This window comes from Vitis vinifera, chromosome 1, assembly GCF_030704535.1.
Source record: "Vitis vinifera cultivar Pinot Noir 40024 chromosome 1, ASM3070453v1".
NCBI lineage: Eukaryota > Viridiplantae > Streptophyta > Magnoliopsida > Vitales > Vitaceae > Vitis > Vitis vinifera.
In genome coordinates this window covers 23,219,033-23,291,121 of record NC_081805.1, presented here as the reverse complement: position 1 = coordinate 23,291,121, position 72,089 = coordinate 23,219,033, and the positions used below count along the sequence as shown (strand labels likewise).

General features: G+C 35.5%; 2 protein-coding genes and 1 pseudogene across 2 annotated transcripts; all 3 read right to left on the bottom strand.

Moving 5' to 3' along the window:
- Window positions 1-14,054: 14,054 nt before the first annotated feature.
- LOC100261324 (nuclear transcription factor Y subunit B-4) lies at window positions 14,055-16,109 on the bottom strand. Its single transcript, XM_002269460.4, has one exon. It carries the CDS (start codon window positions 15,000-15,002, stop codon window positions 14,544-14,546), a length of 459 nt encoding a protein of 152 aa, XP_002269496.1. The 5' UTR covers window positions 15,003-16,109; the 3' UTR covers window positions 14,055-14,543.
- Window positions 16,110-25,185: 9,076 nt separating this feature from the next.
- LOC100256233 (pentatricopeptide repeat-containing protein At5g13770, chloroplastic) lies at window positions 25,186-27,426 on the bottom strand. Its single transcript, XM_002269495.4, has one exon. The coding sequence runs from the start codon at window positions 27,406-27,408 to the stop codon at window positions 25,597-25,599; it is 1,812 nt and encodes a 603-aa protein (XP_002269531.1). The 5' UTR covers window positions 27,409-27,426; the 3' UTR covers window positions 25,186-25,596.
- Window positions 27,427-28,141: 715 nt separating this feature from the next.
- On the bottom strand, window positions 28,142-60,713 carry LOC100254591 (DEAD-box ATP-dependent RNA helicase 10-like; annotated as a pseudogene).
- Window positions 60,714-72,089: the final 11,376 nt, after the last annotated feature.

The window sequence follows — 72,089 nt, the reverse complement described above, 5'->3', positions numbered from 1 at the left end:
TCATATCAACATCTTCATTCAAGGTGTACATCCCAGCCTTAGCATGAAGAGCATTTGGTTGAGACTTCATCTTTCCCACTTCTCCTCTGTGCAGTTCATCCCATCCCCTTGAGACTTCAGCTACATAACTCAAGAAATCCATAGCTTCCTCAGGATTCTTACTCATGAAATCCCCTCCATACATTGTTTCGAGGAGTTGCTTCATTGAGGAAGACATCCCATCATAGAAATAACTCACCAACAGCCATGTATCAAAGCCATGGTGAGGACAAGCATTAATGGCTTCCATGTATCTTTCCAACACGCATAGAATTTCTCATTCTCTTTAGTTGAGAAGTTAGAAATTTGCCTTTTCAAACTATTTGTTCTGTGAGTAGGAAAAAACTTCTTGAGGAATTCATCTTGTAAATCAGTCCAAGTGCGGATACTCCTTGGCCTTAAAGAATTAAGCCAAATCTTGGCCTTATCCTTTAAAGTGAAAGGAAATAATTTAAGCCTCATCAGATCGATAGAAGCTCCTCCCTCTCGGAATGTATTACAAACATCTTCAAACTCCTTGATATGGGCATAAGGATTCTCACTTTCCATTCCATGGAAAGTTGGCAGAAGTGGCATAATATGGGGTCTGATCACTAGCTGCTCTGTAGGGGGCACTATACATGATGGTGCACTCATACGAGGTGGATGCATACAGTCCCTCATTGATCTGAATTCATTGGGATTGTCCTGATGATCATGGTGACTATGCTGATCCTCAAGTGTAGTTTCCATGATGTTCAAGATTACTTCCAACTCCTTGTTATGAGGTGTTTCAAGTTTAACAAGCCTTCCTCCACAATCTCGTATCCACTTTGGCATACACAACTAGTATCAACTGTAACAAAGAAAGAAAAACAAAAACAGAGGAAAACAAAAAAACAAAACTACCAAAAAGAGTTCGATTAACTAAAACTAAATTAAAAGCTATGCTAGAATATAAACGAGTAAAAAAAACAACTAAAAGAGTTAGTAAAATGAGAGAAAACTCACCAAACTTGTGATGAAAACCACAAGTACCCTGAAATAATATCAATATGAAGTTGGCACCTTCCCCGGCAACGGCGCCATTTGATTCGTTCCCAATTGGTGTCTCAGTTGATTCATGTCCAGCTGGTGCTCTTTGATTGAGAGAGTAATCAACAAAATTTATAACCTATATCACCATGCATTAGGATAGTTTTAGCTAATATAGCATAGTGGCTCTAGGATCGTTCACTGGGAAGGGTTTTCAACTCACAACTGATACCAATTCAAAGTAAATTGGTGCTTTTTCATTTCAAGGTTAGCTTAAGAAATAAAACACAAACTTTGTTTAAATGAGGTTTTGTTTAAAGCTAACTAAAAAGAAAGTAATGGAAATTACTTATGAAGAAAAACATTCCTTGAAGGTTTAGGTTCACAGGGGAGGTTCCTTATGCAAAAACAGAGCTCCGGTCATTTGGTTCATTTCCTCGCATTAAAGAGTTAACATATAGTCAATTCTCTAACCGGTGTTGTACAGATGTATCTTTTAAATGGATTTCAGCTCTAATTCCCTCTCACTGATGCAACTTGCAATGGCTCGTGCCTCTCACCTAGCATTTGCCATTCAAGGTGATCTTTAACTTTGGACTTCCCTTCTCAAGCTCGCAAGAGATAACTAATGGATGTCTCATTGGAGTCCAAAAGCTTACCAAGTGTTGGCAATTCTAGAAAATTCTACCTTCAAGTCACTTCCCAAAAGCTCGCAAGAGATAAACAAGTGCATCTCCATGGACGGAGATCACGTGCCTTACCAAGTGTTGGCTCAAGTGACTTGAAGGTGTTTTAAGTTAACTAAAAACATAGAAATCATTAAAGGATCACACTTTCTCTTCATTAATGACTGAAACCACAAAGCTACTAATTCTTGCACTTGGAACCTTTCCCGGCAACCTTAACTCCAAGGAACTAAAAGTCTAGCCACTCATTCTCTGAGGAAACTTCCTCAGAGCTTGTTTGGCTAGTAAGAAAACTAACGAGAAAACAAATATATGAAGGAAAAACAGAGCAAGTGCTCTGTGAATTATATTTCTTCCTTCCGTCGATTACATAAATCATCCCTTTGTAAAGAAAATTACAAACTATATATATGAGGTTATTCACCCTTTTTACTTACTTAAAGACTAAGGAATCCTATGATAGGTGGATTACAAGGAGAGTTTGGGGATTTAGACAACAAATATCTAAAGCAAAATATCTCAAAATATCTCAAAATGTCGGTCGAAAATATCAGGAAGCTTCAGGAGAACACCGCTGCACTGTATACTGAGAGAAAAACTCTACAGGTAAGCGTTATCAGAAGGTCCGGATATGTATATCAGGAGAAGTTGAAGCGTCCTCCTCTCCCATCTGGCTGTGAGATATCCAGATGTAAAATGTCGGCGCACGGAATTCCGGAGATGAAATGTCGGCGCATGGAATTCCGAATGTGAAATGTCGGCGGACGCTAGGCTATCCGGATCAACTCCATTCGAATTCCCCCAAGAGGACATGTGGCGCACTCCCCTATTCGAACTCCCTCAGGGAGAAGCACATGGTACTCATGAACATCACACCCGGACGATAGCATATCCTATCCGGATATGTTGTCCGAATCATTTACTTCCGCCTCCATCCGATGGTGTGTCCGGACGCCCTGTCCGGACATCTTTTGCTCCTTGCATTCCGGATTTGCTTATGGCAAAGGACTTCAAAGCTTCGGTTCTTCATGTTTCTGAGCTTTCCATTGCTTTGCCATGGATTCCAAAGAACTCTCCTAAATCTCTGATTGCTTTGGTGATCAAAAAGCTATCAAAACACCAAAACTTAACTCAATTTGATTAGAATTGATTGCAAGGGTCCTTAATATGTTAATTGGGTTAAAAGGTGATAACTACTACTCAAAAGTATTTAAAAGAGTTTATTACAAACTATCAAATAACACTTTTTGAGTAGTAATCATCGTGTTAGGTTAACACTACCCAATGTTTAGCAAGCCATTACGAGCCAACATGTTGGGTCGGCACGACCCACTTAAAAATTGTGTCAAGTCAGGTTGTCTCATCCAAACCAAATAGTTGGTATGGCACAGCCTATAAGCCCGCAGGTCAATCATGCGGTGTCGTGCTATGCCAACCATGTTGTGTCGTGTCATGCCAACAACTCGTGCCGGTAGGCTGTGTCGACGACCCATGGACGATGGGCCATTCACTTCGTTAAAATTTTTAATTTAATTTTTTAAGTCATTTTATCTTAAATTTTTTTCATTATTAAATTAAATTTCTTTTTGTTACTTTAAACACCTTTAATAATTATACTTTTTATTTTTTATATTTATATTTATCAGGTTTATAATTGTAAAATTTATAGAATTGTTAATTTTTTTGTTTTTAAAAATGGTAAAAAAATATATATTTGAATTTGTTTTTTTATCAAAATAACAATAAATTTAAAATAATGGAATATAAAAGGAAATAAATATAAAAAAATAATAATGAGTCATTTACTTATTTACTCCTAAAACTAGTCGTTATATAGTTGTTGAAATGGATATTATAGATATTTGACATAAAAAAAATATTAATAGAGAGTGGTTTATTTATTTATTCTTTAAACTAGTGGATATATAGTTGTTAGGAGGGCAATATAAATAATTAATATGAAAAAAGTAAAAATAACTATTTATTTACTTTTTTACCCCTCAAACTAATCGTTTTATAGTTATTGAAAGAGATATTATAAACATTTAACATGTAATAAAAAGAAAAAAATAAAAAATAAAAAAGTGATATTTGAAAGGGTCAGTGAACCGAGACGATGGACTGGCATGATGGCACGATGGGCCATAACCTTAGGCCCAACATGGCCTCTCCTTTGGGCCGTGCCAACTCAACCTTTTAGAGTGTCAGGCCATAGGACAAAATGGGCAGCCCAGCCCGTTGGACAGCTCTTTAGGAAGACGACAAGATCATAGTTCACCGACCTTTCCAGCATTGTGGTCCCAATTGGTGGAATAAGTAAATTTGCAACGCCCATGTTCATTTACTAATTTAAGTACTTAGGGGAATTGTTTGACATTTTTAATTACATGTGACTGTTTTCACTTTGTATATTTATTCGACTACAACTTATATTAAAAGTATGTTCTTGATAGCTACATGTGGCAGCCATGAATGAAAAGGCCATGCACCATGCAGCCTTCAAAATTGAACATTGATAAAGTCATAAATTAATCAGAACGGGGAAATATTGGTATCAACAAAAATGTTGTTATTTGGATTTTACAAAAATATAAATGGTGTTTACCTCCAAGTTTTTACTTATAGAAGGTTACTCACAAGGCAAGAAAAGGTTCAATTTTCAAAGGGGAGTGTAAATGGAAGAGCGGTATTAGCAATACAATCGACCAAAATAGTAATTCTCACATATATGAACAAGTTGTGCATGTGACACATACTAATTGATCAACTTTATCAACTAATAGCAAATTGATGTCAATCAAAATTTTCTTAAAATTTAAACAATTAAAAAAAATAAACAATAAATATGAAATTTTTGGATGAAATATTGATATAACTAACACCATTTGTTGTTTTTGCTACTTTGATGCAAATAATTACATGAATTTTATTCCTAATTTTATGTGAATTTTAGTTACTAATTTTTTTCAATTAAAAATAAATAAATAAATAATCAAAAATAATTTTTTGGAATATTTTACTCATATTAAATTTTAGTATTTTTGCAAGTTTAAGTTTTTTTAAAAGAAAAGTTTACACTTTTTCTTGATTTAAATTCCTATAGATGTTTTTAACCTTTCAAAATGCATTTCTTTTTTTTTTTCTTTTTTTTTGGATTTATATATTTTTCTTTCCCTCCAAATACTAGTGTAGACTTGCAATCACCCATGCTCTATGAACTTAAGGAAGTTTAAGACCTAAATAATTGGGATAGTTTTAAATTTTTATTCACCTAAAGGTTGAAGTTAAAGTCATAATTTAAGGAAAAAAAAAACAATTTACGTAAAAAGAAATTAAACATAACATTGCACCCTTTATAAACCAAGAAAGGTCTTTCTACGACAAGCATAAAATCTATTTTTGATAGAATTAAATATATGGGTTGCTATATGCCAACACTCCAAAATATATGATACCTGTCTTTTATTTAAACTAAGATAAAGGAGTGACACTTACAATTTCCTATTGACTAAGACAACCCTTATAATTTCCTATAAAATAGAAACCAACAAAGAAATTAATTTTGCCATCCTCCGCCAAATCAAAGGAAGATAAAAAGGTCTAACACTCGTTATTGACACTTGGATTTTGACTCCAAATCTTGTGAAGAAATTAATTTATAGCACTGCAGAGTTTTCGTATCTCTCCAGCAGAGCCAGTGAGAGGTTCAATGTTTCCCATCTTAACCATGGCTGATGCAAAATCAGAGTGAATGTTGAAGGGCTCTTGCTATACCCAGTGACGATACTGTCAGCACAACCTCCGCTGAAAAGTACTTGATCTGATTGAAGAAGACCCTTCTTCTGAATCAGATTCTTAAAGTAATTGTTATCAAAAGAATTGGGTGTCACCAAATCCAGGGCTGCAAGATTTTCATCACCATCCCCATTATTAGCAGGACAGCTGCCTCTCCTGGTACTAGCAAAGCCAGCGTCCGTATTAGTAGTTCAAGGATAGAAAATTGACAAGATTAGAGGAACCAATTATTTGTCAATACCAGCACATTCGTCTAACACTTCCCCAACTCCACCAAACAATTTTCATATTACTAAGCACACAACCAAATTCAAATCAAGAGCAACCTAGATTTGGTCTTACAACTGGGACCAAGTGCGCTCGAAATTTGGTCTCGTATGAATCCAAGTTACTCATGCATTTTATCTCTATAAGAAAACAAATATATCAGAATCTCAACCATGAATTACTCCTAACAAGAACATGTGCTATTTCATTTCTAAGTTCAAATATGACCAGTCAAAAGTTGGAAGAAAATTTTACCATTCTACATCGTACGTCTAATGGTAAACAACACATTCCACCCTCCAATGACACGCATAATTATCAATCTGATAATCAGTCCAACTGTTGATTATCATAAACTGTATAACCGCGCCATTAAACAGCAAGGACATGTGCCACATATGGTGAGTTTAGCTGGGGAGACAACCCTGGAGATGGACACTTCAGAAGCTAAATTAGGAAACCCCAGTTTCTGCTACTCATGCACAAGTCTTCTTCACATAGCATTTGCCTTCAACATGATGCTAAGATGTATTGATCATCAATCCTCTTTTTACTGACTTCATTTGAAATCACATGGTTCAGCCATTTATTTTTCCTTGTTTCACACGCTTACCCTTTATATTGCTTCCCCAGGTCTTCATGGTGTGACAAGGATAGAAGACGAGTATGATTGGGACGAATATTCTTTGCTATTTATGGTATTGAACTTAATTAAATTTCATAACTTTAAATCCTAAACTGTGATTTCTTTTAAAAACAAAAGACTAAAACCATAATTAAAAAATTAAAAAAAAAAAATGAATTCTTTCATATGTTGGCACTGACATGGAAGAGGAGAACTAATTATAAAATAAAAAATAAAAAATAAAAATCTAAATTGGATATTTTATTTTATTAGAGAGGTTAATTTTTTTCACCAAACAAATACGTACATACATTGATTTGATTCACCAGTTTTCATGTGAACACAAGGACTGATAAGATTTTGGTTCTAACGGACCAACAAGCCACCCGAATGAATGAACTTAATTATAAGACATACCTCAATTGAAAAATAATTTTTTTTGTCAAGAAACTCTAATATAGATATCTAGTTGGTAATTTTAAGTTCTGGGCTAGTGAAAATTCTTGGATTAAATAATCATCGAATTTAAGGGAGGAAATGTTGAAGTGTTAAACTTTGATAAGGTAGTCATAAGACTAGCCAAACTAATTAGCTTGTAAATTTTTAGGAAATGTTTACGAGAACAGCATCGAAGGAAAATCGGAAGAAAGTGTTAGGTGGTGTTTGTTTTTTTATTTAATTCTAAATAGAACCTTAATGTTTAATAGTGTTAAATATTAAGTTATTTGTTTTTATAGTATTTTATTTCTATATAGTATTAAAAAGTAAAAAAAACCAATATGTTATTTTTTCTATTTAAAAAAAGCTACATATTTTAGCTTTTTCTATTTAGTAAAAAGTTTATAATAAGTCATGAAAAAGTAAAAAAACAAACAACCTCAATTTTAAAACTAAATTGCTTTCAATAAAAAGTCAAAAAAATAAACACCACGTTAGTTATGTAGAAGTGTTAAAACAATAAACCCTCTCCAGCTATGATGAATGTTACATAGTCCTGAACTATGCTCAAACTGGGAGCAATCAAATAAAAGTCGAGGATATGATCGAGTTGAATACCGTCCAATATATAAAACAAAAATTAATTACAATACAGAATAAAACAATTTTTCACCTTCTTCCGATTTTCCTTCCTCCCAACTAAGAAAATTAACAACTTGAACCATTTTAATATGCAAGGTAACTGAAATGAACTAGTATAGGAAAATATGGAGCAAAAAAAGGGCAGAACCTTAAAACATGATCACTAAGCTAAAGCTGCAATAACATGGATTTTCATATTATGTAGATCATGTGACTAGGACTAAATGTGGCCACAATACGATCAGTAAACCAATCAGGATCCAAGTCAACGTTCTACTTAGAAGTGGGGAGAAATTTTTTTGTTAAAAAAAAATAGGCAAACCCTAAAAAGATACAGTACTCAAGTGTATAGTAGATGGCCCCCCTTTACTTAGTCTGCAACCTTAATACTGTCAATATGTCGAGTTTAAAAATCGTAAATGAATGGGCTACATTTGCACACGTATGAATGTTTTGGGATGACTTTCCAGCCAAGTGGTACCCCTAACAAATATTACAAACCCTAGTGTTTGATTAAAATTTTGGTTTCAGCAAGTGTTTATTTGATAGCAAAAGCTTTTGAGTTGATTTGTAATTCAAATTTGTTAGGTCTTGGTCAAGTTCTGGATTATTTAACTTTCAGACAAGATGCTAACAATACTAATGAGGTCAGTTAAGGAATTACTCGATATGTAGGAATAGGTATATGTGCATTTTGAGATTTAAGATTGATAAGCTTTATTATCAATCCATCAGAATTTGGTACAAATGTTAATCTGAAAATTTAAATTATTGAGCTTCAAGAGAATGCAGAGATCATTAACAACAGTACAAGGATCATTGTAATAAAATAACTTTTAAAAAAAGGGTTTTTCTTTCTTTTTTGCTACTTGGTGTACACTAAGAGGCCAAAGCTTCAGTTGAAACATCAAGTATCAAACCAAGTACTAAAACCTGCTAATGAACTCTACAGATATTGAACACCCACTATTAGTTCTGAATTAAATGCTAATTCAGTCACATATATATGTGGCAGACTGTTCATTACTTCTCTTTGTTTAATACTTGCATCAATTTCCTTTCTCCTGATCTCATATAAAGCCTAGGATCCAGTCTTAGGTATATCAGGAATATATACTTATCTTTGTTCACCAGGTATTATCATTGCTTATAGCATAGAATAGGGATTGTACACTTGATACATACTGACAAAGGAAACGCACTTGGCAGATATCAAGGCATTGGCACAAGGAATGTTTTCTATTCCTAGAATTAAAGGATTTCGTAAGCCACAATGAAAGGAAGAATCCTCAAATCATGAAGGCAATCAATAGAGTTGGCAATTCCTATTTAGTCCCTTATGTTTAGGAATATGTTTCAATCATTTCTATAAATATCTCATGTTCACGGTATATTGTACCAATATTAATCCATGTAATACAAAACAGGTTCCTTACCATATTCTTGAATTTCTTCATGGCATCAGAGCCATCATCTTTATAAACGCCATTGCAAATGGGCTCCCAAGCAAAACCAAATCTCACTATTCAATCCTTCCACCAATGTACCAGCCTCATTTCAATCAAATTAGACACCTCTTGGCATCTCAGGTTCTACCTTGTGCATCTTGCACCACATCACAGATGCTGGCAAACCATTGGAATTAGTTAAAGATAAGGAGGGAACATTTTCACCAAATCAAGAATATGATGCATGGATCAACAATGATGGTCTTCTCACCTCATGGCTTTTGGGTGTAATAACCAAAGAAATATTAAGTTTAATTGTGGGAGTCGACTTTGCACACCAAGCTTGGAAGTCTTTGGAAGATCAATTGCTTCCTAGAACAAAGAAGCAAGAAATGCACCTAAAAGATAAGTTTGTTGCCCTCAAGAAGGGATCTCTCAGTGTTGAAGAATATTAAAGGAAGTTCAACCAGATCTATGACAATTTAGCAGCCATCAATAAACTTGTCTCTGACCTTGATAAGGTCTTTCAGCTTGCCAAGGGACTTGGCCCGAAGTATCAAGATTTCCAAGTGGCTATGCTGACAAAACCTCCTTATCCAACATTCAGCCACTTTTGTGATGACATTGCAAAGTCATGATCAGCTTCTAGAAACTAATTCTGAAGCAAACCAAACGTTCATGAACCACAACCAATCCTTCTTTAGCTAAAGAGGATGTGCAAGGGGAGGTCGTGGTGGAGGTTGTTTCAACTTGGAAGGATGAGGCTTCGCTCCTGCAAGCAAGTTTCATATAGGAAATAATTTCAATAATCAAACTCACAAGGCCAATGACAAGAACAATGGTGGATGGAAGAACAACTCCTTTGGACAGCAACAATTTTCTAAACCAAAGAGTAATATGGTTTGTCAAATTTTTGGAAAGCCTAACCACACTCTGACAAAGTATTGGCACAAGTTCAATTACTCCTATACATCAGAGGATCTCCCACTGGCGTTTGTTGCAATAAGCATGAATGTAAAAGCTAATCTTAATTTTATGCTGAATCTAGTGCCACCTCTCACATGACTAATGATCTAGGTAATATCTATGATGCTAAACCATATAATAGACATGATGGAATCTATGTTGGTGATGGGAGTTGTCTTAAAATCTCTCATGTTGGCAATGCAAATTTGAAAACTGACTATGGAAATCTAAAGTTAAAAGATGTGCTTGTTGTCTTGAATTTGAAAAAAAAAATTATTATCAGTTGGACAACAGATAAATGATTCTGAACGTATTTTTGAATTCTCATCTAATGGTTTTGTGATAAAGGATCTCAATCAAAAATCTTGCAACAGGGCGTTAAAGGGGACAACTCTACGCATTGGATAGAAAAGGCCACTAGGCATTAAGCATAGAAATATTCAACAAAGCCTCCTTTGAGATTTGGTATCAATGCATGGGTCATATAAGAAAGTTATCGATGTCTCTAGTTGGACTAGTATGTTTACTATTTGTGTTAGCTACCAAATAGGGAAAAATTGAAAAATTCCCTTTGGTTTATCTAATAAAATTTTTGTTGTTCCTCAAGAGAAACTCCACTGTGACCTATCAGGACCCACACCAATTGCCTCCACTTGGCACTTCCGTTACTATGTTATATTCAATGATGATTATTCTCAATATACATGGTTACTTCGCTTAAGAAAGAAATCAGATTTTCATGCTGGTTTTCTAAAATTTCAAAGAATGGTTGAGGATCAATTTGATCCTCATAAAAAAATTTCAAAGTGATGGAGGTGGTGAATTTCAATCCATGGTCTCTCTAAAACACTTAAATCAGTGTGGAATTCTACATCAAATTTCATCTCCCACAACTCTTGAACAAAATGGTGTGGCGGAATAAAAACATCGACATATTGTGGAAATGGATCTTACAATGTTATTTCGTGCAAATCTTCCTCTTAAATTGTGGTTAGATGCACTTTTAACAATTGTCCCATCTCATTAATTGATTACCTTATTCAACTCCTGGCTTAGACACTCCATTCCACAAGCTTTTTAAGTGGCATCCAGATTATTGCGGTTAACAGATATTTGGTTGTCATTGCTTCCCTATTTTGTGAAATTATGGAGATAAAAAAATTTCCAAGAAAACCTATCCCTGTGTTTTCATTAGATATAGTCCTCAGCATAAGGGATATCAATGTCTTCATCATACTACCAATCGCGTTCACATATCCCACCATGTTGTTTTCTATGAGAGTAATTATCCTTATACTGCTTCGATTAATTCCTCTTCACAGGTTCCTCTTGAGATGATGAGCTTCCAGATTTAGAATCATGGACCAGTAAAAAATCTGTTCACTGCAATCCCTATCGACCTGCCATCAACCATTGTGATCAAGGCAAGACACGCAATTGCTACATTGTCTCATTGCCAAGTGCTCCTGCATCACCAGAAATTGAATCAACCCTTACGCAGAAAATTCTAGCCAGTCCTTTGTCTTCACAAGGGGAGCATGAGGCACTGTCTTTCTCACCATCACCTATGCGAATGCTCAGTGATACACTGCCAACAATGCCTTTCCATGAACAAGCACAAGCTTTGTTCATGGCCATCAATAGAAAACTTCTCTCATGATGCTTTGAATAATGATTGCTGATATCATTTCTAGATATTGATCCAAACCCTCTAGACAAGGATGAAAAAATTAAAATTTATTAGGATAAAACAGTCTTCCCGATTCCAAATAGGTTGGATAGACCCATCAAATAGCTAACTAGAGGATTGGAACAAGTAAAAGATAATTTCCCCATTGACGAACCATGGCTAACCTACCTTATTCCAACTCCTAATCAAAAAAGGATAAAAACTGTCATGATTGACAAAGATAAATTTAGGTGAGAAGCCAAACGTGTGTTGTGTTAAAATTGGATTGTTGGTTCTGGTGTTGCACTCTTTCACTTATTTATACACATCAAAACTAACCACCTCCCTATTTTGAAGGCCTTAAAACTGTCTCATTATTAATAGATATTCATGTTTTCCCAACAAAATTGGTTCTGACTTTACCTTACTATAGCCTCAATGGCCCATTAACTTTTCCATGATCATATTCTCTTCATCAGATTCCTTAAAATCTATAATAGCTTTTCCCCTTGTCATGGCCTCTTCAGAAAACCTAACTTTTCCATGATCATATTCTCTTCATCAGATTCCTTAAAATCTATAATAGCTTTTCCCCTTGTCATAGCCTCTTCAGAAAACCTCAAGAGAATTTTCTAATAAAAGTTAGACCATTTTCATGTGCTTAAATATTGAGTGCTTTTGAAACCTCAAAACCCTTAGGAACTTTACTCATTTGGTGTTTGATTCATAAGGAATCATTGCTGCCAGTGAAGTTTCGACTTTCGTGATTATCTACTAGAAGGCAAACCAAAAAGTACTGTTCATGTTGCTGAATGGGATTCACTGCATGGAGTAAAAACTTGTGAAGACAGTAAAAAAGATGGTCACCTTCATTATTTAGGATTTCTGTCTACTTGATGAGAGTTTCCTTTTCAGGGGCTTGGTCCAGGGGTGTGAATTGAGAACTAATGTATTATATCTATTTGGAAAAGCAATTTAGAGGACGGTTTTGTACAAATTGAGGTACATAGAATATCCTAGACATACCAATGACCATTTTACTTCGTAGAAAAATTATGTTTATTCTTCATTATCTAGCCTAAAAGGTGCATGCTTACATTAATATGCATCGGCATAGTTCTACAAAACGTGAAATAGGGTCTCAGGAAATTAATATTTATATAGATTAATTCAATTTTGGCCATGTGTCCTGGGGTACCTCGCAAAAAAGTAGCATGTGTCAAGTTACAGCAGCTCACATGGAGAACTTGCGTTTGTTTTGCTCCATGTCAGTGTAAACTGCTCGTCAGCGTAAATGGGGTGCACTAAACACCATGTGATGCTAGTTTGCTATTATTTGATTTAGATCTATGTTGATGAAGTGCCATGCCACTCTCTTGACAAACCATGTTCTGCTAACAAGCTATATAGGTGGATGCCATGACTCCATGACCTGAACCCATGGTGCTGGCAGAGTTACCTTTGACAACTCATTGTCTCAAGAAAGCTGCTACATACTATTCTTTTGCATGGTTAGTCCAAAAGTTGATTTTTTAATTTTCAGCTTTTGTCCTCTCTCTCTAACTCCAAGATGAATATTTTTTAGATTTGTTTCTTCAATATAAACTCCATACTAGCAATTCTTGTTAAGAAAAAGGACTGGATGATATTTGAGAAGTGGTCCTCAAGGAGCTTACAGTAAGAAAAACTCCTAGACTCTAATGGAACTGGACTTCTCACTTTATTATCAGAAGTTTTGCTATCTTCCTTTATGGGAAGAATGCCCATTCCCACTTGCATATATAATATAGTCATGCCTTAGGTTTAATGGGATTTTTCACAAGAAATCATAATGTCTTGGAAAGCCCTGGAAAATGGTCCTGGATTCAGGGTTAAGAAAACCCTAACCCTAATACACATGAAACTTTTTGTACTAACTTTCAATATTCTATGTCTAAAGGTAATTAATAACATTAATGCTGGCCTCAAAAGAATCAGTATGAGTTAATTGTTCCATTTGAACTTCTCCTCCATGAATGGCTATTGGGAGGTCAATCCGCACCATAGTTCTTGGAGCTGGAGGGGTCTTATCTTCAAGTAAAAGACAAAGCTAAACCCTTTCTGTCTTCATATGGACACAAGGACTGATAAGATTTAAGTTCTAGCTTAAGTTTATTCTTTAAAAGGTAATCAAAACAAAAGGAAATAAAAAGTAAAAAACTATTTAAAGACCTGAAAAGCAAGCTGAAAAGCAAGCTGAAAAGCTGAAGGACTAACAGGCCACTAACATATATGAACTCACAAGACATAATCATTGAATTTAGGGAAGGGAATGCTTATTAGTTAAGGGACTGACATCAGTTTCTTTGGACTAAACTTTGTTAAGCCATAACATAGGATTAGCTAAACTAATTAGTTTTCATATATTTAGGAATTGTTTAACACAAGAAAAAATTGAAGAGAGTGTCTAGTCAAATAAATGCATTAAAACATTAAACCCTAACTACCTAACTCAGGAAAATTTTTCCATAATCTATGTTCTTATAAAAAAGAAAAAAAGAACATACTGATCAGCCTTACATTGTCTTGAACTATGATATCCAATTAGGAGAAACACAAAAAAATTCACGATTTCACATGATTGGGTTGAATACCCTCCACATATATACAAACAAAAGTTACAAGACAAAACAGAAAAACATTTCATGCATCTTGTACGGATCTTCCTCCCCCTTCATCCAAGGAAGAAGAAAGAAGGAAAGAAAGAAATGTGAAAAAAAAAACCTAGTTGCAGAGAAAGACACAATCACCTCAAACTACAGTGGCAACTGATTTCATTAAAAAAAAAAATTCAAATCCAGAGATTTAAATCTTTAAGGACTGATTACATCCATATCTCAAACTCTCTAGTTTTCATGGTCTTGTGCATCACCATCATTATTGTTATCATCATGATACTACATAATAAAGATTGCTCAAAATGGCTTTGTAAGAGATCTATTACCATTTTGATCAGTAACTTCGAACAATAATATTGGAGTAGGAGTTTCAGTCTGCTTCCCCGCTTGGATGCATTTATAGTCTGATGCTCCAGATTTGGTTCGAGTGCTATCGACTTCATTTTGGACCCTTTGATTTGGTCTCTCTCTTTCAAACTCCCTGTACTTATGCAAATACCTTACTATAGCCTCAGCATGGTCATCAAATCCCAGAGCACTCAGTGCCCAACAAATGTCATCTCCATTCACGGTCTTTCGGTTCTCCCTTTGACACTTTTCAGATGCTTCGCCAGTAACAAACTTTATGAACTCAGATACACATTCTTGCATTGTTTCTTTGGCTTCTTTGGAAATCTTGGCACTTGGTGGCGGGATTTGCTTCATGATCCGACCCACATTGGCAATAGGCAGCAGGAGATCCTGCTCATCAGCCATCTCTAGGGCCAAATGAGCTATCTTGATTGTCTAAAGACACAGGTTCTTAATGATCAATTATGGACTCCCTTCTATCATAGATTTATATCTCTGTGTATATGCAAGTGCATATGTGAATTACCATGCCATGGAGCCAATAAAATCAGCATATATAAAATATTGAATCACTATATATGCTAGATCGTGGTCAAACCATTAGTATAAAATAATAGTGATATTCTTTATGGTTTAGTATAAATATTATTATCTATACATAGCAAGTAACTACGGATCTTTGAGAAGCTTTTTAGCAACTGAATGCTAGAATGAGCAGTGAGACAATTCCTCCTTGGCTATTGTGACCCAGCTTTAAGAGTAATTCAATAGAGTAAACCAATCAGGATTCAATAAGTAAATGCTGAGCGAGCTGCGGGTCTTCCAACTTCCTACTCAAAATTGGGAAAGAATTTCTTATGCCAAAAGTACGAACTAAAGCCTACAAAAGTTATAGCACTCCACTATATGGTAGAAATGGTCCCCCCACCCCTTTAATCTGAAATCTTAATGCTACCAATGTGTCTAGAGTTGGTCCATGGATAGTAAACCAATGGGCTACATTTGCACACGCATGCGCTTACGTATGCCTGCTTTGGGGATGAATTTTCAATCAGATGGTATGCTTTACGACACATTATTTAAAACCCCAGAGTGTATTTACCCAACTAAAGCCTAGGAAGTACATAGTACTCCACTATACTGTACATTGGTAGCAAAAACTTTTCAGTTTTCAATTCTAATTTGTTAGGTCTTCTTCAAGTTCTGGAACCATGCGACTTTCAGACAATATACTAACAAAACCCAATAGGTTCACCTCAAATCTCTATCCAGAGAGATATCAGCACATTCTAATTAGGATTCAATACGTTGATTACTCTATTGTTTAACAATCACTTGAATGAATGTGTCACAGTTTGATTAGTTGACCGGGATTACTTTAACACCCATGATTATGTTTATCATGGTGTAATTCACTGCAACAAAACTCCTTATTTGCCACAAGACTTCTATCCATGAAGACATTTTCAGGTAAAAAGGAGTTTTTCACAACAAATTCGTTTTTCACAGCAAGTTTTTATTTTTAGTGTGGAAATATTTGTTTATTTGGCCACCACATATATTTGTAATAAATAATTTTATATAAGTTTTGACCACAAAAAGTCATATTTAAGGACAATATAAGTCACGATAATCAAGGAATCTAAAGACCTAATAAAGCTTTCATTGGAGGAATTAATTGTATCTTTGATGACTCATGAAATCACCATGAAGAGTCGTCAAGAAGCAGAAGATAAAAGGAAGAAGAGCATTACTTTCAAAACCTCCACCATTGATGAAGATGAAGATGAAGATGAAGATGAAGATGGAAACTAGTGATACAAGGATCTTGCACTTATCATAAGGAAATTCTGGAAGTCCATCAAGTTTAATTAGGAGGTTATGCACTATAGTTTCTACTAGATTGTCTAAATTCATAAACTGATTGTGAGCAACTTATCTAATTACAATGAACTCATGACTTGTATCCTCTATGCAACTCCTAATGCACCTAAGTCATGTACAATATAAAATATATAGGCGTGTATGTTCAAATAACAAATTAATGCAAATAGGATAATAAAAGAAAACTAAGAAACATAAATAAATAAATAAATTTATCAATGAATTTAAAATTGTTACATCATGTCATGCTTTCTAGAGCTCAATCTTAACAAGAAAAATTATATTCAATTGGAAAAAAATTATTTCTCTCAGTCAAAGCTCTTCTTCAAAATATATTGAGTTCTCTCTTGCAAATTTTTGTAATGCACCTTCAAATCCATCTCAACTTTCCTTTGTATTATGAACTAAACTTGTTCTAAGATTGGAAACATTAAATCCATTCTTAGTTATTTATTATGAAAGAAAAGGCTTCAAGTAAGTTGAGTACTTGAAGAGATTGTGAAGGTCCATTGGAACCTTGAAATTTAAGTGTAAAAAGTTTAAAAACTTCAACTTAAAAAGTCTTAGAGATAGTGGAGCCCTTACTCAATTAGGACCTTGAAGAAAGTGAATGTAGGCAAGGTGTCGAACCACTTTAAGCATGTTTGTATATCTATTTTGTCAATCTCTTTACTCTATTATTGTTTTTCTCTTCATTTTCTTATTGTTTTTGTTGTTAGTTGATTATCTTAAAAAAAAAAAAAAAAATCTAATACCCAATTCACCCTCTCCCATTCCCCTCTTGGGTGTTTTACTTAATCAAATTAGTCATTTTTTACATTAGCTAGCCCCCAAAAAGACCATTCATAAGCTTATGTGCAACTTTGCATAAAGAACCTAACTATCCCTTAAATAATGTGTCACCAAGGAATATGAGCTCAAGTATATATCATTAAGATCTATAGGAAAATAATGGCCCCCTCATAATCCAATTGTGAAGTTGACTCAATATCCTACTACAAAGAATCAACTACACTCTAATATCCTACGATATTAGATCATGATGGAAAACCTAGGTTTAAGATTTACTAATGACTGCTTGCAAGCTCCCTACAAACTAGTTTCCATAATCTAATAAGGTGAATGTTATTAACCTCTCAAAATTACCTTTTCCATCCTTATGTCTCAAGTCCTCCTATTATATGATCAACTGACATACTCTAACTCTCTAAGAGCATATATCAAATTCCACTAAATGAATTATTAAAGGTATAGATTTCATGATTACATGTCCTTAGGACCACCTAAGAAGACATAAACCTATGAGATATCATGATGTCTATCTTAAGAATACCTATTACCACTGTGAAACCAAGGTTTGGTTAATCTTGATTTTAATGATAACAAAACAAAGTTTAGAACTAATGATTATATTTCAAGTGCGATTAGGCAAGACAATTTCCAAAGTGGCAATCACAAAGACAAATCAAGCCAAAGAGAAATCATGAAGAAGAAGATCACCTCAAAGAGAAGCGTTTTTCAAGACCCAAGCTTCATAAGATATCTTTGTAAGGTTGTTGGTGCACTAGGACTTTCATGCATTACATTCTTTATTTATGCACCAAAATCATGCAAGAGTAATTTTATTTTAAATATCTTTAGAATTGGATGATTTCATGTTTTCAACTAAAACCTTGTGATTAAATTTTTTTCAAATTTGTTTTAAAAGGTTTTAAGTTGAAAAATTTAGGTGTTGAGCCAAAAAATGGCTCAACCGGTCGAGGTCCGGTCAACCCCCAGCTCAACTGGTCGAGTTCCGAGTCGACCCACAGCTCAACCGGTCGAAGCCCAGGTAGACCCCCAGCTCAACCGGTCGAGGGTGCAAAAAACTTTCTCTTTCTTCTAGAACGGTTGTTCAACCGATCAAGATTGAACCTCAACCAATTGAGGTCTGGTTGAGGCCCAACGGTCACCTGCCAAGCATTAAATGCTAACGGCTAGTCAACCGGTCGACCCCTAGCTCGACCGGATGAACCCCCAAACTACTAGTTTGGCTTTTCTCTTCTATAAAAAGGCTCCAATATTTATTGTTTAAAAAGCTTAACCTTCCCAAACCTTTCTTGATTATATTTGAGCCTTGGAAGAGTGTTTTTTAGTGCACCGTTGTTCTAAAACTTGCATATCCTTAGTGCACCTTTCAATCCTAGTTTTCTTGTATTATTTGAGCTTAAAGTTCTTGTGTTAGGATTTTTGTGAGGTCATTTATTTGTAAACCTTTGAGAGGAAGTTTCTCAAGAGTATGGTATCTCTTGAGAAGTGTAAAGGGTGCTTGGAGCCAAAAGTCCAAGAGGGTGAATTGGAACCATAATCCAATTGTATAGTTTGAAGGCTTGGTTTGGAAGCCTTGAATTAGTGAAACCTCAAGCTTGGGATTGAAGCTAGAGGAGAGTGGATGTAGGCCGGGTTGCGCCGAACCACTATAAACTCTTGTGTTTGCATTCTCTCTTCCCTACTCTTTAATTTATATGCAATTGTCTTTATATTGCTTATTATATACTTGCATATAATTGTCTCTTACATTCACTTGTTTAAATTTGCGAAAAGAGACTATCATCCTATTCACCACCCCCGCCCCCCCCCCCCCCCCCCCCCCCCCCCCCACCCTCCCCTTCTAAGGTGATTACTATAGGTTGGATTAGCCTAATATTCCTAACAACCACCTATCTTGATCAACAATAACCCAATCCATAACGAATATATGACTACCTTAGAGTCTCACCCATAAGTCAAAGCCACTAAAGACCTCAATACTAGTTCAATATTCTCTCAAGGTTGAGAACTCATACGGCATAGTAGCTTGATAAAATCATGACTATCTAATAGCCAATATCATGACTCATCGTAGGTTATGTCTAATTTGTAAATACACGTTAATGCACTCATCATGGGAACCTTATCCTGATGACCAAGATAAGTTACCCCTCTAATTAGAAGGTAATGCACTATAGTCTAATACGGATTACCTAAGTCCACGAATTGATTGTGAACCAATCATCAACTTACAAGGAACCCATGATTCTTGGATCTTTTATACAACTCCTAATGCACCCAAGTCATGTACAATACAAGTGATGTTGGCATGAATGCTCAACATAGATAATGTATAAATGGGATAGTGAAAATGAAATTGGAATCATAATATAAATATTAATAAAATCCATTTATTGTCATATCATGTTATGCTTTTAAAGGTTCTATGATAATAAAAATATGTACCTAGATTACTAACAATTTGGTTTTAAGTTGAACCATATTACTAGACCTCTACCTAATCAAGTAATTCAACTCTTAGTATCATTGTAACTTGGTTTCAACTTACCCATCCTCTAATTATTTGATAAGAAAAACTCTAAAAATCGAATTTAGGGTAGGTGCAAATAAAAGTATAAGTATGCACAAGTATTCTATTTATTTTTTATTTAATTATTTATTTTTGTAAATTTTCATTCTAACCATTCTCTACCACACCATATCTCATCACATCATATTTATATAATATTCAACAACTAATACACCTCTAACCTAACCTAAACGTTGTCTTCAATGTTTCCAAGTAATAAACAATGAGTATAAGACAAATCAACAATGAGAACAAGGAATGGGGAGATGGAAGGATATTACATCTTATAGCATTGGTAAAAGGAAAATGATGACTTAAAGGATTATTTAGAAGATATAAAAACAAACTAACTAAAAATTAAACAAACATAAAATAAAGAAAACAAAATAAAGATAGGTAGATTTTTTTCTTTTTCTTTTCTTTTTGTCCACTCTTATATGCACTTGGTGTGATTATAACAATTGGTCCAAAAGATGTGTCAAAAGTTATCCTATTTATTGTAAAATATGAGCTTGGTAGTATGACAACTTCACTACATCAAGGGCTTTGCTAACTCACACCAATTGGTGAAATACTTTTTACCTCAACATTTCTTTGGACTTTAAAAAAAAAAGACTTTGGTTGAGGATATCTCCAATGGTTTACCTTTGGCATTGCACTTATTTCTTGAAAAAAAAAAAATCACTACCAAGAAAGTCAACAACCTCAAAGTAATACATGTCAATTAAAGCTTGTTGGTTCTACGAATGTATGTTGCATGATGAAATGTGGTTGGTCAAAAAAAAAAATTATCCATAGAGTCCTCCCCTATGTCCTCCAAAGTGGTGGTCTCACCCTTAATGTCTTGTTATTTTTCTAGCTCACAATAGTAAGATACAACTAACCCTTCTTGGTTTTGTATATTATGTTGAGAGGAGTATAATTCTCCTTACTCTTAGGCTACAATTATAGAAGTAAGCTCACATACAAAATTTGTGATTTCTTGTAAGGCTTGTATAATATGAGCATTGAAGGAGGTTTGGTATTCCATGAAGGCATTAAAGGTCTCCTCAAACTTAATATTAGGTGTGGGCTAGCTTATAGGAATAGAATATTGATTGATGTTCATAGTAATAGGGATAAAATTATTGTTGGAAAAATTAGGGGTTCTCACAAAGGAGTGGCCGCTCCTCCCACCTAGGTTATAAAGGTCAAGGAAAGCCTCTCAAGTGTCATACGGCATGTCCAAGGATGTGCATATATTCCCAGCTATCCCATGCATGCCCTTTCAAAATTATCAACTAGCATCATTCAACAATCAATAATTTAACTCAAATTTTTCATTTTTTCAATTACAAAATTAAGTTCAAACTAAGCTAATTATATACAAGTGAAACTAAAATTAGAAATAAATAAGAGAAATAATTCACTGGGTTGTAATGTCTATCACAACCAAATAAACTCCCACAAAACTTCATTGCACTTCTTTTGATCAGAACTATTTAGTTATTCAATTCCTAATCTCATTAAGTCCTCAACAAAACTCTAATTTTCATGATTCTTTTTTTATTCTATCTTAATTGTATTTGATTCCTTTGTTTCACAAAAGGTCAATTTATATACAATAATCATATTGTAGCAAGTATAGTTTAGGGGTAAAAGTGTTATTCGTTCTATTAACCCTCCCCTCCCCCCAATAGTTAAGGGTTACTTCGATTTGATTTGATTTAAATTTGATCCTCCCTCCTTGGCAACAATGCAAAAAACTTTATCGCTCCCAAATATGTATGTCAAAGTGCAGTTCTCCAAGTGTATGGAGCCAAGTGTCAAACCATAAAGAAGTGATCCTAGGTAAGGGAATTGAAAAGATTTGAGGATAAGCATATGTATTTATTTTTTAGACAAACTCTTTCACTCAATTACTTGGGAAAAAAAAGTTGATGAATTTTGTTAAAAACATTGGAAAAACCAAGTGAATTTGAGCTAAAATTTGATTTAACAAGATTTGTAAAAGTATTAAGGATAAGGGGTCCTTTGGGCTTTCTTCTTTTCATGAAAGGACCCTCGATTATGCTAACACAACCAAGACTACCTAGAGGTGCACTCAGTTGGAGAATTTTCAATTCAAGCAGTATGTAATTAAACTTAATGCTTCAAACTCGTGAATTCCACCATGTAAAATCCTTAAAGCCCCCACAACCCATTTACTTGCTAAATTGCAGCATTAAAGGCTCCATAATGGTCGTCTTAAGTCAAAATGGTTTTCACCATTAAGTGTTTGAGATACCCCCAAAGGGGCCCTTAAACTCTAATTTCCAAGCATCTAGGCATAGTATTCTAGTTAAAGATAAATTACTTATGCTATCCTTGAAGCCTCCACTACCTATTTAATTGTCAAATCATAGTATTAAGAACTCAATAATGGCAGTCTCAAGTCAAAATAGTTCTCAACCATTAAGCTTCTAAACTCTAATTTCCAAGTATCAAGGAATGGTTTTCTAATTAAAAACAAATTATCCAACTCACAAGATGAATATATCATTAAATATCCAAGATTTGAGTCATTCCATGGGTAGAAGGGAGGTTGTAAGGATTCCCTTCTCCTTGGCCTAATCCACTACTCAAAGACATGAAAATTGAATCAAAATTAATAATAAAAATAAAGCATGAAATAAGAACCATTAAAATCCAAGAAAAAGTTTTAAAGTTATATAAAACTAAATAGTAAATGTAGCTAAATACAAACACAATCAAGACAAAAGAGTTTAATACATAAAAATCTCTTAAAAGCTAGAAAAGATTACAAAGATTAATTCAAGCTACAACAAGTATCCCAAGGTTGGAGGTTGAAGAAGATCTACCAAGGGGCCTTACCCCAAAATCCCTTTTTTCCACCTGCAAAATCTCTTTAAATAGATGTTCTCATGTTATCATAATTCATATACCACATGGATGCATAAAAACAAGGTGGGAGATCTAATAGCGGCTTAGGAAAAGTCAAAAAATGTGGGTTCCATGCATTCTTGGAGTTCCAAAACAAAATAAGGGCAATTTTGGAGAAAATGGTGGCAGGTTATAATGTGGCACCATTTTTTCTTGTGGGTGGGCTTCATTTGCTCAAAATGGTGGTGCTACTATGAAAAATGGCACTAGGCTATAGGGTGGCACCATTTTTTCCAAAATACCTATTAGATTCTTCAGAATTTTTTCTATTTTTCACCAATCTTTCCCGATTTTTCTGCATTAATACATTATTGATCTTCATGCAACTTTAATTCTTTAACTCCACTTATACCCTGCTCTTGCATTCCAGATGTCCCAAGAAATTCCTAAGATCATCATTATTTATAAAAATAGATGTAAACATCAACAACTAATAGAAAATATGAGAAAACTGAACATACACAAGGTAGCATACAATTGACTAATTTGGGAATATGTTTAATGTAGAAATTAATCTTAAGGTATGATTTTTGTCTTCATTTTCATGCAATTTATGACATCAATACTTATTTTCACTCTCAATTAAGAGAGAGAGAGAGAGAGATTACCCATAACAAATTGTAACACAGCATCTCTGTGACTCCTGGTATCAGAAAGTACTAAAGAATCCAAGCACATGAAAAAGAAATGAATAAATAGACATTGCAGTTATCAATGAAAACAAAAAACCTCATACCTCAAGATTAAGGCTAGGATGGCTTGTAGATATGAATATGTTTTTAGTTGCTATGATTATCAATTTATTATCATTGTGCCAATTAAGCTATTAATTAGTTGATCAAGTGAAACTATATATATAAAATAAAATAAAATAATAAATGATGTGGGTTGAAAAGTAAATAATTGCACATCAGTTACTCTTATGCATGAGAAAACACACCTATAGAAACAATGAAACTTGCCTAACACATATTTTTCAGGGTTTGTTATTGATTAGTATATAATTAAAATCAGCCTATGCTTGTGCCTGTTTATCATTTAAAAAAAAGTAACACTTGATATAATATATAAAGCTTATTTTATTGGACCTGCATCACCCATTATAAAAAGTTACACTTACATATATATATAGATCGATAAAGCTTATGTTATTGGCCTCCTTAAAGGGTTTGGACCTGCATTGCCTGTAGAAATGCATTAAACAAATGGGTATGGGAAGGACATCCATGAAAGAATATCCTGAGAATCCTAGAAACTTTTGAAAGTCTTTTGAGAACCTTAGGACAAATATTATGAATATAGACCCCCTTTTTTTATTGATTAAGGCCGACAGCACAAGCTTCTTCATATTTCCATGTCGTCCTTTAATAAATTAATGGACATCTTTTTATATCCGGTTTCACTTTGAAAATCTTGATTCAAAGAGAAAAGAGAACCTTCTAATTTATGCTTAAAGAGTCCATGTGGAAAGTTTCGAACTTCCTTGCTTTCGGGGAATACATGTCCTCTCTATTGATAATAAATTCAATCCATTCCTTCCTTGCTTGCGCACGCTGTTTTTACTTTTAAAAGTTTAGCTCATCCAAAGTCGAGAATAAACCCACAAGCCTTCTAGGCTAAGTCTAATCCAAAGCAAAAGAATTTATTAAGAATGTGAGTGATGACCGGGCACGACCAGCCGAAGGAGCAATGGTTTGCCTAGTATGCAAATGACTAAACCCGTCCCATCGGAGTCCTCAACGGTAAAACCCCACCATAGAACAGAAGTTTCAGATAGCATCCAGTGTCTCAACTTAGCAAACGAGGCCTCGATAAAACGCCTGAAGAGGTGAACTCTTTTCTCACTCTCTACACCATGATTTGGTCTATTGGATCATCCCGATTTAGAGCGCATGAACAAAAATAAATGGATATTGAGTATGTTTAGATGCATGGTACGAGTAAAAGGGTATGGGCCAGCCACCCGGGCCAAGAGACGTGGGCAAGGCCCCGTGAAACAGAATATGAACCCATCCCGCCACACTCATCAATTGCGGGCTTTCCTTGGGATGGGCCTTCCGACAGGGCTGAGCTGGTAGCAGCCTTATCTATGGAGATGGTGGGTCCATAAGCTTGGATTGAAAAATTAAAGATTAAGACTTTGTTGTGATCTTGGAAAGTGGGGACAAGGAAAAAGAAAAGGAATCCAAATCCTATCTTTTTCACCTATTTTTCCCTCTTACTTCTCATTATCTAAACAAATATATATAGTTTTGGGCTGGGACAAGGCAGGCCCGTGATGGGCACAAGCAGGATACAACCAGGGCTGGTAAAACAAAAGATTAAGCAAGCTACTGCTTACATCCTCTAGTTAAATTAGTCCTTTGCTCATTGCTTAATATTCATCAGAAAGATTCACAAGTGTTTGTCAAACCCCAACTGACACTTACATATCTTCAAAACGTTTTGAAAAGACCAACCCTTTCCAGTATGATCTTACAAAAAATGGAATACTATTGCAGCCTTTCCAATTACAGGAGGATACAGAAGAATAAGATTGTACTAATAAAGCAACTGGGGGTTGTGGCTTTGAATGAATCAAGAGCCATCATCACAATGGCCATGGCCTTACTCATGTGACAGTACAGCCACTGCCTGCCAGTATATATCCTGGTTTCAATGGTAAGAGACATATAATGAAGTAGACTCTAAGAGGGTAATTACAGAACCCAGAGCCAAACAAAGATCCAGCAGCAGGTGTCAAGTGTCATTCAACCTTGGCTCCCATCACTGAGCAACAAGTTTGGTGTCTCTTTGGGTGACCCTTTAGGCCTTCTACGTTGTGTCGAAGCTCTCTTGCAACCATCTTGCTTGCATTTGCAGCCCCGCGTCCCTCAAAGCATTCAAGGCTGATCTATACAGCCTCTCATCTAGCCCGGTTCCTTCTGTCTTCATATCCTGCAAAAGCTTAACCAACTCATCCACCCGACCACTCTTGGAGAAAATCCCAACCATGATCCCAGCAATAACCCTGTCGATGACACCTCCATTCATCCTAAATTCGTGGTAAAATCTCATGCAGGTTTCAAAATCTCCTGCCTTGCTGTAAGCGCTTATAACACTAGTGTAGCTCACTCTATCAGGAACCACCTTCTTTCGCTTCATCTCCTTCCATAGCTTCTCCACTTGCCTCAAATTCTTGACTCTCCCGTGCATGTCCATGAGCGAGTTGTAAACCCATACATTGGGCTCGCATCCTCTTTCTTTCATCTTCGCGACCAGCCTCATCGCCTCCCTCAGCCTACCGGTTTTTCCATACATAACCACCATGCTAGAATAGGCCACCACGCATTTATTGAACCCCTTCTTTTCCATTTCTGAAAACACCATTTCTGCTTTTGAGTAGAGCTCCATACGACAATAGACATTTATGATTGAAGCGTAGGTCACTTGTCCTGGTTCACAGCCCTGCAAGATCAGCTCATCATAGACTTTGGCTGCAGCCCTGAGCCCTCTCTTCTTGGCGAAGCCATTAACTATAGCACAAAATATGCAATCAGAAACCCGGATTTCCACATTCTTCATGGCCTTAACGATCTCAAGCGTCCTCTCCATAAGCCCTTCTTCAACATACATCAACACAAGTTTCAGAAACACCTCGGGATCCCTCAAAATTTTCTTCTCCTCTGCTTCTCTGAACAGCTCTTCTGCTACCTTCACTTCTCGAATACTTGCAAATGAACAAATCAAAGAAGAGTAAACCGCAGAATCCTCCAAGATCCCCTTCTTTGTCATATCTCTGAAGAACTCCAGAGCTTCAAAAGCTCGCCCCATTTTCCCTAGTGACTCACATAGAATTCTATAAATTTGAGTGGAAAAAGGCGACGAATCGATCTTCCTACTTTCAAATTCTTGAAACAATGTGACAACTTTCTCATAATCTCGAATTTTAATGTAAGCTTCCATTATCCTATAATAAGACTCCGAATTCGGAACAACTCCAGCAGACTTCATTCGATCATACACTGCAATTGTGCTACTGAACATATGGAGCTTGTTATACCCCCCCATTGCTGAATTGAAGACCAAGAGAGCGACATCATCATTATAACTAAAAACTTCGAGAAGACTTTCTGTAATTCTGAATTTTCTAGCCCTAATGCAACTACTAATTAATCTACAACAAATATCACCATCAAGCTGTGCATCAAAACTCTTAAAATCTTCAAAGACTAACAAACTCAAACCCCATTTCTTGGACCTGATCAAGTACCTGATTATACGCTCTAAGGTTTCCTTGTCAGGCCTAAATTCAGGCCTTTCTTTCACTTTCTGGTAGTAGTCAAACGCCAGCTCTTCACTTCTAGGATCTCTGAACAACCCACATAAGAAATCATTCAAATTCTCATCTTTAGGTGTCAAATCCGGGAGCTCGACGTCTAATTCAATGACAGGAAGATGATGATCATGAGTAGATTCCTCAGCCACAATGGGGGAGGAGTATGAGGAGTTGTTGACGAAGAGATAGCGAGAATTTGAGCAAGGAAGAGAGAAAATAGGGAGGAGTTTACATGTTGAAGTGAAGGTGAGTTTGAGTTTGTGGGGTTGTCTACAATTGCTGGTCGAGATGGAAGTGGAAACGGCCATGGAAGAAGATAAGGTTGGAAGCAGTGGAAGTAGATGCTTCAGCTACATATATACCTTATCCTCTAAGATTTTCCAATGAATGTGGATCCTGTCGGCCACTAGAGAGATGACACGTGGTAAAATTTTTGACATAGAATTTATCAGTTGTAGTGAATGCCACGTGAGATGGGAAGACTCTCGTCTTGGATTTAGAATATTGGATCTTGGTCAACAGTGTGTTTGGACAAGTTGAAAACAAAGTAAATAAAAATCATTGTGCTGTTTAAATTATTTTTAAAGTTATTCTTTGAAAATAATTTTTAAAACTAAAATAAAATAAAAAATAATTTTTAAAGAATAAATAAAAGTTGTTTTCATCAATTTTAAAAAAATTAAAGAAAAACATGAACCTATTTAGTCATGTTTTATAAAACTTGTTTTTAAAATAAAAAATATATGATAACTGAGAAGGTGCTTGGTAAACAGTTTCATAGTCTTGAAAACAAAAAGTAGTTTTCTAAATTAAAAGACATGTTTGATAAACATTTGACCAAACTGTTGTGGTAGGATTCATTCTAAAAAACAAACTATTTTAAGAATAAATTAAAGATATTTTCAAAAATAACCAGAAGAGCTAACAGAGTTTTGATACACACTGCAGGATCCTGAAAATGGTCTCACATTCAATCTGCCACTACATTTCTGAACATGAAAGAAATTATTTAACCACAGCCCCTGCGATCAACTTCTTCACTCAATCCCTGAACCTGCTTAACTACAGTGTCATTCCATTATGGTCTTGAAATAATTAATGTCTCAATAAACAGGGCAAAGAATTTTTTCTGGTTTGTTCTTTTTTTTTCCTTTGGTCAACTACAAGAAATAATTAAAATCACTATACCACAGCTTGGCTGAAATTTAGTACACCAGGAAAACATACTCATAGTTAATATGAACACAACAAAATTGGAGGATAGTACAACAATCAGCGTTTCTTCAACTTCTTGGATGACTTCCCATTCTTTGAAGCTAAATATCTGTCAATTTCTTCCTCTCCTTCATCTCCTCCCCTTCTCTTCTTCTTGCCTCCTGTCTCTTTTATTTTCTACAAAGTCCAATCAATTGAGTTGAATTAACAGACGAAATGAAAACATAAAAAAAGCTTATTTTGTAGTTCAGGGCAATAACAATAATCGATAATAACAATTGTACCACCACAAACAAACAATGATATTGTTCTTCCTCGGGAGAATATTCACTATAGGTTTGTAAAAGGTTAACCACCGATCGGATAGAAGAACTAAAATAAAAATATATGCATCGATGGCTTTCTTATGGCCTATCACAACATAAGTCACAGGTAACACTCTTAACTGCCAAAACTCCTACACAGGGTTGTGAATCTAGCAGGAATCAAGAGTTGTACACTTTCCTTCGTTCCAATCCTTTTAGAGGAGAAATCCTTTGTGCATGTTTGATGCAAATACATATTAATCTTACTTGTGTTCTTAATTTTTGGCATATTAGGTTAAGGTTTAATGATGCCTGAGTACCAACAACAAATGAACCAACATGTTGCCAGCTGTCCATTTTGGCATGCAAGACTAAAAACATATAAATGTCTTCCCAAAGATCAAATTATTAGTTATTTCATTACCCTTTCATTACCCCACAACCATGGTCTCTCTATCTTCTTCAGCACTAAGACATCATGGCATCTTCATACAGATGCCCCGCACTCAGATAAAAGTTGGAGCTCCTCGATGCTTACCCATGGCATATGCTAAGAGATTCTTCTGCTAATTTGAGGATGGAAGAAACTCATAACCCCTATCATGATACATCTGATGAAAAAGCTCTCTAGTAGTAAAGTGAATGAATGAGAATTCACTCTCAACACACTACAACGGGATGTCACTCCCCATCATGCCGAGTTAGGAGCATCACTTCCCCACCTTCACTTGACACCATCTCACCCAATCAAAAGGGTATCAATGATCACCTCTACTCTCCAAGAAGTCCCTACAACATCCACCCCAGGAGGATCATGCCACCTACTCACCGCATAAATTATACTTTTGATGCTGAACTCTTCACACCTCTTCAAGAGGGTGGTAGCCTGAAGATGTCTCCGTTGAGCCAAGAATACACCTAATCTCCTACACTTTCCTTGAAGATTCATGGTTATGCAACACCCAAATGGTTAGCATCTCCTTGAATCAGGACTATAGCTAGGGAAGCCTAAAATATAGGTTGATTCGAGAATTGTGGTTTGATGGCTATAGTTAGAAGCAGCCAAGCAAGGAAACCAGACACTGGAAATCTAACATAGCTGAATTGAGAGGTGGCTAGGGCCAGTGCTCTGCAGGGAAACACCATGTTTTTTTTTTTTTTTTTTGGTAAAAAGGCCACTGGCTGCAAAGAAAGGAGACCTTATAAATCAGCCCATAGGTTACAATGAAAGAAGTGGAAAGTTCTGGTTTCTTTAAGAATATTCTTCCAAGGCATTTCCACTTGAGAGACCCTCTGCTTGCCCAATTTCCCTGGACATTTTAGGCTCCTCACTCTTCCTCATAGAAAGAATCTTTTAGAAACATGGTACAACTTATATAATGAAGTGAATTCAAGGGGTAAAAAGTTTCTGAAACTGAGAAAACCCCACTAAACCAAACCCATTTGCATCATTAAAACGTTGAAGATAAAGGGCAGGGAGATATCTAGTATTCAGGTTGCATCAGATTTGCAAGTGATAAATCCCTCATTTTTCAACATCTTAGACCTCCACCTAGCTGCACCACTCAATGTCACTTCAATTCCAGAATTGGTTGTAGCGAGTTCTGAATCATCTTGAATTTTGGGTTATCTCTCAAAACACTTTAAAAATAAGACTCTTAAGAGAATCTCTCTTGTCAATCTTCCCGCCTGCTCCATATACTCAGTCTTTGTACCAAAGTTGGTACCTAGAAATGAGAGGAAAATTTCATGGGATTTTGTGTGGAGAAAGATTTGGTTTCAAGCTGGATGGTGGCACCATTAGGACCCCACTTAAGAAATAATTGAGTATAAAGAAAAACCTCTAGGTTTGGAGGAAATGAAACAATTGCAAGCAAAAGATGGGATCCTGTTGAGGAACCTTCAAGTTGCAGGCCACAGAATTGTTTAGCAGAGGAACAAGTTTCAAGGAAGGAAAAGCAAGAATGTGCTTATTTGTCTCACTTTTTAGCAACACCAGATCAAGTTAAGGTACAGTTCCCAATCTTCAAGTTGATTCCTTAGAGAACCCTTTAGCTGAATATGTCTGGTTCATAGGACAGAGGAATTGATGTAGGGCAGCCCCTTCAAATTAGGAATGAAGCTGCTTTACTTCAAAGAAGAGGGTATAAGTAGGTTTGGGGTCATATACAAAATATAATGAATAGGGACGTCTTATATAAATTAGGAGGGCATCAAGTTAATGATTAGATGGAGTGCAGATTAAAAATGAAGATTAGGAACAAGATAAAAGATAATCAAAGGAATATGAAGGATGGAAGAAAAAAAGAAAGAGATATTATTTTCACACATAATCAAGAGAATTGTACAATCTCACCAGAAGAAAGTACACAGAATCTGATAAAAAGGAAAAACCAAAGTGCTACAATATCCTTTTTCAAACTTCTACAATTAATTGCCTATCGAAAGGTAAATATTCTGCTTCACTTACTTTTACAAGAAGTCATAGACCTAAAAACAGCCATACAGGGGAGGTCACTTGAAAGCAAGTAAATAAGAGCTACATGACTAAGGAGACTAGTTAATGAGAAAATAACCTTTAGGAGGAACCTATAAAGTAGGTGACGTTTTACCCAAATTTAGTTTCATCCATTAAACCCATATCATCATCAAATAGCATACAACTGTAGGACCTCTCCCTGTATTTTCCCAGCTGATAAATGCAATACCAAAATTTTCAGGAGGACAATCCATGAAATCCCAAGCACTGACTTGTTGCACAAACTAAACAACATTAATGTGTTAAGCAACCAACTTTTGTAAAAGCTTAAGTTGTTAGGCATGGGCCCACACTGTATAACAAGCTAACACCCTCCCTCACAATTTGTGGCACAAACTAACATTGAAGTGTGTTAAGGCACCAACTTTCTTAAAAACTTAAGTTGCTACAATATGAATCCCCAATGTATACTCATGCGTGGCCGCCATACATGTATCCATGTGTCATAGGTAGATGAGGGAATAAACAGTAGAAGAGACTCTAACTTGAGACACTTAAACAGAACTCCGATACTATGTTAAGCCACCAACTTTCCTACAAGTTTAAGCTATTAAGATGTAGGCCTACAATCCATTCCAGACTAGCAAAATGAATATAGTATCAGAGCGACCCACAAGTTTTAGGAAAAATTTCTTTCAATTCTTCCTATATTTCATGAGACTACGAGAGATTATTTTTGGGTGGAGGAAAGATGAGATGGCTTAAAGAACAGGTCTAGTAAGATATTTTGGCCATTGAATCAGTATTTTAATAACTTGAAAATACTAAATACAAACTTCAATGGAAACCATGTCCAACATACAACTCAATAGGCAATTGATAAAAGCACTGCAAATGACTGATTTTAAGTGGTAGTACCAGTAAATAATAGGATACACAAGTCAACCCATATTTGGGTTTCATATAATCTCACTCTTTCAATTCTAATTTGCCTTCATAGTGATTAATAGAACTTGTAATAACACCATTTTCTACTTTTAATGTTGTATCTGAAACAAATAATTTCACAATCAACCAAAAAAGCCTCACCCCAACCAGATGATCATGGCTTTAGAGGTAGATATATTTTTGTGAATACTTTTTTTCTATCATTATATTCCTCTATAATGTTACCATTCAGAAGCAAGAATGGACTAACTATTACCACATGTTCACGCCATTATAGAGGTTTCATAAAAACCATTATTAGTGCATGGATCTGGCAGCCTTATAAAGCGTACATCACAATTAATTTACTTGAAATGCCAGAGAGGTCATTAAGCACAGCTTTTCCAGAAACCACTGCAGCACTTGCCAAGTGCCGCCTCAAGCACTCTTTAAGTTAATCATTCATGAATGGAAAAAGGTCAAGAGGCTAATCTAAGATAATAGAAAAACAAGAAGTTAGAAAAAAGAACTACCATCTGGGATATTCTTTTTGCCTCTGTGACACGCTCCAAGAGTAGCAGAACTTCCTCTTCTTGAGCAGGAAACTCAGGTAACTTTTTCCCTGGAACATGCATAAAATGTTAGTCTTTGGGACATTACCCACCAGAATGCATACCAAATGTAGAAAGGTGCCTACCAATAAGCTTCTCTATCTGTATGTACCACTCCAACTCGTACTGGTTCACTAGTGAGATTGCGACCCCAGATCTTCCTGCATGAGCAGTTCTTCCCACTCGATGTATGTAATCCTGCACACCATTTACTAATTAGCAAATTAACAAATGGTAGTATAATAGATATAACATTAGTATTCCCATTATCAACGGAACCCTATATTTCTGGGATGTCTATGGGAGGCATGATTTCCCATCCTATGATGACCAATTAGGAGTTCAGGAATTAAAAGTACAAAACATTGAAGAAAGTGGAATGGAGGTGACAACGAAAAACTTCAAGAAACATGGTTGGACATTTCAAAATAATAAAGCAAAGCAAAGTATGTTTTCATGTGCACACGAAAGACAGGTTCAGCAATTCTGGATAGAATTTAGATAGAAGTCAGTAAACATCATCAAGGACTTACATGTAACATTTACAATACCTCTGCATATTCAAGAATCACTTAAGAATGGCCTTTGGTTTACAGATGTTTATGTCAAACTAGAAACAAGTTCATGAACCACATTCTTATTCAGTGTAGCAAAGCTTGTCTGCATTGGGATCTTTTACTCTCTTCAGAGTTCTTTGGGTGTTCTGTGCTTGGTCAAAGTGCTTCTGCTGGGTAGGCATGGTTAAAGGGTGAAAAAGCAATGAAGGCAGGAATGGAGGTTTGCCCATCTTTTCTTATTTTGGGTGCATTTGGGAGACCACGATAGATAGTCTTGAGGGAAGAGGGGACCGAGGGGCATTCTGATCAGTTGCAGAAAGAGTTGTTTCTCAGAACCATTCATCATTGGTCCAGGGTTTAAAGGCCTTTTTTCTTTTTATTGTGTTTTTTTCTTTCTCAGCCTTTGGCACTCACTATGCAAAAGTAGTGTTTTGAAAGGCAGTATTGAGGCATGACTCTATGGGGCATGGCATCCTGAAAATGCCCAAAGGCATTGGTAAAAAGGCGGAGAACCCAAAAGGTGAACACCTTTGGGCCTAAGGCGCTTATCAGGCACCCGTATGAATGTCGTTGACGCCACACTCACTGAAGCGTGAGCCTTTTGATTGCTGAGGAGGCCAATAAAAAAGAATTGAAGAAAAACCACCATTTAACCCCAAAAACTCGTGGAAGAGTGAACAAAGAAAGATTTTGAGAGAGAAACCTAACCCTAGCTCTCTGTACCTTCGATGGCTTGAAGTTCAGCCTCATCTCCAACAACAACCTCACTACGACAGAAGTGTTGCTCAATTCTCAATCTGACAACATCATCTCGATGGTGTTGTTCTCACTCCGAATCCTTTTCTTCATCTCAACAGGTAGGCTTCATCTTCTTCATCTCCTCTTCTTTCCCAGACTCTCACTTTCTCTTCTCGCTTCATGAACCCCATGACTACACTTCTTTTCTTGTTTTATATTTTTTTTTTTTCACTTCTGTCTTAGTTTTTTTGACAATGAGCAATGAGCACCAATATTCTTTCACCAATTTTTTTCTTGCCTCACCTCACCTCACCACAATCCATGCCCACAATTTGCATTTTTTGTTTTTATTTTCTATTTTATATTTTTATTTCTATTTTTTAATTGTTCAATTTATATTTTTTTTCTTAAAAAAGTACACCAAGGCTTTATTGGAAAAAAATTGTTTTCTTTAATTTCTGAAAATATTTTATTTGTATTATTATCTTTTTTGCTTTTTAAATCACAAATTGTAAAAATTATGTAATTCGATTTTAATTGTTAATTATATCTATAGGATTTCAAGTCAATTATGTATTACTTTTTTTTTAAGTCAATTATATATAGAAATTTTATTATTATTATTATTATTATTATTATTATGAGCTCGTCGAATTCGAAAGCTTCATAAAAAGATTTTATTTGGAAATATGCTATTGAAGTTTTTGGGGAAAAGTATATAAGATGTAAGTTTTGCAATTGAAGATAAGGAGTTAGAGATTAAATGAGAGGATTTCATAGTGGAAACTTTCTCCTTATTGATACATTGGATGATGATCATGGTCACGACATTGGAGAGGAGGATTTAAGTTGAAACATTTTAGTCATATGTGTTTGACAGTAATGTTAAATAGTTCATTATCTTCAAGCCAACAAAGATCAAGTGGGAAAAGGAAAGCTTCATTATCTGCAATTCATTCTCATCTGAATCAATCTCTTCTACCAATATCAAATCAACATTTTGTTTCCTTTGTAGACTTCGCTCTCTCAATCTAGTATTGTACCTCACATACACTAGAGCATTTAAACTTTTATGTTCAAACGTATTTCTCTTGGTGGTATGAATCTATAAATAATAAAAGAAACAAATTTATATGTTAAGATTAAATTAAAGTTTTTTAACATTAGAATAAGAATATATGTACTAAAAAATAGAAGTATTACCAATTCAAAAATGTTATAATTTCTCTCACATCCTGAATCACTACAAGTGAGGCTAAGGACTCAAACAACAAGCTTTTGCAACTTTAGTATTAAACCCCCAAAATGCATCCACCAATTTGTAAGACTTCTTAATTATTTAGAATCAATTGCAACACGGTTTCCAAATTCACCTTTACCTTGGTCATATGAGTCCAATTGAATGTCAACCTTTAAACATTCATGGTAATCCAACATCCTATTCATGCATTTAAATAATATCTTCCTCACCCCATCCACATTAAAGAACTTATCTTCATAGCGTAGTTAAGGATTATGATAATAACTTGTTGCATGTAAAGGTCAATGAAGTTACGGAGTCCATCTTGCATCTATTTTTCTCCAAATTGGGTCATATTTTCACTTAATACCCCCATAATTAAATGCAATCTTCTCCTTGACTAAGTCCATCAACACATAAATAATAACCCATGACTAGCCTTTCCTCTAAATCAACCTCTTCAAGGCTCTAACTAATAGAATAGTAGTCTTTATACAAAAAGCAATGTGAGGCCAAAAATTTGGATCAAACAACACTATACTTCAACCTTTTACACCTTCTACGTTCTTGGCCCATGTACTTGAACACCATTTTTCAGAAGTGTTACAGATCTTGTTTTTACTTATAAAGATTTTGGAGAGTAAGAAATGTGGTAGCAAACCATGTAATTTTTGGATGAATGAGTTCATGAATTTTCATAAATGTTATCATCAAGTTAAGAACCTAAGCAAGTCTATATATGAACTTCACCACTTGCCTAACTCATAAAAGTGTATTAGCATGAACATTTAGCTTTCCAACATCCTCTAACATCATATCAATGTAATGAGCAGCACAAGGAGTCCACCACAATCTTGTCCTCTTTTCTATAAGCCTCATTCCAGCATTCACAAAATTAAAGATATTATCAGTAATAACTTACATAGCATGCTCCTCTCTAATTTCTTCAACAACTTCATCAAGATATTTGAACATCAATTCTCCATTTTTTTTATTGTATTAAATGTATCAATTGATTAAATAAACCATGTGTCAACAAAACTATTCACCAAAAATTTATAAGATGCCCATTCTTTTCATCTGTTCAACCATCTGACAAAATTAAGCGTCCATATTGCTTCTAAGTTTTTTTATGCTCTTTCATCATGATATTTATGTCATTCACCTTATCTTTAAGAATCCATGTCTTCAATTCATACATAGATGAAGACTTAAACCCAAGCCTAAAATTTGCAATAGCATCAATCATTGGAACCCCCAATAAGGATCACTTACTATATTGAATAGGGGACCATTTAAGTACATAAAATGATCAATTTTTCTACATACTTCATTTATTCTTGCTTCCACTTGGAATTCAAAGTACTTCATCTAGGTAGTGAAATGTGAATTTATCCATGGGTTCCCCACCCCCACTCTCACTCCCAATGTCCTCATTGTTTAGAAGAGGAACTCCCATTCATTGGAGTTAGACCCATACCAATTTCTTGGAGCAATGCATTTCTTTTTTATTTTTGTTCCCTATAATTGAGCAATGTCTCTTTGCATTCTAATCTAACATCTTCACTGACCTTGTTACATGGTTTCATCTGATGATGAGTTCCAGCTAAGTGATCCTTCAGTCTATTCACCCCTCCAGTACATCCTTAATTGCAAAACTTACATCTTATATACTTCTCTCCAAAAATTCAATAGCATGTTTTCATACAAAATCTTTTCGTGAATCTTCTAAATTGGAGGAATTCATAGTAAAAAAAAATAATAATGAACAATTTTCTATATGTAATTGACTTATGAAAAATAATGACATAACTGACTTGAAATCCTATTGATATAATTAACAATTAAAATCACATTAATTAATTTTATATAATTTTACAATTTTTCATTTAAAAAAGCAAAAAAAACAATACAAATAAAATGTTCTCAAAATTGAAGAAAATAGATTTTTTTTTCAATCAAGTTTTAGTGTATTTTTTTAAGAAAAAAAAAATAAAACGAACAATTAAAAAATAGAAATAGAAAATAGAAAATGAAAAAAAAAATGCAAACTGTGGATGTGGACCATGGTGAGGTGAGGTGAGAAAATTAGGTGAAAGAATAGTGGTGCTCATTGCTCACTGTTGAAAAAACAAAGAGAAGTCATGAGAAAAATAAAAAAATATATATATAAAACAAGAAAAGAAGTAGAGTTGTGGGGTCAATGAGGTGAGAGAGAAGTGAGGGACTAAGAGAGAAGAGGAGATGAAGAAGACAAATAAGTGAGGAGAGAAAGTGTGACACTAAGAAAGAAGAGGAGATGAAGAAGACGAATCCTACCCATCAAGATGAAGAAGAGGCTTCGTAGTGAGAATAATACCATCAAGATGATGTTGTCAAAGTGAGCACAAAGCAGCACTTCCATCTTAGTGAGGCTATTATCGTAGAAGAGGTCGATCTTCAAGCCGTCAACGATAGAGAGTGCTAGGGTTAGATTTCTCTCTCAAAATCTCTCTATTCACTCTTTAGTGAGTTTTTAGGGAACAATGGTTTTTCTACAAATTTTTTTTTTATTAGCCACCTCAGCAAACAAAAGGCTCACACTTCAATGAGTGGGGCGTCAAAGGCATATGCAAGGTGCACCTCATAAGCACCTCAAGCAAAAAGGCAAATGTCTTTTGTGTTCTCCGCCTTTTTCCCAACACCTTTGGGCTTTTTCAAGACACCTCACACTAGAGCACGCCTCAATACCATCTTTCAAAACATTGGTCATTATAAAGATAGAATTCTTTATAGGGATAGGATTCATTAACCAACAAGGAATTAGGTTCATGATCTCTATATATATTTTAAGTCTTTAAGAGAAAACTCATAAAATGACTTGATGAGATGAGATGGAGATTTGAGGAAGAGAAAGGAAACACTAAGTAGAGCATAAAAAATATAGGTTCTTTTCATGGCTCAGATTGAGCAAGATATATGGATTTATTTAAGGTTCGTGGGGTTGGTTTCAGTTAATCAATAAAGCTGTGAACACTTTCCTAGAATGTGAGGAACCAATGACAAAGAGAAAAGAAGAGTATTTAAGTCCCTGATCGATCGCAATGAGTGGACGTGGTTTGCTTAAAGGAAGAGCTTTTTAGAATGTCCAATCTTTCAAGTTGGGTTAGCGTGTACTTAAGTGAAGGGTCATTGTCCTTGTTTGATGTTTTGGCTCTGGTTTGTTGTTTCTTCTTCCTTTTCTTTTGCTTGTATTCGGCTGCTACTTGTATACTTCATGTATACTTTGTGCACCTTTTCCAAATGCTTTTAATATATTTGTTTTGTTTACCTATCAAAAAAAAAATACTAGGAGCAAGCCTTAGGAGTATTGTATCAGTATTCTCTGTCTTTCATCATTTTTCAAGTAATTTGTAGTAGAATCTTAATCTCATTTGTGAAGGTAAACATAGTTTTACAGTGCAATGGAAGTATTGTTTCCTTCATACATTGATTATTGACTATGATTGTATAACAAGTGGAAAGCTTCAATTGGCGCATAACAAATGACGAAAGCTAGGTTGGAGAAGTCTAAAGCGAATGTTGGAGAAGATCAAGAACCAAGATCTAGAGAATTCAAATCCAAAGTGCAGTCAACAAGAAGCGGGAATTTTGGAGATTCCATGCTAAAACACGAGAATTATCTAATTTTGAGTTGATTGTGTGTTTGGACACTGAAGTGGTAAAAAGAGATTTGGAATCCAAGAGGATTGTAAAAGAAATTTTGATTCAAGGTGGTGTCAATTCCTTTGTCATTGAATGAGATACATGGAGTATTTAGTCAATTAACCTAGAATAGGTGTGTGCATGTTATCATGCAGTGGAAATATTAAAATGTCTAAGTGGCAAAACATTTGCATGTGATTCTTCCTAAGTTTGACAAGTTTCCCAGTTGAAGGTATGGCACTGACTGCATTGATCAGGGTATTAAAGAGGCATACTTTGGAAGTATGTACAGACTAGAAAATTGACTTCACAATTTGAGCCAAGGCAGAAAATGTTGGAATTTATCTCAAGTTCCTATCTCTGCAGGGTTTCTATTTTGTTAGAAATCTGAGTCTAGGGATTGGTGTAGAGCAGAACTTATGCTGGAGTTTTCTTATACAGCTCATTCTTTTCATTCTCTCTATACATAAGTTTTTCAAGTGAAACCTTCCAAGATGATATAAACATGAGATGAGAGAGAGAGAGAGAGAGAGAGAGAGAGATCTGTAGAAAGATAACTCACAAAACATTGAAAGCACAAGTTTGTTTCATGGCTCCTATGTACTATAAAAAAATATGTTCATCTCATGGCTCTTGCAGAGGATGATAAGCATGAGTTTATTCATGGCTCCGAATGTGGCAAAGATAAGAGGAGTGAGACTTCCAAAGTTTTGCATTAATTTTCTACATCTTATAGTGGACTCCTATCTCATCAATGAAAGTAGGCATTGTTTTGTAGTGGAATCCTCTTCTCATCTATGAAGGTAGGCATGGTTGTCAAACCAAAGATATACCACTTTGGATTGATTTTTTATTATTATTATTACTAAAAAAAAAAAAAAGACACGCATTAGAGGTTCCTTCAGCACACATCAAGGTAAATAAGGGAAACAGTATGCTAAGCCCCAAAACAGGTAAGGGCCCAGGTCCAATATACCAGATCCATCCCCGAATTCAGAAACCAAAAAGAAGCAAGCCTGACCTTGGAGTTTGAGGGAATATCATAATTGATAACCATATCAACAGATGGAATATCAAGTCCTCTACTTGCCACATCAGTGCAGATAAGTATATTACATTCTCCAGCCTTAAACTTGTTCAGTGCTCCAAGCCTTTTAGTCTGGCACATGTATATTCAAGAGGTAAAGTGAGTACAAACTCAAAAATTTGGCAAAAGATGAAACATAAAATATTAAATTAAGCTAAATTAAATTAAATTAAAAATAATAATAAAAACTATGAGTGTGTAAAGCAAAATCACAAGTATCTGATTTAAAACTTAAGATAAAAGAAAAGATATATACCTGACTCATATGACCACTGATTGGGATAGCCCCTAAACCAAGGTTTCGAAGAAGCAAAGCCAATAGGCGAGTTGCATCACAAGTACGAGTGAAAACCATTGTTGTACTTCCAGATAACTCAGTTAGAATATATACAAGATAGCATTCCTGCAATAGAAAATATTAATATCATTGAAACTAGAGGAAGATAATAAACATAAAATATATATATATATATATATATGGCGATGCACACTATGACTAGATGCAGCCTTTGTTTCATTTGATTAACAACCCAAGGAAAAAAAAAACTCCATTCTACTATAACTACCTATTTCTTAAACGTTGTTAGCATAATCAAGTGATAATTATGATATATGCAATTGTCTAACAATTTGGACTCAATTATTCATTGGCTTATGCAGCACTTCTTGAATGGAAAAAGACTATTAAAATATTTATCAATCAAACATGATCTTATCTTCGAGAGTCAATTTAGGAAGATAATCATAGGAAGTGCTGTAAAGCACTTTCTATAGTCGGAAACTAAGTCAACTGCAAGCTTAATCTTTCGCATAACATTTTCAAAGTAATATAACAGTATGAAAGCAAGAAACCTTGTACTTAGCAGGAACAAAGCGATACTGTTGCTTGAGTGTATCAACAGTGGAATATTTAGATCCAGCCTCAATCTGAAAGAAATTTTGTAACCAAATTTAGTGAAAGAGTTCTTATAAAACCAGACAGAATGAAAACAAAGTGTAGAGGAGCATAGTTATCATACCTTCACAGGATTCCTGAGACAGGCCCTCTGGAGCTTACGCACCTACAATATTAAGAACAAAACTTGGTTAGACATTCACCCTCTTCTTCATTTTCTTTCACTTTTTTACATAACCACCAAATACTTGAACTGGGATTGAACATTATGTGATTTAAATATTTATTGCATTAACACAAAAAAAAAAAAAAAAGAACACATTCATGCACTTCTGTCATGTAAGGGGTTGCAATATCATCAATACACTATTTCTACTCATTTCCACTTGGAAATTTATTTTAGCATCCCATATATTGTTCTTGTCACCAAGAGTTCAATTTTCTCAAATGCAAGATATTGAAAGAACATAAATGGCTGAAACCAAATTGGCTATTCCAAATGCTAAATGCTTCTTGCAGCAATGAATCCTATTCACACAGCCTAAACTAGAGATTATGTAATGCATAACAATGAGAAAGTAAAATGCAACTGTCAAATATGGAATGCAGTAAGAATATGAAATGCAAAACTAAAGGGAATTGAATAGTAACATTCCCTATTCAAGATGGAAGATAGAGACCCCAAAAAAACAGTTAGGCAAACTACAACTTCTTGATCTGAGATTTTGAATTCTAGAACAATAGAAGCCTCTATGAATCACATGGTTAATAAATTTGATAAATTTAACCAGATAAAGTATAAGTAATATGTTTAACAAAAAGAATAATAATAATAATAATAATAAAACACAACAAAAGAAAGAGAAAAGAGGGGGAAAAAAGACCAAAAAAAAACACACCTCCAACTTGGCCTTGGTTTGCTAGATGAATGCATAGTGAATAACTAAGATAACTAAGAGAGTGTGGCCATGAAACTTGCCTGAGACAAGTGTGCAGGTAGCAAAATCAACCTTATTGGTCATGCAGTGTAATCTCATACAAAAAATGAGTAAGATAAAATGCAACTATCACTTGATCAAGTATGAATCAAAATTTTCCTATAAATATGCACTTTGCCCCAATATTTCAACTATGTACCTTTTTCGTCATAGTAGCAGAAAATAAGTATGTCTTTCGCTCTTGTGGGATAACACTTAAAATCTCATCAATGGCTTTCTCAAAGTCGTCATTCAGCAACCTATCAGCCTCATCTAAGACCTAGCCAGCATACACAGATCATGTAACTAACAACAAAAAGGTCCTTATGTTCAAGCAATCAGAAACAGACACACAACATGGAAATTATATTTGAATATTTCTTGCAAAGCATAAAAAGATTGCAGGGAATGCATTTCAGCATACTGGAAACTAACAGTTCTACCATGATTCAATTTCGTTAAGGTTGTTGAGTGAGAGACCAGCACTCAGAGTTCTCATTATTAAGAGCAGAGATAGAATTTTACAAGCAATGTTATTTAGTTCAAGCAGTGGAAAAAAATTCATGATGAATAGAAAAACTTGTAAATAGCTCCAAGGAAACAACCAATAACAAAAATAGAATAAATTTAAGGTTCCATCATTTTTTAAAAGAAAAAAAAAAAGAATAGTACTTTGAATCATTGACATCCTCTCTCTTGTCACCTATTTGCCTTCACGACAAAGGTTTTGAGTCATTTTGCATTCAACACAGTTGGTGGATGGATCCAAGGCTTTAAGAACTGGAGATTTCACTTCTATGATTTGCTACCTATTTATTCTCTGAAGCAGATGGTGAACAACTTTTGTATCCAAGGTGCATTTTATTTTGTTTTGAAGTGGTTTCCAGTCTAAGTGTCAATACAAAGGAAAGTGAAATAATTCATGTGGCTATCATGGAGCAAGTAAAGGATTTGATGTCAGAGTTCTGGTGCAAAGTGGGTCAAACTCCTTCAATTTACTTGCAGACAACATCACCAAGTGCCCTTTCAAAGCACGATGAGTAAATAGAGAAACATCAACTCAAGCTGGTTAGAGAAGATTTACAGAGATTTTCTATGTGCATGTGCGCATACATGTAGGACAAGAATTATGCTAGGAAATTGCAGGGAGTGACCGTGGGAAAGCTTAGTGAGGAACATGGAAATTGGTATTCTAGGTTGAGGAAAGGGGTAAAAGGATCAGGTCCTTAGATGTACAGGAGTGCTGTTAGAAAAGGATAGGATGCTCTGTTCCTTCAACTCAGATTCCATGAGGTTGGGCATAGAACAAAGTTTTTGGTACCATTATTTATTTTATTTTTTTTATCAGAAACAAAAGATATGTTAATTATGAAAAAAGCACAAGAGTAGGACGAGTGGTCCTCCCCACAAAATACAAAAAGATGTTTTTAATAGCAAAAAAGGTTGCCGATGCGGGGCTTAATCAAGAAGCAAGGGATTTTGGAGGCTAGTAGAATGAGAGCAGCTTGGTGAAGTTCAGCAAATTTTTTGGGTTTCTCCTTAGAAAGGTTTGAAGGGGAATTTTTTAGTTTGCTTCAAAGGATAAAAAAAAAAAAGGGGGAACGGGTTAAGAGGAAGGGTGTTGGTTTGACCACTAGGTTCGATCGAGAATTGAAGAAGTTAGAGTGGTTGATCAATTACAAATGAGGGGACAGAGAGAGTGGGGAGGTCAAAGGAGGAGGGGATAGAGTATTGAGTTGCAAATGAAGTTAAAGTTGTTATCCTAGAATGTTAAGAGAGGCGAATGACAGCAATAAGAGGAAGGTTATTAAAACTTTAATTATGGCTCAGAAGGCAGACCTTATTTGTCTTTAGGAGACTAAGATTCAGGAGATGTCCATTGGAGTGGTGTGAAGCCTTGGAGTAGGGAGGTTTTTGGAGTGGGGTGCAGTTAATGTGAGGGGAACAGCTGAAGGGGTGGTGGTTTTTTGGGATAATAAAGTGTTAGAGTTGACTGGCATGGAGGTGGGTCAATTCTCGATCTCTTGTCATTTTAGAAATTGTGAGGATGGTTTTGTGTGGGCTTTTACTGGGGTTTATGGTCCCATTTTGAAGAGATGCAAATAACTTTTTTAGGAGCTAGGGCCTATCTGTGGCCTAGGGGATGATCCCTGGTGCATTGGAGGGGATTTTAATGTGACAAAGTTCCCTAGTGAGCACAGCAGAGGAGGGAGGTTGGTTGCTGCAATGAGAAGAATTTCAAAGGTGATTGATGATTTGGCTTTAAGGGACCTCCCATTGCAAGGAGGTCCGTTTACTTGGAATGGTGGGCTTAATGGGCAAACTATGTCAAGATTGGACCGTTTCTTGGCGTTTGAGGATTGAGAAAGTTGGTTCAGTGGGGTGGGGCAAAGCACTCTTTCCAAACCAATGTCTGATCACTGTCCTATCCTATTAGATGTGGGATGGATGAGGAGAGGTCCTATGCCTTTTCGTTTTGAGAATATGTGGTTGAAAGAGGAGGGATGTAAGGACCTGTTAAAAGTCTGGTGGCAAGGGCTCAACTTCAAGGGTTCTAGCAGTTTCATTCTGGCAGCAAAGTTGAAGGCTCTTAAGAGTATTCTAAAAACCTAGAATAAGGAGGTGTTTGGGAAGGTGGAGGTTAACAACAGTTTGGCATTACAGTAGGTCAATTTTTGGGATATTCAAGAGAGGTCTAGAGCCTTATTGGTGGAGGAGGTGGAGATAAGAAAGGAGGCAAGGGAGGAATATAAGAAATGGGTTCTCATGGAGGAAGAGGCAAAAATCTAGAGAATTGTGGTTCAAGGAAGGTGACAAGAATATAGGTTTTTTCCATAGAATGGCAAATTGTCATAGAAAAAGGAGTAATCTGTCCAAGATTAAAATTAATGGTTCTTGGATAGTTGAGGAGAGGGAGATTCAAGGGGGTGTTGTTAGTGCTTTCCAGCACCTGTTGTCGGATCCTAGTGGCTGGAGTCCAAGTTTGGATGGGCTGGTTTTTGACGGATTAGTAGGGGAAGAGGTAGCTAGGCTAGAGGAGGCTTTCTCTATTAAAGAGGTTGTCTTTGCTCTTTTTGATCTAAACGAAGACAAAGCTCCCGGGCCCGATGGTTATTCCTTAGCTTTTTGGCAATCCAGTTGGAATTTGGTGAAGAAGGAGGTGATGAGTTTTTTCCGAGAATTTCACAAGCATGGGAGGTTTGTTAGAAGTTTGAACTCTACCTTCTTGGCGTTGGTCCCAAAAAAGGGAGATGCCAAGGACCTGAGAGATTTCAGACCTATCAGTTAGGTGGAAGGGTTGTACAAGCTGTTAGCAAAGGTGTTAGCTAATAGGTTGAAAAAAATGGTGGGTAAGGTGGTTTCCTCGTCTCAAAATGCCTTTGTTAAGGGGAGGCAAATTTTGGACATAGTGCTAATAGCTAATGGGGCTATAAAATCTCTATTAAAAAGCAATGAATGCGGGGTGATGTGTAAACTTGATATAGAGAAGGCATACGATCATTTAAAATGGGATTTCTTGCTTCAGGTGTTGCAAAAAATGAGGTTTGGAGACAAATGGGTAGGGTGGGTTAAGTGGTGTATTTCTACAGCATCTTTCTTGATGTTGGTTAATGGCACACCGGCAAGTTTCTTTAACAGCTCCAGGAGGTTGAGACAAGGAGACCCCCTTTCTCCTTATCTTTTTGTAATAGGTATGAAGGCCTTAAGCGTTTTGATCAAGAGGGCAGTTAGTGGGGGCTTTTTTACAAGCTTTAGGGTTAAAGGGAGAGGTGGTGAGAGAGTTCAACTCACCCATCTGTTGTATGCTGATGACACGTTGATTTTCTGTGATGCCTTTAAGGACCAACTGGCTCACCTAAGTTAGGTGTTAATGTGGTTTGAAGTCATATCTGGTCTAAGAATTAATTTGGACAAAAGTGAGATCCTTCTAGTGGGGAGGGTGGAGAATCTGGAGGAGCTAGCCCTTGAGCTCGAGTGTAAGGTGGGGACGCTCCCTTATATTTAGGGCTTCCTTTGGATGCACTTCACAAATGAGCGACAATGTGGGATGGGGTAGAGGAGAGGTTTCAAAGGAGATTAGCTTTGTGGAAGAGGCAATATATATCTAAAGGAGGGAGACTCACTCTCATTCGAAGCACTTTGTCTAACATGCCTATTTACTACATGTCAATTTTGCGTATGCCTAGATTGGTTAGACTGAGACTTGAGCAAATCCAAAGGGATTTTCTTTGGGATTGGGGGGGGAGAGGGGCTTTGGAGAGGAAGACTCATCTTGTTAAGCGGGCGATTGTATGCTCGGATAAAAGTAAAGGGGGATTGGGTGTAAAATGCATCTCCACTCTTAATAGAGCCCTTTTGGGTATATGGAGTTGGCGCTTTATGGTAGAAAAGGAAGCTCTTTGGAAACAAGTTATTAGTAGGAAGTATGGAGTGAAAGAAGGGGGGTGGTATACCCGGGAAGGTAGAGAGGGATTTGGTGTGGGGTTGTGGAAGGATATTAGAAAGGAAGGTTCTCGGTTGAGCAACTACATTGTGTTTTCCATGGGTAATGGTAGAAGAATCAGATTTTGATTGGACTCTTAGTGTGGGGATGAGGATTTGTGCAACTCTTTTCCCTCTTTGTTTGCTTTGGCGGTTTCAAAAGAGGAGTTGGTGGCAGAGGTTTGGGACCCTTCAGTTGAGGGGGAGAGTTGGAGTCCTCATTTTTTTAGGGCTTTCAATGATTGAGAAGTAGTCTTGGTGGATCAGTTGCTCATGACAATTCAAGGTAAGAGAGTTAGTGCAGAAGTGGAAGATAGGGTGATTTGGAAAAAGACAAAAAGTGGGTTTTTCTCAATAAAGTCCCTTTACAATGTTGTGGAGCTAAGAAGTACAGTCCGGTTTCCAAGAAAAATAATTTGGAGCCCTTATGTTCCTCCTAAAGTGGGTTTTTTTTTTGCTTGGGAAGCCTCATGGGAGAAAGTTTTAACTTTGGATAAACTCAAAAGGAGGGGTTGGACCCTTGCTAATAGATGTTTCTTTTGTCTAGTTGAAGAGGAGTCTACTAATCACATCTTAATCCATTGCACGAAGACTAGAGTTTTGTGGGAATTATTATTCACTCTCTTTGGGGTGACTTGGGTTCTCCCTTGCTTGGTAAGAGAGACTCTCCTTTGTTGGCTTGGGTCCTTTATGGGCAAGAAGCGCAAAAAAAGCTTGGAAATTGGCTCTTTTATGCCTTTTTTGGGCAGTGTGGAAGGAAAGAAATAATATAGCATTCAACAATGAAGAGTTTTCAGTACATGGGTTGAAGAATTCTTTTGTGTGTAATTTATGGTCTTGGACAAAGTTGTATATAGATGTTAGCCCTTTATCTTTAATCGACTTTTTTGATTGATTGGAATTAGGTGCAAACGGGTGAGGTTTTTTGTTTTCCCTCCTGTTTTTGCTCTTTTTAGCATTTTGGCACCTGCTGTATACTTCTTGTATGCCTTAGGTTGCCCTCCGGGCTTCCTTTTTCTAATTAATATGTTCTCTTCTGTGTTTACCCATCAAAAAAAAAACTAGTTTTATAGTTCATTGGCATAACTAGAAGTTGACCACATGAAATTGTGATCAAGAAATTTACCGCACGGGGCAAATTTAGGTGTCTATTGAATTGGTAAATAAATATAGATAGAAAAAATGAACTCTCAATAGTTTCCTTAATAATATGGGAATATCATACCAAGTATTTCATCGTCCGAAGAGAAAAACCTTTTGTATTGGACAGATGGTCCATGAGTCATCCAAGTGTACCCACCTATGTAAGAGCAACAGAACAAATACATAAGACAGATAATGAACTAAAATAGTTTGGTGCAAATCTGTATTTTAAAAAATACATTAATCAATCAATAGCACTAAAAGTACTTAAAACAAGGGTGTCACATTTTAAAAAAACTTTAAGAAACAATTCCATGCATGGATAAAATATGATTTCCAAAATAATTGCTCACATTTAAGCTCATCTGCTTCACATTTGTAGTTTCTAATGTACATGTAAGCTAAATTTAAACTAGACTGATATCTATGTTGCATGGGTAGAGACATTTGATCCAGACGGACTACAATAAGGATATGCCAAGACAAAATTTTCAGAAGCATGAACCAAATGCAGCAAAAATATGTCATTAATAATAATAGTTGTAGCTACAGCGGCAGTAGTAACACCAGATGTTTATAAAATTGCATTTCTTTTTTCTATATCAAAACAAAGCATATCGTGTTTGTATATAAATATTTATGCAATCACAATTTTTTAGAATCAAATGCAATATGTTATGAATATTAATAGTAGTAGTACTATATGTCGTACAATTGCATTCCTTTCTATATTAAAACAAAACATATCATGTATGATAATATTTAATATATATATAGACATCAATTTATATTTCTGCAAATTACATGAAAATGAAACACTTCCTTTGCTTTCCAATATTTGAATCCATTTTCAGCAATTCCTAGTGTAAAATGAGGTGTTAAGATTTCCTCTAACCAAAATCAACCACCCAAATCAAGGGAAAGAAAGATGAAGCAATCAAAGACAAAGATTGAAGAATCTGACTTCTCCGCTTCACCATTCCCTAGAGAAGGGAACCAAGTCCAAATCTTTGTAGACTCTCCCAATGTCCCCACCTTACACTCCGTTGAAATCTCAAAATTCCTTATTTGGTTTGACATGAAAATATTAAGAAAAAAGAAAATATAAAGAAAATTATTTTAAAACTCCTAAATTTTCAAACTCTTCCTTCTCTATTTATATAAAGAAAAAACTAAAATTTTGCAATGAATGGAAGAAAAATGTTTTTGAATTTAAACTTATTTCTTATTTTCCTCCACTTTTTCCATCCTTCTCCTTTTTCTTCTTGCCTTTTTTCCCTCACAATTCCCTTGATCCAAACAGAGCTTTAAAGATTCCCCTCCAAAAGAAGGATATCCTTCCAAAAAAAATAAGGCTTCTTTTCATTCTTGACTATAGCAAGACCCTTCTATGTAAGAAGTCTTTTGCAAGTTAACCTAAATCAAGGAAACATAATGTTAGTCCAATGTTACGTTATTAAATTAAGTCTATGAAGTCTTCTTCCAAAAAAAAACAAAAAAACTAATGGTCTATTTAGGATCGTTTTCAAAAACCATTCTCAAAAAAAACAATTTGAGAACAATTTTAAAAAACAATTCTCTAATATTTTCTAGAACATAAGTCTGTTTGGGAATTTGAAATCTTTTCAACTATTTTTTTTTATAGGAATTTTCTACTAGTTTTCTATGTTTCCAAATATTTTTTAAAAATAAATTTTACATGTCATGCTTTTTTTCAATTATTTTTCATATTTGTCCCATTATTTTTTAAAACATTCCTCAAAAGACAAGTGAAAACAATTGAAAACCACTAAATTCTGTTCTTAGAAAACATGTTTTCTAATTTTAAGAACAAAAAACGGTTTTTTGTTTCTAATTTTCAAACATGTTTTAAACATGCCTAAAATATTAAAATTTTAATAAAAAAAATTAAAAACATGTACAAAAATAAATAAAAGAACAACAACCCACTCACATGACCTACATGCACAAGGTTAACTTGTACAACTATGTTCAGAGAAAGCCCTAATATTTATAGGGAGGACTTCAAATAGCTTGTAATAGCAAAACGCTAATCCTCTTAGCCACATGAAAAATAAAATCCATCATTTTAAATCACAAAAGTTGATCACTGTCCAATCTTTAATACAAACTGAAATGCTCCATCACAAAACAAACTAATAATGAAATCATGTAAGTTCAACCATCTAACTCTTCATGGTTTAGTGGGAAACCTTTTGCGTGAAAATGAAACTAGTCATGCCAGATCATCAATACTTACGACAATATGTGGGCGCTTTGCAAGGGCAATTGCTTGTTGTGTATGGTCCACTCCTCCAACAAGCTGCAAAAAAGGGATGAAGGCATTGTTTACCAAGATCATATTGTAAAAAAAGGGAAGGTTAAACATCCAGAATTCCATCATACAGTATATTTCAATTTTTGGAATTGAAGCATCAAACGGTTACCCAGGCAGTATTAATTTCACTACAGCACAATAGAGCAAGTAGGTGTAAGTTAATCCAGAAGCATTCCAATCTAACAAGATACAGTAAATTTCATTTAAAACAAATAGCAAATGGTGTCTCAGCTATAGTTTTAAAGGCATGCCTTGGCACCCATCTGGGCATAGTAATGCACAACCTGGTGTATATATCAAATTATATTGCGAAGTTGCAACAATGAACTAAGGCAGCATTAACTTCACTATAGCACAGTAGAGCTAGTAGGCATAAGTTACTTAATCCAGACGTATAATAAGCAGGGTTCAAAATCTTGACAGAAATTGGTATGACTCGGCCGAGTCATATCCACCTCGGTCATGCCTGGTACCGGACTGATAACCAAGTCAAAATCGGTGGAGAAAATCAAAAACCACAAAAATGAAGAAATTTGCAAGGACAATTCGGAGTGGATTTGCATCTTCAGCCTTCAACCCTAAACCTTGTATGGCTGATTTATCTCCGGTTTAATGCCTTCAAACCTTCAAGATGATGTGAGAAGTTGTTGAGACATGAAATGGGTATTTTTCGGACAAAATGGGTATGTTGCAGAGAAATGGGTATCGTGGGGAGATGTCATGAGAAGCAAAAAAAATGAAAGGGATATTTTTCTGAAATGGGTCTATTGCAGAGAGATGAAAGAGAGTATTTTGCAGATACATGGGTGTGTTGCAGTCATGCAGAGAGATGGGAGTGAGGTCTGTGACAAAAAATGGGGGAGAAATGGGTGTGTTGCAGAGAGGTGAGAAAGAGGACCGAAATGGGAGAGCGGGACTTTTGACTGGATACGTGGGATTATATTTATGATTATAAATATTTAAATGGAATATAAATATCAATAAAAATATTTAAAACTAATGTATAGAATCACTAAATATATATATACATATTTAAAATTTATTTATTCAAATGAAAATAAAATTAATAAAAAATCTTTTTTTATAATAGTTTTATTTAGAATATATTTGATAGAAAAAATGATATTTAAATTTTTAAAGGTTATTCATGGTTTTTTATGGTTGAAAATATTTTTAAAATTTTTAAAATATTTAATTCAAACAAATTTATTATAAAAATATTTTTTTGCTAGTTTTATCTAATATTTATTACAAGTTAATAAATAAAAAAGTTTTAAATCTAGTCCATAATGTTCTTTCTATATATTTATTAATTTTTTTTAGTCTATTTGATTACATTTATTTTCGCAAAATTTTAATAATTCTCTTAAAAATTATAGAGTTCTTAAATTAACATATTTTGCATATTGTCCGATATCGATCTAAGAAACCAAGACCAATATGCCTCAAGACCCTCTGAGTCAATGACCAATACTACGACTTTGAACCATGATAACAAGATTAAAACAATAAAATTTCATTTAAAACAAATAGCAAATAGTCTCAGCTATAGTTTTAAAGGCATGCCTTGGCACCCACCTGAGCATAGTGATGCACAACCTGGTGTATATATCAACTTATATTGCAACAATGAACTAATGCAATCCTATTGCATATAGAAATCCCAAGAGCAACAATCTCTGGTTTTCATCAAACAACACCAATTTACTTAAGAAAAAAATTAAAATGAAAACACAGACAAAAAATGTATAGCAGCTGCATGCCTGCAACTACAAACTCATTCTCAGAAGATTGCAGAAAAATATGGCAGCTGCTATTGTGGGACGGATTCATCCACTAAGATAAAATTAAAGAGTTGATAACATGGAATGTCAAAAAATGCATATTAAATGTGCCTTAGACCTAACTTAAAAGGCCCAACCTCTTACAGGCAAGCTTTGATGATTTTTTTTCCCTCTTAAGTTATTTTTTGAAGATTTTTATCCACCAAGAAAGTTCTTAAAAATAAATAGATATACCAGGAGCTGGTCACCCAAAAGTCACCTGGCTTTAGTGAGAAATTATGTGGTAAAGGCTCAGCTTTATTCTTCAGTAGATGGATGATTTATTTTTCAATTTCTCTTACCAACACTGGCAGAGTGTCCACTACCATAATTTTGAACTTGGTGCAGTCTAAAAAGTCATTGGTTCTTATTACTTTAACATAGTTTCAACTTAACACTTCCAGATTACTTGAACTCACATAATGACACAAAAACTACCAGCTGCCTTTCCTGAATTGGTTGAAGAACATGAAGGCTACAACAAGATCAAGGGTGTAGCAAAGGACTTATAAACTAAAAATATTTACTCCAAATACAATTCACAAAAAAGAAGTTATCTAGCAAAGAAAATGTGTCTGAAATCTGAACTTTAGCTGAAGTTTCTACTAAGTATAAAGTAACAACATTTGTTTTCCCAATGAAAATAATACAGAAACAATATTTGCACTTACCATTCCAAATGCTATAACTTAAAACATTGAAAATGAATAAAAACTTACAAGGATTCTTATAGAGGACAATAATGTGAAAACTACTAGCAAAAAATTCAGAAACCTTAGGCCCTATTTGGAAAATGTCCATGAAAACAATTTTATGTGCTCAATAACAAAAAAAAAAAAAAAAAAAAACCAGAAAAACATATTTGGCAACCAGAAAACAAAAAACTCACTGTTTTTAGAGAACATCTTTTAGTTACTTTTAGTTGTTTTCACTTATTTTTTTAAAGCTCTTTTAAAAAATAAAGCATACAAATATGGAGAAGGATTAAAAATAAAGCACTACAGATAAAAGTTATTTTTAAAGCATATTTAAAAAGATAAAAAACAGGTTAAGAACATTTCAGGTTCCTAAACATACTTTTACTCTACAAAACATCAAAGAACAGTTTTCAAAAACTAGTTTTTTCATCACTATTTTCAAAAACACCCCCTAAACAGGGCCTTACTTTCAAAATGGTATTAAAAAGTTGCCCTTTTTTTTTCTAGATAAGTAAACAAAATAAAAATATTGTTAACCTCAAAGAAACTATACACCAAGGTGCACAAGACATATACAATGGGTAAATAGTTACCATATTCTACTATTGTCAATGTCAAAATTATTCTTCACAGACAAGAAACATGACAAGAACAATGTTGGAAAAAGGGGATGAATGAAATTAAGTAAATCCATTGAATTAAGTAAATTCATTCATTTTTCCAGAATTCTAAGAGTCTCAAGAAGCCAAATTCATTTTGGCTTTCTGAACCTGTCTGTGTTCTTCCCTCCTTGAAGTCTATAAATAGTGGTAGACTTTCTTCCAAAAAATGTACAGAAAAAACTTTGGAGTATTGTCAGAGTGTTGAAGAGTTCCTTCCTTCCGTGTCCGTGATAGAGTTGAACAATTTCTAGTTCGCCGGAGTGGCTGGAGAGTGTTGTTGCTGCCATTCGAAGATCGTTTTATCCTGGGAGACAGACGCCTTGCGATTCTCAAAGTACCTGTGGAGAAGGCGAATCTGTTTTAAGGAGATTGTGTTTTCCACAAGACTCAGTTTAATCTTCTTCCTTAATTCTCTGTTTTTTTTTTCCAGTTTTTCTTTTATTTTCTTATGAACTAACCAGTGTGTGCAGTGTGGTTGTCTAACATTCTTAAAACAGATTTTTTTCAAAGGAAAACCAGTGGTTGGTGAAAAGGAAACAAGTTATCAGGAAGAAGAAGAAAAAAAAAAAAAAACCCGCAAGTTTCTGGAAAAGAAAAAAAAAAAAACGAAACAAAAGATAATTTTTTGCAAGTTAAAAAAAAAAAAAAAAAAAAAAACAACCATTTGTTACAAAAAGAAGTTTCGAACTCTTAACCTGAGCCCTTTTTCTCATGCTCAACTCAGTAAGACACCATTGGACTGTGACTCATGTTTTTTTATTATGGGAAAAATTCCTTCTTATAAAGTTTGTACCAAGTCTTTTGAAAATTTGGAAATTATGATACAAAGAAGTTCTGTCTAAGGTAATTGGAATTTAAGCGGGACCATTTGTGACCCCTCCAATTTCCTGGGAACTGAATATTCTGTCTAAGGAAGTTAGTCCTGGTCTGGGTCATTATACCCCACCAGTCTTTCCTGGGAATACTCTGTAAAGTGATTTTCAGTTTTTTTTTGAAGTTTTTTTTTTGAAAGGAAAAAAAAAAATTGACACATTTTCTTGGATGTTTCAGAAAAAATGACAACTGAATCCGATAACGTTGTTGTAACTGAATTAGCCCTAGTGGCAACCCCTATTGTGGCCCAAGTGCCAGCGATGCCTACTGCTGTACCAATCTCTGTCTCACTAGGAGAAAAACCAGAGAAGTTCAGTGGACTAAATTTTAAAAGGTGGCAACAAAAGATGTTATTCTATTTTACCACGTTGAATCTTGCAAGATTCTTGACTGAGGATGCTCTTAAGCTCAAAGAAGACGAGCACGATATCCAAGCCATCAGTGTTATAGATGCTTGGAAACATTCTGACTTCTTGTGTAGAAATTATGTCATGAATGGTTTAGCTGATTCGTTGTACAATGTTTATTCTGACAAGAAAACAGCTAAGGAGCTATGGGAATCTCTAGACCGGAAATATAAAACTGAGGATGCCGGGGCTAAGAAAATTGTTGTGGGTCGCTTCCTCGACTATAAGATGGTAGATTCCAAGACTGTGGTAAGTCAAGTCCAAGAACTTCAAGTAATCTTGCATGAGATTCATGCTGACGGAATAATGTTGAGTGAAACTTTCCAAGTAGCAGCTATTATTGAGAAACTACCCCCTGCTTGGAAAGATTTTAAGAATTACCTCAAGCACAAAAGAAAGGAAATGAGCATCGAGGATCTAATTATTAGACTTCGCATTGAAGAAGATAATAGAAGATCTGAAAAGAAAGGGGCGCACACTCTAAATGAGGCCAAGGCTAACTTTGTGGAACATGGTCAAAGTTCCAAGGCAAAGACGAACAACAACAAAAGGAAAGGATCTAAGTTGGGACCTAAAGGAGGGATCTCAAAGAAGCCGAAATTTCAAGGGAAATGCTTCAATTGTGGTAATCAAGGTCACAAGTCTGTTGATTGTAGACTGCCCAAAAAGAATAAACCTAAGGAAGCTAATGTGATTGACGACATCACTAAAAATGTTTCTGACATTGACCTCACAGCAGTAGTCTCTGAGGTGAACTTGGTGGGTTCTAACCCAAAGGAATGGTGGATTGATACTGGTGCTACTCGCCATGTATGCTCTGATAAGAAAATGTTCTCCACTTTTGAACCAATTGAGAATGGGGAAAAAGTGTTCATGGGGAACTCTGCCACCTCTGAGATCAAGGGTCAAGGTAAAGTAATCTTGAAGATGACTTCTGGGAAAGAGTTGACTCTGACCAATGTTTTATATGTACCGGAAATTCGCAAGAACTTGGTGTCTGGTTCATTGCTGAATAATCATGGATTTCGGTTGGTCTTTGAGTCAAACAAATTTGTTTTGTCCAAGAGTGGAATGTATGTTGGGAAAGGGTATATGAGTGATGGAATGTGGAAACTCAATGTAATGACTATTATTAAGTCAAATATGAATAAAGCTAGTACTTCTACTTACATGCTTGAGTCTTCTAATCTATGACATGGTAGATTAGGACATGTTAATTATGATACATTACGTAGATTAATTAACTTAAATCATATACCAACATTCCAAATTAATTCCAACCATAAATGTGAAACTTGTGTTGAGGCAAAACTAACAAGGTCATCTTTTCAAAGTGTTGAAAGAAACACTGAACCCCTTGATTTGATCCATAGTGATATCTGTGATTTGAAATTTGTACAAACAAGAGGTGGTAATAAATATTTTATTACTTTTGTTGACGATAGCACCAAATACTGTTATGTGTATTTATTAAAAAGCAAGGATGAAGCTATAGAGAAATTTGTTCTCTATAAAAACGAAGTTGAGAATCAACTCAACAAGAAAATTAAGGTACTAAGAAGTGATCGAGGTGGTGAGTATGAATCGCCATTTGTTGACATTTGTGCTCAACATGGGATTATACACGAAACAACAGCACCTTATTCGCCTCAATCCAATGGAGTGATTGAGCGAAAGAATCGTACCTTAAAGGAAATGATGAATGCAATGTTAATAAGTTCTAGTTTGCCACAAAACATGTGGGGAGAAGCCATTTTAACTGCTAATTACCTTTTGAATAAGGTACCCAAAAAGAAAGCAGAAAAAACTCCATATGAGTTATGGAAAGGAAGAAAGCCATCCTACACATACTTACGAATGTGGGGATGTCTTGCTAAAGTGGCAGTTCCTCCACCTAAAAAGGTGAAAATAGGACCTAAGACTATTGATTGCATTTTCATTGGCTATGCACATAATAGTAATGCTTATCGGTTTCTTGTTTATGAATCAAATATCCCAGATATTCATAAGAACACGATAATGGAATCAAGGAATGCATCATTCTTTGAAGATGTATTTCCATGTAAATCCAAAGAAGAGCCAAGTTCATCAAAAAGAATGCTTGAGAGTCAGAATCAAAATGAAGAAGTTGAGGTAGAACCTAGACGTAGCAAAAGGGTAAGGACAGAAAAGTCTTTTGGTCCAGATTTTCTAACTTTTATGCTTGAAGGCGAACCTCAAACTTTTAAAGAGGCAGTGAACTCTACAGAAGGTCTTATGTGGAAAGAGGCCATTAAGAGTGAAATTGATTTCATATTGTAAAACCATACTTGGAAACTAGTGGATCTTCCACCAGGTTGTAAACCTTTAAGTTCCAAGTGGATTTTCAAGAGAAAGATGAAAGTAGATGGATCAATTGACAAGTATAAAGCAAGACTTGTAATCAAAGGCTACAAACAAACTGAAGGCCTAGATTATTTTGACACATATTCTCCTGTGACGAGAATAAATTCCATAAGGATGGTACTTGCAATTGCTGCATTGAGAAATCTTGAAATACATTAAATAGATGTAAAAACAGCCTTTCTAAATGGAGATTTAGATGAAGAAATCTATATGGAGCAACTTGAGGGTTTTTCATCTCCAAGACAAGAAAAGAAAGTTTGTAAACTGGTGAAATCTTTGTATGGCTTAAAACAAGTACCGAAACAATGGCATGAAAAATTTGACAATGTTATGCTGTCACATGGCTTCAAAATCAATGAATGTGACAAGTGTGTTTATGTCAAGGATACAGAACATGGATATGTCATTGTATGTTTGTATGTAGATGACATGCTTATTGTTGGTAGTGATGATAAGATGATCACATCTACAAAGAACATGTTGAATTCAAGGTTTGACATGAAAGACATGGGACTTGTTGATGTTATATTGGGAATAAAAATCAAAAGAACATCAGATGAACTCATATTAAGTCAGTCACATTATGTAGACAAAATTCTTGGAAAGTTTGATAAAGATAATTCTGGAGTTGCTAGAACACCGGTGGATGTAACTCTACATTTGTCCAAGAATAAAGGTGAGAGTGTTTCTCAAGTAGAATACTCTAGAGTAATAGGCAGTCTAATGTACTTAATGAGTTGTACAAGACCAGACATAGCCTATGCGGTTAGTAAACTGAGTAGATATACGAGTAATCCCGGAGCCAAGCATTGGCAAGGAATTATAAGAGTACTAAAGTACTTACGGTTTACTCGTGATTATGGGCTGCACTATACGAGATATCCTGCTGTACTTGAAGGATATAGTGATGCGAATTAGATATCTAATGTTAAAGACTCAAAATCCCATAGTGGTTATGTGTTTACACTAGGAGGTGCAGCAGTGTCGTGGAAATCCTCAAAACAAACGGTTATTGCCAGATCCACAATGGAATCTGAATTTATAGCACTAGATAAATGTGGGGAAGAGGCTGAATGGTTACGCCACTTCCTAGAGGATATTCCAAGGTGGTCAAAGCCTGTGCCTCCAATTTGCATACATTGTGATAGTCAATCTGCAATTGGTAGAGCACAGAGTAATATGTATAATGGTAAGTCTAGACACATTCGTTGTAGACACAATACCATTAGACAACTACTCTCAACTGGGGTTATCTCTGTGGACTATGTGAAATCCAAAGATAACATTGCGGATCCACTAACCAAAGGGTTAAATAGAGAGTTAGTTGAAAAGTCATCAAGGGGAATGGGACTAAAGCCCATAAAAGAATAAGTCAATACAGTGGATACCCAACCTAGTTGACTGGAGATCCCGAGATCTAGGTTCAAAAGGGACAACTAAACTGTAAAGACTTTGTTAAATCACTGTGGGGATCTTCCCTAGTCCATTCCTATGATAAAATAGTGATGCCCGTAAGAGGAAAGGGTAAGCTATGCTTTTAATGATCCTTATGCTTCGGAAATCCGAACATAGTAATGCGGGTTACTCGTGATTAAGAGATCACCTATGTAAGAGTGAAGTGGGGCCGCTTCTAAGGGAATTGAATAGGGCACAATTCTTATTAAACTCTTACAGAACCAGGCGTATGTTCATGGCCAAAATGAACATAAAAGTGAGAACTGAAATTTGTTAGGAAGATTCCTGTGTGAGATATGTCATCATCTACATAAATGGCAGAACAGTTCAAGGACATCGTGTCTACTGTTTAGCTAGTAGAGTAAACATATTTCTACAAGGGAAGGTTCAAAGGGTAACACCTACCTCTCCTATGCAGGTTTCAACTGTTGTACTCTATCATAAAGTTCATCGTGTCTTAATTTCTTTCATGTGAGGAATTGTTGGAAAAAGGGGATGAATGAAATTAAGTAAATCCATTGAATTAAGTAAATTCATTCATTTTTCCAGAATTCTAAGAGTCTCAAGAAGCCAAATTTATTTTGGCTTTTTGAACCTGTCTGTGTTCTTCCCTCCTTGAAGTCTATAAATAGTGGTAGACTTTCTTCCAAAAAATGTACAGAAAAAACTTTGGAGTATTGTCAGAGTGTTGAAGAGTTCCTTCCTTCCATGTCCGTGATAGAGTTGAACAATTTCCAGTTCACTGGAGTGGCTGCAGAGTGTTGTTGCTGCCATTCGAAGATCGTTTTATCTTGGGAGACAGACGCCTTGCGATTCTCAAAGCACCTGTGGAGAAGGCGAATCTGTTTTAAGGAGATTGTGTTTTCCACAAGACTCGGTCTAATCTTCTTCCTTAATTCTCTGTTTTTTTTTTTTCCAGTTTTTCTTTTATTTTCTTATGAACTAACCAGTGTGTGCAGTGTGGTTGTCTAACAAACAACACTGATATAATGGATAAAAAGAAAAGAATCAGTATTTGTCATCAGGGTGAAGAGCACTATAAGTATGTGCCAAACAAGTACAGGTCTGTAACTGAAATAGTAAATTTGATGCTCATATATCGAGAGACCTGCCTCCACATCAAATTAATTAAATAGCAAGCTCACCACAGCACACTTTAGACCAATTCCAGAACCTAAAGCTTCAAACTGCTCTGCAATCTGAATAGCAAGTTCCCTGGAAAATGGGGGAGGATGATGACAGACAACAAAAATTGAATCATTTATTAAATGGAACACATTCTTGGATGAAAATACTATCTTTAAAATCAACCACATGAATCGGATGACAAACCGAGTAGGGGAGAGCACACAAGCAAACAGCACTTGAGGAGTATCTAAAAGGGCTTGGAGTATGGGAAGTGCAAATGCTCCGGTCTTACCAGAACCTGTTTGTGCAAGCCCAATCAAGTCCTTTCCTGAGACAATAACAATAGAGAACAACCAGCACATCAGAAAGTTATATACACAATAATCAAAACATGGTATTGCTGTTAAGAATATGCAGCAAATCAAGACAAATCAATTTTTGATATTTTAAGTGATTCCTCAATTGAAAACTGACCAAAAAAAAAAAAAAAACAGAAAAGACAAAAGTTCCCCACAATAGCACACAATACAAATATTAGGCTTAATTAAGTTGAATTTTTCATCTTTACATCATCACAAATCCTGTTTTTTACTAAAAGAAAAAAAAATGAAAAAGAAAAAGATTAGAGAAGTAAAAGCACGGAAGAAAAAAAGTAGTAAACATTGGTTAAATTTTGATTCTTATACTGTGATAGTAAGACAGAAACAATTGTGATTGGACAAGGGGATGAAGAAACTATCTCCAGAGAAAAACTAGGTTTGCCATAGCAAAATAGAAAGAAAAAATGCATATAGGAATATTATAATCACAAAGCCAGAAAAATTAGGGTTTGGAATCTATACTTATATATATATATATATAATGCCAATGGGAAAGCGAGTCAAATTTAATCAAATCACTTCTTCAAACCTAATTAGTGATCAGTCCCACATATAAATTTTGAAATATGCCATCACTAATCAAAAGCATGTCCACTTATCACAGCAGTAAAAGGCATGGAACATTTTCCTACTTTTGGTTCCTTTTTTTTATCTACTTTCTCAGCAACTAAAAATGCAACTAAGAAGTCTTATAGTAAATTATCAAGAAAGCACAACAACAAACCTTCTAGTGCATGAGGAATGGCTTCAGCCTGTATCTTAGATGGTGTTTTCCATCCTAAATTTTCACAAGCCTCCACCAATTGCTCACATATCCCCAAATCCTTAAATGACTTGACTTCTTTATTGTCTTCTGCCATCCTAAACAATTGAAAGAAAATCAAAACTAGAGATTTCAAAGGTGAAAGGCATAATAGACATATAATCATATAGAATTCAACATGCCCAGATATTGAACTGAATTTATTTACACAAGTATGATCCCATCCCAATGATAAACAATCCACACAAGTATCATCCAATCCCAATAATAAACAATCCACACAACTATCATCCAATCCCAATGATGACAAATCCAGTGCTAATAGTCAAATTTCTTTCCTCAAATTAGCAAAATAATTTCAGAAGACAAAAGGAAATTTCCAGAAATCCAAAATGAAGAAAACTCAACCAATTATTCAAATAAACTATTCAAACTAGATATGGCTTCAAGACCAAGAAATTAAGGACAAAAATACCAAATTCAACCTTTGTTTGGTTGGGCATAAAAAAAAATGCCGTGAAGAGAAAATAAAATAAATTAAAATACAAACTCCTTAGATTCATACTTTCTCAGTTTTCAAACGGCAATGAGAGACTTCAATTTGTTTCCTTTTCGTTCGGAATTAACTATTAAGCAAAAACATAACTACTTTTCCCCCAATTTTTTCAAACTCGACCAAAAGAAAATAAATTAGTTAGTTCCAATTTGGTTTCAATTAAGAAAATTAAAAATAATATCCAAAAGCGGTGCCGAAGTTGGAACAAAACAAAACAAACAAAACTTAACCTCTACTTGGTTGGGAAGAAAACACGAAGGAAAGCAAAGATAAAAATAAAATAAAATTTGGGTTTGGTTTCATCGAGAATTCAGAATTTGTTTCGTCCCCTAAACTCCATAAGAAATTTCACAAAAAGAGAGCAAAGAATTTCCAATGGCCGCGCAGCTACAATATGAGAATGAGGAAGAAAATAAAGGGAAGAAGAGAGGTAATACCGGTGAAAATAATCCTCAAGAGAGAGAGCTGAGGGGCTCCAGAGGCCTGAACACGAAAAGAGAGCGCGAGGAACAGAGCCGAAACTGAGAGAACGAGGGAGGGTTGTGTTAAAATCCTCTGTAAATGTAGCGGTGGTGGGCCCTTCTAAAACCCTAAAACGCCTATAACCGAAATGCTGGTAGTTTTTATTTCTTACCGCTAATGAAAGAGCAAATATTGATATCGAATTGTCACATATTTTATTTTAAATATTTTATAAAAACTGCAATTGTGAGAAAACTGCAATTATGTAATTTCATAAAAATTACAAAGTTGTAGTCAAGAGTTGTGCTTATTAGAGATGTACAATTGTTGTAGCTAAGAGTTGTGCTTCTACGAGTACATATGGATCTATACTTTTCACGTACAATCTCACTTGACAGTGAGACTAACTTTTTTATTATGAAAAATTGATTTCTTAAAAGTCGAAGTCATCGTTATTTTTGTTATTTTTAAAACTTTAATTAATTCCTTTTGAAAAGAAAAACTTGTCTATATTGAAACGATGTCTTTAGGAAGTAAGATGATAGCGAACTTGATCCAAACTAATAACTCCTAATTATCTATTTCCCTAATACATCGACCCACAAATCACCTCTAACTTATTTTCGAATTTAAATTTTTTGTGATCATAGTGATAATGTGATGATGAGGGATTTTGTCTTTGATTCATGCCCAGTTGGTGTATCAGCTGATTTGTGTCCAGCTTGTGCTCCTTGAATGAGGGAGTAATTAACAAAATTTATAACCTATAACACCATATACTAGGGTAGCAAAGACAAAGCTACTATAGTATAGCGGCTCTAGGATCGTTCATTGGGAAGGATTAACAAGCTATCAATGATATCAATTCAAAGTGAATTGGTCTTGTTTCATTTCAAGGTTAGCTTAAGAAATAAAACACAAACTTTGATTGGTAAAGGTATAGACTTAAACTAACTAACACAACAAGTAATAGGAATAACTTAGGAGGAAAAACATTCCTTGGAGAGTTAGGTTCACTGGGGTGGTTCCTCATGCAAAAGACATAGCTCCGGTCAGATGGTTCATTTACTCAAGTTAGAGATTCAACATATAGTCAATTCTCTAACCGGTGTTGTACAGAGACTACTTCAATTAGATTTCACTTTAATTCTCTCACTGATGCAACTTGCAATGGTTTAAGCCTCTCACTAAGCCTCAACCATCCAAGGTGATCTTTAACCTTGGACTTCCCTTCTCAAGCTCGCAAGAGATAACTAATGGATGTCTCTTAGGAGTCCAAAAGCTTACCAAGTGTTGGCTATTCTAGAAAATCCTACCTTGAAGTCACCTCCCAGAGGCTCGCAAGGGGTAAACTAGTGCATTTCCTTGGTTGGAAATCACTTGCCTTACCAAGTGTTGGCCCAGGTGACTCTAAGGTGTTTTAAGTTAACTAAAAACATAGAAATCACTAAAGGATTTCACTTCCTCTTCATTACTAGCTAAAACCACAAAGCTTTGCATTCTTGCACTTGGAACCTTCCCCGACAACCTTAGCTCCAAGGAACTAGAGGTTTAGTTACTCATTCTCTGGGGAAAACTCCTCAGAGAGTTCATAACTTAGTAATAAGTAAAAAATACAAAGTGAGAAGGTAAGGCAATACAACGAACTGAACTTTACTTGCTTACCCAAAACTTTACAAAATGATCTTCTCTCTGAGAACAGGCTCTCGAGAGGTATATATATGAACATAATATAAAACTAGCTATTACATAGATATTTTCTCTTTTTACTAACTTAAAAGCTAAGGAATCTTGTAATTGGTGGCTTACAAGGAGTATTTTGGGATTTAGACAACAAAAATCTGATGTAAAATATCTCCCAATGTCGGTAGCAAATATCGGGGTGCTTCAGGAACCATTTCGCAAGAGAAAATGGTGTCTGCGAGATTTCGCAGACACTCAAGAGGGCTGCGAAATCATTTCGCAACAACATGCTATCTTCACAGGGCTGCGAAGTTGGCTTCCACCTTGAGGTTCCCAGCTTCCCTCTGGCGGTATATGTCGGGCAACTTCAGAAGGAAATACACCCTACTGTACAAAAAGGCTGCGGAATCACTTCGCAGCAAAAGGGTGATTTCGCAACACTTTGGAAAATGCTTCCTTCAGCTTGGAGTGATTGGCTTACAATGGCTGCAACTTCTTCGTTTCAACTCCGAATTGCGCACCGTTTGAAGCATTGCATTGTTGACTTCCTGAGCTTTGAAATGGTATGTAGCATGCATAAATTGGACTTCAGAAAGTACTCCAAAAGTGGCTGCTACAACTGTCATCAAGAATATGCTTCATGGCAGATTCTCTTTACTTTTTCTCCCTGCATTCCGGATTCACTCTTGGCAAATGACTTCTAAGATTTGCCCAAGATTCCTCAACACTCTCCTCAGTCTTGACTTGCTTTGGTGATCAAATTACTAACAAAAACACCAAAACTTACACAAAGTGATTAAAATTACTTTCAAGGGTCCTTAACATGCCAATTGAGTTAAAAGGCCAAAACTACTACTCAAAAGTGTTTAAAAGGATTAATTATAAGCTATCAATTAGCACTTTTTGAGTAGTAATCAGTCTTATCCTTTCATTTTGAAGTAAGATGATAGGAAACTTGATCCGAACTAGTAACTCCTAATTATCTATTTCCCTAATACATCGACCCACAAATCACCTCAAACTTATTTTCAAATTTAAATTTTTTGTGATCATAGTGATAATGTGATAAATGAGGGATTTTGTCTTCTCATTTCATTTTGAATTATATATATATATATATATTATTAATATCTTTTTGTTCTTACCACTAGTATTTTCATTTTGTAGAAGTCCTTTAGTTCCTGGTTTCACTCAAAGCCCACACCCGCAGTAGAAATCAGGTATGAGGTTTTTTTAGTTATTTTTATATCATATCTGTTGGGCTTTGTGGAGCCTAGTTTTGTTTGATCCGGTTTGACAACCCGACTCAAATAATATTGCATGGCTTTTTAATGGGAGATTTATTGAGGCCTGTTGGGCCCGTTTAGCCCATTGTGAAACCACCTTTTGTAATTAGGGTTTTTTAGTGTGGTAGGGTTGCCGTGTTATATATATAAAGAGAATATTGTAGCCGCCAGGTTGTACTCTGTATTCTTCCCTGATAATAGTGATATCCCTGCAACTCCATGGATGTAGGCAAATTGCCGAACCACGTAAATACTGTCTTGTGCGTGTGATTGTTTTTCTTTGGCGTGTGTTTTCTCTAATTTTTGTTTCTCACGGGTTGGGAATTCGGTTTAATTCCCTACAACTGGTATCAGAGCCTAGGGTTAGGTTTGAGTGGGAGCAATGGTAGAGGAAGCAGGAAAGGCGTCTGTAATAGAAAAGTTTGATGGTACAGACTTTGCGTATTAGAGGATGCAGATTGAAGATTATCTCTATGGGAGGAAATTGCATCTGCCTCTTTTGGGGACAAAACCTGAGAGTATGAAGGCTAAGGAATGGGCGCTTCTTGACAGACAGGTTCTAGGAGTTATTAGGTTAACTTTGTCTAGACCTGTTACACATAATGTTGTAAAGGAGAAGACCACAACAGATTTGATGAAGGCTTTGTCCGATATGTATGAAAAGCCGTCCGCAAAAAATAAGGTGCATCTGATGAAGAAATTGTTCAATTTGAAGATGGCAAAGAATGCATCAGTAGCACAACATCTGAATGAATTTAATACAATCACAAATCAATTGTCGTCTGTACAAATTGATTTTGATGATGAGATTCGTGTTCTGATCATCTTCGCTTCTTTGCCAAACAATTGGGAGGCAATGAGGATGACAGTAAGCAATTCTACAAGAAAGGAAAAGCTCAAGTACAATGACATACGAGATTTAATTCTGGCTAAGGAGATTCGCCGAAGAAATGCAGGTGAAACCTCAGGATCTGATTTTGCCCTAAACCTTGAGACAAGAGGCAAAGGTAATGATAGAAATTCAAATCAGGGTAGATCAAATTCCAGAAATTCTAATCAGAACAGAAGCAAATCTAGATCAGGCCAACAAGTACAATGTTGGAATTGTGGGAAAACAGGTCACTTTAAAAGGCAATGCAAAAGCCCTAAGAAGAAGAATGAAGATGATTCTGCTAATGCTGTAACAGAAGAGGTACATGATGCATTACTTCTTGTAGTAGACAGTCCACTTGATGATTGGGTTTTGGATTCAGGAGCTTCGTTTCATACCACTCCACACCGAGAAATCATACAGAATTATGTTGCAGGTGATTTTGGTAAGGTGTATTTGGCTGATGGTTCAGCCTTGGATGTTGTAGGTCTGGGAGACGTCCGGATATCGTTGTCCAATGGGTCTGTTTGGTTATTGGAGAAGGTTCGACATATTCTTGACCTGAGGAGGAATCTGATTTCTGTTGGACAACTTGATGATGAAGGACATGCAATACTATTTGTTAGTGGTACTTGGAAGGTTACAAATGGTGCTAGGGTATTGGCTCGTGGAAAGAAGACTGGTACTCTATATATGACCTCATGTCCAAAAGACACAATTGTAGTTGCTGATGCAAGTACTGATACAAGCCTATGGCACCGCAGACTTGGTCACATGAGTGAGAAAGGGATGAAGATGTTGTTGTCAAAAGGAAAACTACTAGAATTGAAGTCCATTGATTTTGACATGTGTGAAAGTTGTATCTTAGGAAAGCAAAAAAATGTGAGCTTCTTGAAAACTAGCAGGACACCAAAAGCTGAAAAATTGGAACTAGTACACACTGATTTGTGGGGGCCTTCTCCAGTTGCATCCCTAGGAGGTTCAAGGTACTACATCACTTTTATTGATGACTCAAGTAGAAAAGTATGGGTCTATTTTCTGAAAAATAAATCCGATGTATTTGAAACTTTTAAGAAGTGGAAGGCTATGGTTGAGACAGAAACAGGTTTGAAAATAAAATGTTTGAGGTCAGATAATGGAGGAGAGTACATAAATGGAGGGTTCAGTGAGTGTTGTGCTGCACAGGGAATTAGGATGGAGAAAACCATTCCTAGGACACCACAACAGAATGGTGTGGCTGAGCGCATGAACAGAACTCTCAATGAGCATGCTAGAAGTATGAGGTTGCATGCTGGACTACCAAAAACTTTTTAGGCTGATGCTGTTAGCACTGCAGCTTACCTGATAAACCGAGGACCATCAGTTCCCATGGAGTTTAGACTTCCTGAGGAGATTTGGAGTGGTAAAGAGGTGAAGTTTTCACATTTAAAAGTTTTTTGTTGTGTTTCTTATGTTCATATTAATTCAGATGCTTGTAGTAAACTTGATGCAAAGTCAAAAATATGTTTTTTCATTGGCTATGGTGATGAGAAATTTAGCTATAGGTTTTGGGATGAACAAAACAAGAAAATCATCAGAAGTAGAAATGTGATATTTAATGAACAGGTTATATACAAGGATAGGTCAACTGTAGTGTCAGATGTTACAGAGATAGATCAAAAGAAATCTGATTTTGTCAACTTAGATGAATTGACTGAAAGTATTGTCCAAAAAGGGGGTGAAGAAGATAAGGAGAATGTAAATTCACAGGTAGATTTGAGTACACCTGTAGCTGAAGTTCGCAGATCTTCTAGGAACATTAAACCTCCGTAGCGTTATTCACCTGTTTTAAATTATCTCCTGTTGACTGATGGTGGTGAGCCAGAGTGTTATGATGAAGCCTTGCAAGATGAGAATTCAAGCAAGTGGGAGTTAGCTATGAAGGATGAGATGGATTTCATGTTGGGGAATCAGACATGGGAACTGACTGAATTGCCAGTAGGAAAGAAGGCTTTGCACAATAAGTGGGTATACAGAATAAAGAATGAGCATGATGGTAGCAAAAGTTACAAGGCCAGATTAGTTGTTAAAGGGTTCCAGTAGAAGGAGGGCATTGACTACACAGAGATATTTTCTCTAGTTGTGAAGATGTCAACAATTAGACTTGTACTTGGAATGGTGGCTGCAGAAAACTTACATCTTGAGCAGTTAGATGTGAAGACAACATTCCTTCATGGTGACTTGGAGGAAGACCTTTACATGATTCAGCCAGAAGGGTTCATTGTTTAGGGACAAGAGAATCTAGTCTACAAACTGAGAAAGAGCTTGTATGACCTTAAACAAGCTCCTAGACAGTGGTACAAGAAGTTGGCAATTTTATGCATAGAATTGGGTTCAAGAGATGTGAAGCTGATCACTGTTGCTATGTTAAGTCCTTTGACAATTCTTACATCATATTACTGTTGTATGTGGATGATATGCTTATTGCAGGGTCTGACATTGAGAAGATTAATAATCTAAAGAAGCAATTGTCCAAACAGTTTGCAATGAAGGATTTGGGAGCTGCAAAGCAAATCCTTAGTATGAGAATCGTTAGAGACAAGGCTAATGGTACATTGAAACTTTCACAGTCAGAGTATGTGAAGAAAGTTCTCAACAGGTTCAACATGAATAAAGCTAAACCAGTGAGCACACCCTTGGGTAGTCATTTCAAACTAAGCAAAGAATAGTCACCGAAGACAGAAGAAGAAAGGGATCATATGAGCAAGGTGCCCTATGCCTCAGCTATTGGCAGCTTAATGTATGTTATGGTGTGTACAAGACCAAATATTGCACATGCAGTGGGAGTTGTGAGCAGATTCATGAGTAGGCCTGGAAAGCAGCATTGGGAGGCAGTCAAGTGAATTTTAAGATATCTGAAGGGTTCATTAGATACATGTCTTTGCTTCACAGGTGCAAGTTTGAAACTACAGGGTTATGTAGATGCTAATTTTGCTGGTGATATTGATAGTAGAAAGAGTACTACTGGATTTGTTTTTACTCTAGGTGGTACAACTATATCATGGGCTTCAAATTTACAAAAGATTGTTACTTTGTCTATTACAGAAGTTGAGTATGTTGTAGCAACTGAAGCTGGAAAGGAGATGATTTGGCTACATGGTTTCTTAGATGAATTGGGTAAGAAGCAGGAGATGGGCATTCTACACAGTGACAGTCAGAGTGCAATTTTTCTTGCCAAAAATTCGGCTTTTCATTCAAAGTCGAAGCATATACAAACAAAATACCACTTTATCCGTTACCTTATTGAAGATAAACTGGTAATACTTGAGAAGATTTGTGGATCTAAGAACCCAACAGACATGTTGACTAAGGGTGTCACTATTGAGAAGTTGAAGCTGTGCGCAACTTCAATTGGTCTTCTAGCTTGAGGACAGGAGGATGAGTTGTAGGGATGAGAGATTGTTTCTTGGAGGATAGTGGTTTGATGTTGGTGATTGAACTAGTCTCCAAGTGGGAGATTTGTTGGGCTTTGTGGAGCCTAGTTTTGTTTGATCCGATTTGACAACCCGACTCAAATAATATTGCATGACTTTTTAATGGGAGATTTATTGAGGCCTGTTGGGCCCGTTTAGCCCATTGTGGAACCACCTTTTGTAATTAAGGTTTTTTAGTGTGGTGGGGTTGTCGTGTTATATATATAGAGAGAATATTGTAGCAGCCAGGTTGTACTCTATATTCTTCCCTGATAATAGTGATATCCTTGCAACTCTGTGGATGTAGGCAAATTGCCGAACCACATAAATACTGTCTTGTGCGTGTGATTATTTTTCTTTGGCGTGTGTTTTCTCTAATTTTTGTTTCTCACGGGTTGGGAATTCGGTTTAATTTCCTACAATATCATCCTTCAAAATGAAAGAATATCGATACCTTGAGATTTGAGGTTGCTCACTCACAAGGCACAACACTAATTGTGCACTTTGAAAGTGTGGTCTAACTTGTGCACCTAAGGCAGACAATTGAAATGGTGCACTTGGAAGAATGTGTTTCAATAGTGCACCTTTAGGTGACTGTTTAGATTATGCACAACCACGCAATTAAGGGATAGGCTCTACAAATGTGCAATCTCCTTCACAATGAGCCAATTTGCTTTCATTAGTTATTGTGCTAGTATGATTTCTAACAATTAAAAATTTATTTCAATAGCACAAACTTTGAAAATGAAGTATTTTTCTCAAATGACGCTTAAACGCTCAGAGACTTTTTTCCTCTCTTACTTTAATGCATTGGTTGAGATGTAGAGGAGGACTTGAAAAACATCTCATTTTCTTTAAATAGGGAGGAAAAAAAAAACTCTTCTTTGCAAGTGCTTATCCATGATGATGCATAATAGTGCACTACATTGCTCTAAAATATTATGAGACCTAAAAAACTTAAGGTGGGGAAGAAAAGTAAGAGGGTTGAAGAAGAGCATCCTCAACAAATTGTGAAGGCCAAGGCAACTTCGCAAGTCACTGCGGCCAACACAACTTCAGCACCACTTAAAAGGTCTCCAAGAGTGAAAAACATTCACACAATAGGGGCTTTTATTTTGCAAAGAAGTGGCAATTGAATCTCTTATTATCACTTCCATATCCATGGGGTAGTATCGCCAAATAATGAACAACTGTTTGCTAAGGACACTAAAGGTAATCGATCTAACCTCTTTCTCTCTCACTAGTAGTAAGGGAACAAGGAAGAGAAAGTTGGGGAGAACACCCCAAGGGTGTGGTCTCTATTTTTCATACCACACACCTTTTGCTTCATAAACCATTCTTGGCAAGTATAACCCCTATACAAATTTTGAATTAATTTTTGGTTTTGTTGTTTTCTTCTTTTTCTCTTCCTTGTCAAGTTTAGGACCTTTAGTCATAATGTTTGTTTTTTAGTCCATTTTATGTTTGAATTGCATCAAACAATGTGTTAAAGACCATTTTTCTAGTTAATGAATTGAATGGACTATTTGGGAATTTGGAACAAGAAAGTTTTTCAATAATATTTCTTCCTCTTCCAATTCATCGCACACTATGCACCACACTTCTTGGAAGTAAGAAACTTGGACTCCATAGGAGGGATAGTAGCAATTCAATGATGAGAACAAGTTCACTACAAGAAGTTAGAAGAAAAAATTGATATGTCTTCTTTCATTAATATCCCGTAGGTGGATGTGATGATAAAGAAGCTGAAAAAAAAATCCATCCTTACCACCTAAAGCTTAGTTATTAGGTCCTAATAATAATAATAATTATAGATTTTTTTTACAATAAAAGGTCAAAGAAAATGAAGGGATTGTTGTCCTTGAATCGGCCTTTAGAACTCTACTTTTTGAAAACTGGGAGTTGGTATTTACATAACATTAAACAAAGATGAAACTTCAATAAAAACTCTTTGCTTGGAGACACTTTAGTTCATTAAGAAATAATATCCCCTAGACATTAAGAGTTAATAAATTGGTTGAGTATATTGAAAGCTTAGAAGACATGCACTTCGGCCTAAGCTTACAATACTTGATGTTTTGATACTCTTTATTAAAATTTTGTAATTATTTATTCTTTTTTATTTTTCTTATTTTTTTATATTTAAGTTCTCATTTTTCTTTTTCATTCTTCATTAGTAAGGGATTAGCAATAAGTTGGCAAGGAGTTGTGATGATAACTCACATTAAAGACTTGGATGACTTTAAAAAACCTATTTTACCATGTTTGAGGCACTTCAGTTCCTCAGTTTGATGTTAATGGCTTAGAAAACTTGTTTTAATATGTTTTGTAAATTTTTTTTTATAGAATTAAGGTAGGTTTGGTGCATTTCTAGCAGTTCATAGAGAAAAGAGTACCTAAGTTGGCTACACTATCATTGATATTGTAGTTCAATCCAAGTAGGACCCTAGTAGCTTACTAGAGAGAACCCTTTGTAGATAGCGCACCTTAGGGGGACACTAATCCAAATTGTTTTTTTAGAGTAGCACACTAAGATTACGTACCTTTAAATAGCAATCTAGATTGCTCACTTAAGGGTCTGATATGTTAGTATTGAGTCCTTAAAAACATGACATAGTATAATAAACTTATGAATTTTATTATTTATTAATAAAATTCCAGTTCACTTTTATCTATCCCCATTTAATGCATAATAGCTTGTAAGCATTATAGTCAACATGCATCTCTTGCATTATACGTAACTAAAGTACTTTAGGAATTGCACGAAAAATCCAAGTCATGAATTTCTTGCAAGTAGATGACTTGTTTATAGTCAGTTTGTGGGTCTATGTAACCCATTGGATGTTATAGTTAATTAGAGGGATGATTGATCTTGATTATCGAGGTAGGTTTCCCATGGTGAATGTTGGGATTAAGCCCTTGAAAGCACGACATGATGTAACGAAGATAAACTTTATTGTTCCCTTACTATCCCTATTATGTACTAATATTGATTTGAGCATTCAACAATATCATTTGCATCATACATGACTTGGATGTATTAGGCATTGCATAGAGGATACAAGTCATGGATTCCTTGCACGATGATAAGTAGTTCACAATTGGTTTAGGAATTTAGGCAATCCAGTAGAGATTGTAGTACAGTACCTCCTAATCAAAGGGATGACTTATCTTTGTCATCATGATGAATTTCCTATGAGTACGCTAGTGCGTATGGTCATACATTAGATAGAACCTATGATGAATTATGACATAAGATTATCATATTATCATGATTCATCAAGTTAGTATGTTGTATGGACTCTCAACCTTGAAGAGATATTAAGTTTGTACTAAAATCAACAAAAGACTTTGACCCATAGGTGATACCCTATATGGTCATATATCCCAACGGATTAGGTTACTATTGATGAAGGCTAGTTGCAAT

Coding starts and splice junctions, on each gene's coding strand:
- LOC100261324 (XM_002269460.4), bottom strand. CDS start 15,002: ATGGCTGATGAGCAGGATCTCCTGCTGCCTATTGCCAATGTGGGTCGG.
- LOC100256233 (XM_002269495.4), bottom strand. CDS start 27,408: ATGGCCGTTTCCACTTCCATCTCGACCAGCAATTGTAGACAACCCCAC.